We start from the raw sequence: 68,472 nt of genomic DNA on the forward strand, positions 1-68,472 counted from the left end.
AATAAATAAAACAAACATGATCAAATGATGAAATAATTAAAGATGTAAAATGATGAGGAAAAGCGTGTCTAGTGATATTTGATCTTTAACTAAGGCATTTGTATCATAGACGACTAATACATCAAATCAAACCCCCTTTTTTAATTTTCTCAAGAACTCCAAACCCTCTCCATTCAGGAAAGGAGTGGTATATGAGAAGCTTCCAAGTCAAAATTGAGGCCACCAGTGAAGAGTAAAGATTCTGAAATAATTGCCAACATTGTTTGGCAAGCAATGAAAGTCTTTTCATTCCCCCTTTAAACTATTTTTATTGTAATATTGCATATTCAACTATAATGAATAGTTGTGAAAGTACTGTGACAAGATAAAAAACAAGAGTTTTGTTTCAGTAACTTGCAAATATTTTGTAAATTTCATTGCATTTATATTTTTAATTTAAGGAAATTTTAAAAATTAAATTAAAATAGAAAAAATATTTTAAAATTCTTAGAGTTACAGAAGAATTGTGTATCCACTTAGTTTATACAGAATCCAAACTGTATAAAGTATAAAACCTAATATTGATTAGTCAACCTTGATCGTGAACAAACATTACCCTACAAGACACTCAATTCTAGAATCATTGCTTTGAAGAAAAACAAAACTTAATTTCAGTTTTTGTTTCTATATTTTAACTCGAGTATAGTTTTATTTTTTTAAATTATTCACATTTTATTTTTATAATTTTTAATTATTTGAATTAATACTCTTGCTTCAAGAAATTTATCTAATAATTAACATATTCTCTGTCCAGAAGATAAATATCATAACTTTGTTTGATGATATATTTGATAAAAAAAAAAAGTCTAAATTAAATTAAAATCTATACGGTATTCTATTAAAAAGAATTCATGCAAATGGGGTTGATGTCATATGTGAATCATAAATAAGAATTTCATTTTTCACTCCAAACTTACTCTCACTTAATATATACTTATTCTTTTATGCATTTAGTATTAATTTAACAAATGTCAAGTTTGATAAAAATAAAAATAAAAAACCCAGCAATATTGTACAAATAACTCTTCATAAAAGATATTAGAAATGACTTTTAAAATCAAACAAAAAAGGATAGATATTTGAGTAAAGAGGGAAAGAATATTTCGAGAGAAATTTTATATTTTTTATAAATTTCACAAAAGCCATTTCAAACTATTTAGTAATTTTCATTAAAATCGTACTGATAATTATTTGATTTAATTTTAAAATTAATTTTTTTCATATTTTTTTTATCAATAGTGCATTAACTTCTCTTGATTTCAAAATTTTAAATAAATTATTTCAAACTTCAATTATATTTTTTAATAATATCATATTTATTTCAATATTAATTAATCACTTAAAATCTCTAAAATATTTATTATAATTATGAATAATAAATTACACCAAAAATTAAAATTTAATTAAAATACCAGTCATAATTTTTATTGTTTTTCTTTCTTTATATTATTGTTATTATATATTCACATATATGGGTGGTATAATTATTTTATATATATATATATATATAGAGAGAGAGAGAGAGAGAGAGAGAGAGAGAAGATTTTGAATAAAATAAGGGAGATTGAGATAGTCCAGGTCAGAGGGCGAGCACATGCCAGATACCAAAACAACGGTCCAGATCATCCAACACTCACCGAATCGAAGGGCTCTAAATTCGTCCTTACAAACAAACACTTATCGACTAACAACGGTCCACAACGTGCCACGTGTCCTCAAGATAAAGCGTTATTAATCCTTCTGATCCAACGGACCCTGCTCATTACATCCCAAACAAACCCCTTCCGTTCCGTCTCACCATTCCCCTCCTCGCCGGAGCCACCGTCACTCGCCGCCGGCCACCGTATCCGACCCTGTGATTAGTCGAATTTGAGTTCCAAACACAATTGCACGAGTCAGTGTTTTCAGGCTTCGACAATTTCGTTTCAACAGCGCTTCAATTTCACGCAGAACCACCACTGAGTCGAACCGATTCGTGCCGAGTTCGTGACTCGGACCTCAATTTCTCATTCATTCCAATTCGAATTTGAAATTTTGAAGAGAACCGCGCCAAGCACTGAGTTTCCTCTGCGAAAAGCGCTTCAATTTCACGCGCAACCGAGTCAAAGCGATTCAAGTTCAGTTCGCGACTCGTCCATGGCGAACTCTGATATTTTCAAATACTGACTTCGCGGTTCGGAGAAGTTTCATCGTTTCTCATTTTCCTCTCCAAAACAGCGTTTCAATTTTACGCGAAACCTCGCCGTGTGTCGATGGCGGACTCTGACAACGATTCCGGCGGTGCGAATAACGCCGGCGGAGCGAATGCTCAGGGAAGCGAGATGTCGCCGCGGGAACAGGACCGGTTTCTGCCGATAGCGAACGTGAGCAGGATCATGAAGAAGGCTTTGCCGGCGAACGCGAAGATCTCGAAGGATGCGAAGGAGACGGTGCAGGAGTGCGTGTCAGAGTTCATAAGCTTCATCACCGGCGAAGCCTCCGACAAGTGCCAACGCGAGAAGCGCAAAACCATCAACGGCGACGATTTGCTGTGGGCGATGACCACTCTCGGCTTCGAGGACTACGTGGAGCCACTCAAGGGTTACCTCCAGCGCTTCAGGGAGATGGAAGGAGAGAAGAGCGTGGCGGCGCGTGATAAAGACGCGCCTCCTGCTCTTAATGCTAACAACAGTACTTTCGAGAGTAGTAGTTATGGTGGTGGAATCATTATGCATCAGGGACACGTGTACGGTTCTGGTGGGTTCCATCAAGTGGCTGGTGGCGCCGCTGCTATTAAGGGTGGGCCTGGTTATCCTGGGGCCGGATCTAATGCGGGTAGGCCCAGATAGATGGCCTGTGGTGTGACCCGGTTTTATTTGGTGGATGTTATTATTCATAATTTATATATAAAAAAAAATAAAAATGCAAGATTTGTAGTGAGGATTAGCGAATTAGTAATAATACTGAGAGAATTGGTTTGGGAATTTGTATTCTGATGATATCATTGCCGATTGATTCTCGATATGTATAGTATGACACTCCTAAGGTAAGGCCAACAATCTGAAACTGATTTAACTGTCGTCTCATATAAATAGTGCTATTGTTTATGTACATCAATTAGATTCTTAGTGCTTTGATAAAGGAAGTGATGCCATGATTCATGTGTTGGTGTTTGTTCATGAAGAGGAAGATGTGGGCAATCTTTTCCTCTCCGTATAATGTTAGGGCTATCTCTATCTCATTTTAAATTCTTAATTTTTCGTCGAAACGTTGGTAAAGAACGAATCATTGGACGGTTGTGTCAAAATTAATGTTACTTCTATTTGTGTTGGGTAACAAACATACTGGAATGATCTTACCAAAAATAACCATATTACTTAGATGGTATGATAATATTTTAGAAAACTAGGAAAGAGATGTCATAAGCAGGTGAAACTAGAGATTGCTTGCTCCTTGTTTCTTTGCCCTTTATAGAGAGTATCTGGTTCGATAGTGATTAAGAATAACAAGAAACCTAATCCCACCCCCTTCGTGTATTATATATCATTAAACGCCAATGCAGAAACTTAGAGGAGCTGAATTGTACAAAGATGAAGAAAGAGTATGCAAGAACCTGTAACAATATGAAGCAAATTGCTACATATAGAGATTAGGTATCAAATAATTGGATTGATCGATGCATGAGATTTATACCTACCTACGTACCTTTGACGTTGGGAATTGTGTTGGTAGGTTCTTCCTTTATGTCCTCTGGCTTTAGCAATTGGAGTGTCATGTCTCCGTGTCTATTAACAAATACTTATGCTCGTAGATATATCCAATAAACACCATTAATGCAGTAAATATCAACCACCAAAAATTCGGATGTTTAGACATTTCAAGTTACCTTCATTCCAAATGATGCAACCATTTAATGACAATTGCATAAACCGTGCAAGAGTTTTTTTAAAAAAGGCAGTGAGGCACCACGTTGAATTAAATAAAGTTGGAGTAGGTGCAGATCTTGATGTACTGGTTTTCATTGCGCACTTCTTCTTGAGAGCTAAACCATTAATATGGAAAGAAACTTGCCATTTGCTAATGCTGTAAATTTGTTGTTTCTTAATTTAAATTTGAGAAGTAATCATGTTATGAAAAATTGAATGAATTAGGCTTTTAATGAAAATGTTTGCACAATTCTTAGAAGATCCCGTACCTTTTTGTATTATTTCTTGACAAATCAGAGGGCCAAACATTGCAATTTTGTGTTCCACTTGTTGGATTGAACCATCTGATGTTTGAAGCCAGATTTGAGTTTTATCATTTGAAATACAAATTTAAGAGAATAAAAAAATACTCAAAAAAAAAAAAACTAATAGAGGAAAAAAACACATAAAAAAAATACCAAGAATAACGTTTTATTTCACTAATCTCTATTATTGTTAGGTAAAATCATTTTCTTTAATTGGAGCCCCTAATTTTTGTAGATTGTGAATGAGGTTAAGGATGTTCAACAATTTTAAAGATAGGGAAAAAGTTGAACAAGATGGAAGTAGATTTTTTTAAAAAATATTAATATTTAAATAATAAAATATTAAAAAAATAACGATGTAGCAGTAGTGAATTAAAATTTAGTTAATGATAATAACTAAATTTTTATATTTTAAAAATCTCAAGGACTAAATCTCAACAAATTTTTTTAAAAACTAATCTTCAAAGATATTATTCTTATAGGAAACAAGAACATAATTAAGTACAAATCTTTTTAATAACATATATACTGTTAATTATTTTTAAAATTTAATCTTAAAAGTTGATATTAATATTTTATTTTTTTTAGCTTTGAACTTTAGTTAAGAGAGATATGATTGTTATTTTTCCCTAAACATAAAGATGCCCTAAGCATGGTTCCATATGGTCTATCCTCCAACCCCAACAACACTTTGCAACTCAACCATGTTCTAAATGCAACTCCACTCTTGTCAAGCACATGGTTTTACTTTAGTATTAGGGTTTGAGAGTGCATAAATATTGGTAACAATGGTTCGCAATGTTCTAATGATTTCTAAATAATGATATTCTTATAAGAAACACTTCAATACCCATAGATAGCATGTATAGGCCAAAGATTCTTTTATTATATATAGACATCGTTGACTAAGATAAATTTGTCATTATGTACTTCTAATATTGTAATCATTTAGATACATAAGTGCATCCAAAATTATCAAATAATAGAAAAATGTTTATGTAACCATTGGTGTTGTGAGTTAGAATTGAATTTAAGATGGGTTGAATGATGAATATAATTGTCGCCGTTAGTGGTGAACTCCATAAATTCTCTCCTCGTAGCAAATTTTAAATGATAGTAGTACTAAGTATATTTTGATCTATTCAAATATTTGACCCTAAATCAGAAGATATTACAATTGAATTTCATTCTTTTAGATATTTTAATTTTGTTCTAAATTGTATTACTCCCTTAAAAAAATATAGATAATATTTTTTATTGTTAATTAAAATTTATTAAGAACAATAAAATTATGTAAATTTTATTTTATACTTAACAAAATTTACTTATGATTTCATGATTTTTAATACATGTCAATTTATAATAAAGAATATTTTATTAACCCGATTATGATTTTAGGTGACAAGTTATTAAAAGAACATCTAACTAAGTTTTGAACTTCATTTTTACACGTAACAATTATGATATTGTTTTAATATTTGTTTGAATAAATTTAAAACTAACAAAATTACAATGTATTTCTCTTTCTAGTAAATAATGAAAATACAAAAGATGAGTAGAGTTTGAATAAAAATAAATCTCAAGTCAATGAAAAAAAGAAAAAAAACAGCAAATTGACCACCTTCTAGATATAGAAGGAGAGGGGAGGGGAGTGAAAATTTTGAACACTTGATAATGCCCATTTAAGATTCCTAGTAACATTTTGTAGAGATTCATGCAAATAACTTTGACAGGTATTGGAAATCAAACCATATTTTTATTTTGTTAGCTTTTAGCAAAAATTGTGCACAACCTTTCATTGTGTTTTTGAACTCCAAACATAACTTTAAATCCTTTATAAAATTCAATGGAACTATTGTTGTTGCCAATTTTTTTTTACTAAATGACTGAATTGTAAATATCAAACATAACTTAAATATGACCAATTTTTTAGGGTAGTAGGTTGTAAATTTTATTCATTCATTAAATTTATAAAGTTCAATTACATTTATTGTTGTTCTTATTTAGATTATATAAGATTTGGTCTTCTATTTTTTTAAAACTAATTAAGTCTCTCCATTATTAAAATTGTGCTGCTCTAGTTCTTTATTCATTTACTTCTACTTAAAACTTCTAAATTCTCTCTCTCTCTTTTTTTACTTAATTTTACAAAGTTGAATTTATTAAATTGTCATTTAATCAAAATTAATCAACCTAAATATCAAAAATTACCTTTTTTTAAATAAAAAAAACTTAAAGTTTTTCCTCTTGAAATTCTAATCACATCTTATAAAATCCTTTAACTTTTATCAATTGCTTATTAATTTTTTATTTTTGAACTTTTGGAATCTTTTTATATTCTAAATCTTTACAAATTCTCTAAAAAAGTTAAATACAAAATAAATAATTGAGGGTTTTTAAGTAAAAAAAGTAATTAGAAGATAAATTTATAGAGAAACTTAATAAGCTCTAAACAAATTTAAAGGACTAAACTTTTACATAAATTAAATGAAAAATATAAATATATCAAGTAATAATAATTTTTATCATGCAATTAAATTAGATCATTAACGCTCAGAATTATTATTACTACTAATTCATTTGAATTAACTAAGTTTATATATCATTTTTATCAGATTTTTGTAATTTTTTCCAACATTTTATATTGAGTATATTCCATTTTCAATTAAATTAAACTTTGTCTGATTGAAGTTATTTTCATTCTCGCGTAATAAAAGGTTAAAAAAAAGAAATAGAAAGGAAAAATAAAAATGCGTAAAGACATATTTGTTTTTTTAATCTCATATTTGAAGTATTTTATTAGTAAACTAACGATTTTCATATACAAGTAGGTAAGAGCTAGATTTTAAATTTAAGAAAAAGATTAAGCACATTTAAGATGAAACTTAGTTTGATTGAACTTATTTTCATATATTTGTAGCGATTTATTTGAATTAAGTAAGTATACATAGCACTTTTGATTGGTATGTTTTAAATTTTAGTAAATGAAAAAGAAAAGGAAAAAAGAATCCATATAACGTGAGTTGGCGTGAACACGAGCTTGGGAAGTTGGTGGTGTGTTCATGAAATGAAACAAAAACAGGGCAGAAACATTTAGTTTAATAAATGTGTTATGTTATGTTATGTTATGTTATGTATGTGACTAAATAAAAAGAGTAGAAAAATTGCACTGAGACACTCACAGCAACGAAATAATAACAAAAGAGGATTACATTAGTTGACGAGTTCTGATATTAGGGTTTGGACCCCTCTGTGTCTTCTCTTCATCTGCACACAACACATGCCCTGGTAAGATCTCTCACACTCTCTCTCTTCCTTCTCGACGCTGCGTTTTGATCCCCACACGTTTCTTCGTCGTTTTTCATCTCCAACAAAACCCTTAAAGAAATCGTTTTTTTTGTTTGTTAAATTGATACTGAAGAAGAGGGGCAAAAACAGAGCGAAGGATGGATGAAGGTGAGGGAGGGTACGGCGAGAGTGGAGATCCCATGGATCAGTTCCACCGTAACGAAGCTATATCCGCAGTTGCTGACGAGGGTTTCTTAGGCGAGGAAGACGACGATTACGAAGACCTCTACAACGATGTGAATGTCGGCGAAGGGTTTCTCCAATCGTTGCGAAAGAATGAGGATTCCGGGTTTCGAAACGACGACGTCGATGAGAAGAAGCCGCAGCAGGCAGCTCAGGATCCGGTTGGGGTTTCGATTCCCGGTGTCGGTGATGGTGGTGACGGTGCGGTTGTGGAGCCTAGGGTTTCTGGGAGGGTTGATGGATTTCAGAATCAGGGGTTTAGAGGGAGTAATCCTAATGGTGGAGGTGGATCGGGGAGTGGGGGTGGGATTAGGGTTGAATTAGGGCAACCATCTGGGAAAATTAGTGAAATTGAGGAGCAGAGTGGTAATGATGGGGGTGCAGTGCAGGGGATTGGGCAGCAACCGCAAGGTGGGGTTGTTGGGAATGTGGGAAATGAGGGATTGGCAAGGCAGGGTCAAGGTGGTGGTGGTGGTGGAGGAGGAGGAGGAGGAGGTGGAGGGGGAAATGTTAATAGGGTTGGTGGAAATGGGGTTGGAAATAGTGTGACTGTTGTTAGTAGTGTTAATACTGGTGGAGGTGGAGGTGGCGTGGCTGCAGGAGGTGGTGGTGGTGGTGGTGGTGGTGCTGCTGCTCCTGGTGGAGGTGGTGGTGGTGGGGGCACTATATTGTTTGTTGGTGATTTGCACTGGTGGACTACGGACGCTGAGCTGGAAGCCGAGCTTTCTAAGTATGGGCCTGTGAAGGAGGTGAAGTTTTTCGATGAGAAGGCGAGTGGGAAATCAAAAGGGTATTGCCAGGTTGAGTTTTATGAAGCTTATGCTGCAACTGCTTGTAAGGAAGGGATGAATGGGCATGTTTTTAATGGGAGGCCGTGCGTTGTTGCGTTTGCGTCGCCCTTTACTGTTAAGAAAATGGGAGAGGCCCAGATAAGTAGGAATCAACAGATGAATCAATCTGCTGTTAACCAGGGAAGGAGGGGGCCCGCTGATGCGGGGGCCAAGCCTGGTGGTAGTAATATTTCGACTGGTGGTAATTACCAAGGAGGGGGGGATGGCAATAGAGGTTATGGTAGAGGAGGTAACTGGGGGAGAGGGAACAATCCTGCGATGGGAAATAGGGGGCCTGTTAATCCAATGAGGAATAGGGGTGGTGGTGGGATGGGTGGGAGAGGTCTAATGGGTAACGGTGGGAATGGATTTGGACAGGGTATTGGTGGTACCCCACCACTGTTGCATCCTCAGTCAATGATGAATCAGGGTTTTGATCCTGCATTTGGCGGTCCCATGGGTAGAATGGGTAGCTATGGAGGCTTTCCTGGTGCTCCAACTCCTCCATTCTCTGGGATTTTACCTTCATTCCCTGGTGTTGGAGGCGTTGGTTTGCCTGGAGTAGCACCTCATGTTAATCCAGCCTTTTTTGGGAGAGGGATGCCTGTGAATGGTATGGGTATGATGCCAACATCAGGTATTGATGGTCCTAACATGGGAATGTGGTCGGATCCAAACATGGGTGGATGGGGTGGCGAGGAGCATGGTGGTGGCAGGGCTGGAGAATCAAGCTATGGCGAGGAAGCTGCATCAGATCATCAGTACGGTGAAGTGAGTCATGACAGAGCAGGGTGGCCTAATGCTATGAGGGAAAAAGATAGAGGATCGGAAAGGGACTGGTCTGGTTCTTCTGAGCGAAGGTATAGGGATGATAGGGATCAAGGATATGAGAGAGATGCACCTAGAGAAAAAGATGCGGGACACGATCATGAATGGTCAGAACGAAGGCATCGGGATGATAGAGAAATGGGCCGAGAACGATCTCGTGACCGTGATCGGGAACGATCTCGAGACCGTGATCGTGACCGTGAAAGGGATCGTGATAGAGACCGTGAGCGGGACAGGTACAGGGAGGATAGAGACAGATATGCAGATCATCATAGGTACAGAGACCGTGAAGCAGAGCATGAGGATGAGTGGGAACGGGGACGGTCGTCAAGGACTCATAGCAAATCACGATTATCACAAGAGGAGGAACACCATTCAAGGCCAAAGGATGCTGATTATGGGAAGAGGAGGAGGCTTACCTCTGAGTAATACTTTCCGTTGATGAAGGAAAGAGCAGTAACTAAAAAAATCAGGATTTGTCATGGTTGTTTGGATTTCTGGTTGTGCTCTCTTGATCCAGAAGTTGTTGAGCAGCTGTTTCGTTTCATTCACTTGTTCCCGTTGCTTCTTGTCAGGAGCATGGCTTTGTTCTCCTATAAGAAAGGTTAGATTTAAAACTTCAATTCTTTGTCTAGTGGTATTATGCTCTCCTGTGCTTTTTATGATTAGTAATGCTACTGCCAGCAAATGAGAAACTTTTCAAAATCTATTTTGTATGTTAAAAGTGAATTAAGTATTACTTGTAAGCATATTAGTCAATAGCGGGAGCGATTGGGGCAGAGAGGAGCGGAGCAGCTCCCTGCCACGATTCTGGGGTTTCGTCCTCCCTTTCTGAAAGCTGTAATGTTTTTGTGGGGGACAATCTTGGGATTCTCTCTCTGCGCCCCCCCCCCCCCCCCCCAAAAAAAAAAAAAAAAAAAAAAACAAACATTGTGATGCTTTGTGGTTCTCTTATGTCTTTGCAAGTTGATATCAAACCCTGCCTCCATCTCTCTTTCTCTTGCTTTGTCTTCCATCTCTGGCCTCACTTTCTGGTGCAAGTCATCCTTTCCAGTGAAGTTCCAGTCGTTTTCTTCATCTCTGGCAAAACACAACTTATTTTTTATGTGACCAGAGATGTTTTCCAGTTGTCGTCTTCATCTCTGAGGAAACCCAAGCTATTTTTGACGTGACAGAAATTTTCTGGCAAGACAATCTACCTCCATCACTGTGTGAGGCTGGATGGTTTTTCCTTGTTACCTCTGCTATTGATGCCATGGGACATAGAATGAGTATGCTTATTTTTCCTGTTTCATTGAAGGATTAGCATGCTTGTTAAAACCATTTGGCTGTTTGACTATTGAATTCTGAATGAAATGGAATCTGCATGTTGTCTGCTGCAAATTATGCAGTTCAGCAGTTGTCAAAAGTATAGTTTTGTTGATTAAGCATATGCAGCTTCTAAATGTGCATGCTGGTAATGAGTGTGCTTGCAATTTGTTATAGTTGTTTCATTTGTCACTTACCCATTTGTTTTACAGTGTAAATGTGTAGAAATATTAACATATGGTAGATCCTGATCTACTTATTGAATTTGTGATCATATAAAAATCTTATTTTTGGTAAAGTTTACCAGCAATTTAATATAGTTTTTACACCTGACTCACTTCGTCTTTGTTGATATTTTAATTCTAGAAACATAATGCTATTATTTTTGGTAGATCGACACTTGTTGGATATATGTGATCATATCAAAATCCTATATTTGTGAGTGAATGTATTTTTTTGGTTTCCTTGAATGAATGACTGCATTTTATTAGTGGAAGAAATTATCATTTTGAGGTAAGTATAAAATGTATAAACACAATTGAGCTTTAAATAATATCTACTTTTATAACTTTCTTGATGTCATAAACCTTGTGTTGTTTTTTTTTACCTCAAACTTATATATACCAAGAGTTGCTCCCTCCAGAAATACATAAGCTGCACAAGAATTTTTTTTGACGTGAACATAAAAGGTAGATTTATTAACCTCTACCCGTACAGTTGATCTTAAGCATCTAAAGGTATAAGATTTTTCTGGAACATAAAATATTTATGATATACAGTAGTGTTATAAATAGGTTCTTAAAACAACTTTAAGGGTTGATGTTAGTATTTTCCTCTTAAAAAGGATTGAGAAATGTCTTCATAGTTCATGCTTTTTGATGTGTCTTACAGTATAGAAATATTGGAGGATCAAATGCTTGGGTTCAATGTTATCAATGGCGGACAGCCAAAAAACTGCCATAAAAATATGGCAGATGAGAAGGAATGTCAAGGAAAGTTGAAATAAATAGGTTTATACAATAAATATAAGTATATAACAACAAAATTCAAGGAAATAAACAAGTTTAAGCTTCTAACTCAATGCCTTTAAAGTAACAAAGCATTAAAAACCTACTAAAATTAGAATTGAATGAGGATAGATTTGGACAATAAATAATTAATGAACAAAATAGCTGGAAAATGAAACCAATTAAACAGAAAAAGATAAGAACAAAAAAAGAAAAGGACAATGAGATAACAACTTGTCAAAAAATAGCAAAACAAGGAGAAAAGCAGAGCACTTGGTAGAAAATGCAGAACACGGGTCACAGAACAGTGGTTTGCCAAAAATTGGCTGGAAATCACCAGCAATTCACTGGAAAGTCACTGGAGGGTAGCAGGTTGATGGGTGACACAATACTAAAGGGTCGGAGAAAAAAGGGAGCAAAATTCAGGACATTTTTGTGGTTTTAAAATAATCACCGGTAGAGGTCAAGAAGTGTGCAAAATTCCTTGATTTCCACTGCTAGTGTCCATGATGGCTGCAAAATGAAACGCAATGCAACTCAAGAAACTTGAAATAATGGCTGACCGCTATGACACAACGTGACACCACCATTGCAGCGCTTTTCACAACCTAGGTTTAGGGTTTTTCTTTTCACTGGTCACTTTGGACTGGGTCAAGTCAGAGTCCCAGTTTAATTTTTTCCTTGAAATCTGACATTTTATGCCATGGCCGTCAGGCACATTAAGGCCACCATGGCCTGCCATCCAGAGTCCGCCATGATTGTGGCAGTTTGGGCGAAAACTGCCACTGACATCTGCCATGGCTGCCATTTGACAACCTAGCTTGGATTAGGGCCATTCCTATATTTTTTTCTTTTTTAATTAATATTAAATATTTTCAAGAAAAATTAATGTTGCATTTTGCTTGAGTTGTTGAAATATTTTGGTATACTGCCCTACAAAACTACCAAATCTGCTAATGTGCTCTATAACTGAATTGAGATGGTTCTATTTTTCCCTATACATGAAATAAAATCACTGTGCTTATTTATATTAATGGCTTCTGAATTGCAACTATTATTGTTATCGGCTTTTATGTTACGTAGGGGACAATTGTTTTGAGAAAGGAAGCTGCTCATTCAAACTCTAGATTGCTTTGGGGATCAAGTGCCATCAATATTGAAGAGCCAAGTCATGACAATTCTTTATACATTGAGAAGTGGAACGTTTGCTATGAAGATATTCACTTTTGATTTGCATTTATGTTTTAGTAATTAGCTCATGATTAAACCAATGTTGTTGATGTATTGGGTTTAACTTGCTGAAGTCTGAAATGTGCAGACTGTTTAGAACTTAATGTTTGAATGATTTACTAGGATTTAGCAGAGGATGCTGATAATGTGCCGTTTTTTTATTGGCTCTTTGTTGTATCATTTTTTCCCACTTTTGTTTTTGGTGTTTTCTCCCTAACATTTTGTTAGTAGTATACCGGTCGAGCATGCAAATATTGTGTATGATGTAGAGAGCTAACCATTCAATCACTGTAATCATTCAAAGCTGGAGAATTGTATATTTTCTTGTATATATTGATATTTAATTTTCTTGATAAAGGTACAATTAATCTCCAGTTTTGTTTTCTGATCTTTCATGTTTATAACTAGGCAATCTAGCAGATGAGAATCGGAGGGTTTTATTGTGATGATATCTTTTGTCAGCCTTGTTATGTCTTGATTGCCTAGTTTTTTGGATAGTTTAAAATATATTAAGCAAAAATAATTTATTATTTTGTTTTCTTTTTTTACTCGGCCTCTGTTTACTTCAAAAATTTGGAATTAAATTTTTATTAAAATCAGAATCCTTTGAAATGAACCGGTCCGTTACTGCTTAGGCATATTTTTTCCCTCTTCGATTCTTTTTTTAGTCGAAAAACATGATCCTCTTATTATATTTTTCCTTCTTATTATATGCCTCTACATTGTAGTTTTACTCTGTTATATGATGGTTTTGTTAAGCAGCATGCTCATTCAGAGCTTGTATATTATTTAAACCTGATGTTTCCGTGTGTAGGACTACGAATGTTATGATTTGGTGTTATTGAAATCAGATAATCTCTTTTCTTTCTAGTTTTCTACACTTGCTTGAGGCTGTCTATTCAATAGCAGCATTCGAGTTGATGATGCCTGTTCGGTAAAATAATTGTAATACAAATTTGTTTTCCTGGTAAAAATGCTACTTGTTCGGTTGTTTTAAAGATTGCTGTTGTTTTGATATCATGATGATGAAACTCAGTAGCTGAGATATAAGTACGTTTTATATTATTCTTCATTTAATGTTAAAATTTGATATGCGGGTCATTAAAGAAATTTATTATTATGAAAAATGATAAAAATATTTATGGCATTATACTTATGTTGTCCAATGAATAACGTTGTCATTTATTTGAAGTTCAGCAAATTTGAATTCTTTAATGTTTGACAAATGTGTTGTGTAATTGTTTTTTTTTAATTATGATAACATAGTTTTAAAAAGTATTTTTCTTGAAAGGGTGCCATACTTGGGGCATGATACATGTTACATGGACAATATGTAGCATGTTGAATATGCACCACTTACAAAATTAAACACACGACACCTTGGTATAAAAGTGGATCAACTCAACTTATATTTAAACATAAAGTGGATTTTAAAATAGGCCTTTTCAAAATTAATTAAAACAATATACTAAAATTATAATTATTTTACTTCACATTCATTTTTCAGCACTTTTAAGATACAAAATACTTATTAAATTATTATAATTATAATAATAATTATTTTTTGTATTAAAATCAATTTATTAATTTTTTGAGACATTATTGATGTTAAGTAATAATTTTTTTATTTTATATTTAAGAAATTTATTCATGCTAAAATAACATTAATTATTGACATTATTTCATAAACATTATATGTATAACAGGTAATTGACATCTATGAAAATTTATATGTGGGAGAGTTTGCTTTATTTCAATGTTTACCGCATTAAATAATATATTTATTTTGAGTAAGACCAATAAAAAATAAAAGTCAATTTTTTTTATAAGCAAAAGTCAAATAATAAGATGATAGCATAACTACTAATTAAGAGAAAAGTGCACTACAATAAGATAATGAACTTATCTTCTTAGATAAAAGAAAATATTTACGCTTATTATTATTAATTTATAAATTTTTTAAACAATATATATAAATAATTAATATTATTTTTAGAGTCTTTTTTTAATCTAAAAACACAAAAGACCTCAGGCTTTAGTTGTCATATGCTTAAACTGAACTTAGCAATGAAAACACAGAATTAGAAGGTATTACACACACATGGAAAGCTTGGCACATCTATATTCGACTGTTTGATCACTTTGTTGAATCATCTAAATGCAACACACAAGAAAGCATTTGTCCTCAAGCGGGAGATTATAGCATAATATGCTACGTTAGTCTGTGTTTGAATTTTTTAAACTTGTCCGTTTAATTTTGCAAATTTATTAAATATTACTCCTTCCAGTCTTTTTTATAAAAAATAAAATGGAACATTCTCTTGTTTCTTATTATAAGAAACAAATGATAAATTTAAGATCTATTAATTATTAATTTTTTTATACCTTTCTTTTATTAATATCATTAAATATACAAATTACTAAATATATTATTTAATATATGAATATTTTTAAAATAAAATTTATATTTATGAAAAATATAACAGATTTAATTATTTTCCTTAATCCTAATAATTTAGTCTTTTATTTCTCATAAAAAGAATCGGAAGGAGTATAATTTAAATTAAATATATGTTATATAAATATATATTTTATAAATAAAAAAATGATATAAATTTACTAAAACATAATATATTAATAAATTGATGCAAGAACACGATAGACATTCTTGTTTACTTTGTGTAAAAAAAAATTGAATTAAATTAATTATATTTTTTTGAATGCAACATATTTAATGATTTAAACAATAGAATTATTATTTAGATATTGTAAGAGAATTGTTACATAAATTTGTCATCTTATAATTTTTAATATTTTAAATTTTGTTTAATATTTTTTTTCTTATCTGTTTTGGGTGTTAAAGACAATGACATCTTCATCGTCTGATTTATGTAATATTAGGTACGATCAAACCATACATGTATTTAGAATACAGATAGAATGGTGCTCATGATTATAAGTTGAAATTGAGGTGGGCATATTCCATTGTCATAATGAGCACAATTTGCCTTGCCAAAATATTTCTTACTTGATCATGGAAGGATTTTGGACATTGTTCAATTGTTATTTTTTTTTCAAATTAAAATAAGACTAATTTCAATAATGGTTGAAAGATAAAAACTAGGGACTTACTTTCCACTTATTGCCTAGAAAGTACACAATTACATTACAAGATATTATTACTTAAGTGGATTTTCATTTTAATGATCAATGAGTTATTGGAAACACAGTTCTTAACTTTTGCAACAGTTGTTCAGTGTATCATTTAAAAAAGATCATCTGCATTATAAATTACTGAAACTGAGTTGGTTACTAAGTCATTTTTGTTATATTGACAATCACCTCTCTGCAATAATGAGCAATTAAGATTATTTATCCAAACCTACATTTTGAGATTGATTAGAAATTAAAATTACTTGCGATGTGACATATTCAACCGATATGATGACATGATTCAAGAGAGACGATGGACTTAAAAGGAGAGGATCCTTTGTAGGGTCTTGGAAAGGCCTATGACTTGCTTCAAAACAAAAAGAGCTAAAGTAGCATTGAAAAAGTGGCAGTAAGTTTGGTCAAGTCTAAGCAAATTTTGAATGGAGAACCCAAGTTGGCTCAATTGGGAAAGAATCATGATTAGTACCTTTTAAATAAGTTTGAGACTTCTTTTTAAGTTTGTTTCTATGTAACGAGGGGTTGTATGATCTTATTTGTCTCTTTAAGCATGGTTTTAGCCTATTTTTATTAATTGTGTCAGGGGCTGGCTAACTTGGGTGTGGACTTGGGCCCATTTTGGCTTATTTTGTGATTTTCTTTAACATTATAAATACCCATGTACACCTACAATGAAAAAATAGAAGATTTCTCTTGTTTGTGAGTTGAATTCTTGGGTTCTTGAAAGTGAATCGCCATTGATCTTATCAGAGGCTTTTACACCTTTGTTGCTACCTTTTTTTACCATAAGTTTGGTTTGTATGGTTCCATCTTCTCTATTTTGTTTTTCTTAGTTGGATTGAATTTTGGGATCCCAATTCAGAATTTAGAGATTTCAATGGTGTTGCCAACTTTGGAAATATCCTTTCATGATTCATGGAGCTTGGATCAAAACATATGATAAGCATTTGGAGCTTGTCATCCTAAATGTGGATTTTGGATGACTTTTTTTAATATATAATTTTTAAAATTATATGATTGTGACATATCATTAGTGAATCACATCTCACAATGGCTACTGTCACATACAACTAGTATGTGCAAATCTGAAGCTCTGTGCTACCACGACTCTCTCAAATGGCAATAAAAAAGGTCGGCAACCCAGCTTGCATTGCAGTAACAACCACCGCACACTGCCATTGCAAGTTGCCAAAGATGAGCGTGTAAGATGAGAAACTCAGAATAAAAACATCTCAGTCGGTTTCAGGTATCAATAAGTTATTTTCATTTACCCGTATCTGCCCAATTTAAACCACTATTAACTATCTATTTTCGTCCATTTTTCACTTAACATCTGAATAAAATGCCTCACTCCCTTTCTTTGCTTTCGAATTTATTGGTTAAATTTTAAAGGTCAGTTGCTTGCCCAGCCCATGTACTTATATCTCGGCAACTGAGTTTTATCATTATGATATCAAAACAACAGCAATCTTTTAAAGCAACCAAATGAGGGGCATTGTTACCTGGAAAACACACATGTATCAATCATAAAGAAATGAATTAATGAAATTAATCATCCTGGATTACAATTATTATTTTCCTGGACAGGTCATCAACTCGAATCCTGCAATTGAATAGACAGTCTCACGCTAGTATAGAAAACTAGATATAACAGAGATCATTTGATTTCAATAACACACCAAATCATACCGTTCCCAATCCTACACATCGAAACATCAGGTTTAAATAATATACAAGCTCTAAATGAGCATGCTATTCAACAAAACCATCACAGAACAGATGATACAACTACAATGTAGAGGCATAAATTGATCCCTTTTAACGGTTTCTAGAAAAATTCATCCCATGAAAGTTGGAACAAAAAGGCAAAAATTAAAAGGTTATTATTTTTTCAACTTTAAAAGTCGAAGTGGGAAAAATATGCCTAAGAGCAGTAACTCAGTCAATTTCAAAGGAATCTGATTCTAATACAAAATTTAATTCAAGTTTTTGAAAGTAAACGAAGCTGAGTAAACTAAGAAAATAAAAATAATAAATGGCTTTTGCTAAATATATTTTACTCTATCCAAAAAATCTAGGTAATCAAGACATAAGGGTGACAAAAGATATCATCACAATAATGCCCTCCGATTCTCATCTGCTATATTGCCTAGTTATAAACATGAAAAAATCACAAAACAAAACTGGAGATGAATTGTACCTCTATCAAGAAAAGTAAATATAAATATATACAAGAAAATATACAATTCCCCAGCTTTGAATGATTACAGTGATTGAATGGTTAGCTCTCTACATCATACACAATATTTGCATGCTCGACCGGTATACAACTATCAAAATGTTAGGGAGAAAACATCAAAAAGAAAAGTGGGAAAAATGATACAACAAAGAGCCAATAAAAAAACGGCACATTATCAGCATCCTCTGCTAAATCCTAGTAAATCATTCAAACATTAAGTTCTAAACAGTCTGCCACATTTCAGACTTCAGCAAGTTAAACCCAATACATAAACAACATTGGTTTAATCATATGAGCTAATTACTAAAACATAAATGCAAATCAAAAGTGAATATCTTCATAGCAAACGTTCCACTTCTCAATGTAAAAAGAATTGTCATGACTAGGCTCTTCAATATCGATGGCACTTGATCCCCAAAGCAATCCAGAGTTTGAATGAACAGCGTCGTTTCTCAAAACAATTGTCCCTACATAACATAAAAGCCGATAACAATAATGGTTGCAATTGAGAAGGCATTATATAAATAAGCATAGTGAGTTTATTTCATGTAAAGGGAAAAATAGAACAATCTCAATTCAGTTATAGATCACATTAGCAGATTTGTTACTTGTGTAGGGCAGTATACCAAAATACTTTAACACAAGAAAACCACCTATTTTTTTCAGACAACTGTAACACAGTTGTTTTCAACCCTAAAAATATATGAAACATTATTTTTTCTTGAAAATATTAAATATTAATTAAAAAGAAAAAGAAATTGGAATTTGCCCTAACCCAAGCATTTGATCCCCCAATATTTCTACATACATGTATAATATCAAAGCATGAACTATGAAGACATTTCTCAATCCTTTTTTAGAGAAAAATATGAAAATACTGATATCAACCTTAACAGTTGTTTTAAGCAACTAATTAGAATAGTAAGATTTTATTGGTAAAGAAAACATTTATTACACTATATTGTATTTCCAATATAATAAATATTGTATGTTCCAATAAAATCTTACTACCTTTAGATGCTTGAAATCAACCATAACGGCTATTGTTAACAAAACTATTTTTTATGTTCATGCCCAAAAAACCTTTTGCAGCTTATGTATTTCTGGGGGGAGCAACTCATGAAAAGTATGTTTTAAACAAATATCTAAAAATGTATACATGTAGAAAGTAGTCAGCTATAAAACACTTGGTATATTTAAGTATATTTATGTTATAGCATTACATATTATTTAAAGCTTGACTGTGTAGAAATCATAATAATTTCTTCCACTAAAATATGTAGCCATTAATAAAAAAACCAAAAAAATACATTCACTCACAAATAAAGGATGATTTTGATATGATCACATATTTTCAACGAGTGTAGATCAACCAAAAACAATAGCATTATGTTTACGGAGTTAAAATATCAACAAAAGTGGAAGTGAGTCAGGTAAAAAAAACTGTAATAAATTGCTGGCAAACTTTACCGAAAATAAGATTTTGATATGAACACAAATTCAATAAGCAGATCATGATCTACCATATATTAGAGTAATATTTCTGGCCAAATACACTATAAACACATGGGTAAGTGAGAAATGAAACAATTATATCGAATTGCCAGCACACTTGTTAACAGTATGCACATTTAAAAGTTGCATAACCAGAATGATTACATGCACGATGGACTCCAGATTACAAATTCGTTTGGTTTGCTTAATCAACAACACTAAACTTTTGACGACTGCAGAACTGCAAAATTTATAGCAGACAACATGCAGATTCCATTTCATCCAGAACTCAATAGTTAAACAGCCAAATGGCTTTAACAAGTAGAAATGCTAGTCCTTCAATGAAACAGGAAAAATAATCATATTCATTCAATGTCAACCATGGCATCAATAGCAGACGTAAGCAGGAAAAACTATACAGCGGTGAGCAGGTATGACATGAAAAATAGACCTATGAAGAATGGACGAGAAACTTGAACATAAGAACATAAGCCTTGGGCATATTATGGAAGTCAAAAAAGATTCAAATCCCAGCAGTGAAATGCAAGCAGAATTTTAAGCAAGGAGGACTACAAAAATAAAGAAAAGCAGACAGGAGCAAACGAAATACTATAATACTGCAGTTTAAACTACCCAAATGCAAAATTTTAAATTTCAAAAGTAATACTTACAAGCAATACTTGATTCATATTTAACATATAAAATAGATATTGAAAAGCTTCTCATTTGCTTGCAGTAGCATTACTAATCATAAAAAGCACAGGAGAGCATAATACCACTAGACAAAGAATTGAAGTTTTAAATCTAACCTTTCTTATAGGAGAACAAAGCCATGCTCCTGACAAGAAGCAACGGGAACAAGTGAATGAAACGAAACAGCTGCTCAACAACTTCTGGATCAAGAGAGCACAACCAGAAATCCAAACAACCATGACAAATCCTGATTTTTTTAGTTACTGCTCTTTCCTTCATCAACGGAAAGTATTACTCAGAGGTAAGCCTCCTCCTCTTCCCATAATCAGCATCCTTTGGCCTTGAATGGTGTTCCTCCTCTTGTGATAATCGTGATTTGCTATGAGTCCTTGACGACCGTCCCCGTTCCCACTCATCCTCATGCTCTGCTTCACGGTCTCTGTACCTATGATGATCTGCATATCTGTCTCTATCCTCCCTGTACCTGTCCCGCTCACGGTCTCTATCACGATCCCTTTCACGGTCACGATCACGGTCTCGAGATCGTTCCCGATCACGGTCACGAGATCGTTCTCGGCCCATTTCTCTATCATCCCGATGCCTTCGTTCTGACCATTCATGATCGTGTCCCGCATCTTTTTCTCTAGGTGCATCTCTCTCATATCCTTGATCCCTATCATCCCTATACCTTCGCTCAGAAGAACCAGACCAGTCCCTTTCCGATCCTCTATCTTTTTCCCTCATAGCATTAGGCCACCCTGCTCTGTCATGACTCACTTCACCGTACTGATGATCTGATGCAGCTTCCTCGCCATAGCTTGATTCTCCAGCCCTGCCACCACCATGCTCCTCGCCACCCCATCCACCCATGTTTGGATCCGACCACATTCCCATGTTAGGACCATCAATACCTGATGTTGGCATCATACCCATACCATTCACAGGCATCCCTCTCCCAAAAAAGGCTGGATTAACATGAGGTGCTACTCCAGGCAAACCAACGCCTCCAACACCAGGGAATGAAGGTAAAATCCCAGAGAATGGAGGAGTTGGAGCACCAGGAAAGCCTCCATAGCTACCCATTCTACCCATGGGACCGCCAAATGCAGGATCAAAACCCTGATTCATCATTGACTGAGGATGCAACAGTGGTGGGGTACCACCAATACCCTGTCCAAATCCATTCCCACCGTTACCCATTAGACCTCTCCCACCCATCCCACCACCACCCCTATTCCTCATTGGATTAACAGGCCCCCTATTTCCCATCGCAGGATTGTTCCCTCTCCCCCAGTTACCTCCTCTACCATAACCTCTATTGCCATCCCCCCCTCCTTGGTAATTACCACCAGTCGAAATATTACTACCACCAGGCTTGGCCCCCGCATCAGCGGGCCCCCTCCTTCCCTGGTTAACAGCAGATTGATTCATCTGTTGATTCCTACTTATCTGGGCCTCTCCCATTTTCTTAACAGTAAAGGGCGACGCAAACGCAACAACGCACGGCCTCCCATTAAAAACATGCCCATTCATCCCTTCCTTACAAGCAGTTGCAGCATAAGCTTCATAAAACTCAACCTGGCAATACCCTTTTGATTTCCCACTCGCCTTCTCATCGAAAAACTTCACCTCCTTCACAGGCCCATACTTAGAAAGCTCGGCTTCCAGCTCAGCGTCCGTAGTCCACCAGTGCAAATCACCAACAAACAATATAGTGCCCCCACCACCACCACCTCCACCAGGAGCAGCAGCAGCACCACCACCACCACCACCACCTCCTGCAGCCACGCCACCTCCACCTCCACCAGTATTAACACTACTAACAACAGTCACACTATTTCCAACCCCATTTCCACCAACCCTATTAACATTTCCCCCTCCACCTCCTCCTCCTCCTCCTCCACCACCACCACCACCTTGACCCTGCCTTGCCAATCCCTCATTTCCCACATTCCCAACAACCCCACCTTGCGGTTGCTGCCCAATCCCCTGCACTGCACCCCCATCATTACCACTCTGCTCCTCAATTTCACTAATTTTCCCAGATGGTTGCCCTAATTCAACCCTAATCCCACCCCCACTCCCCGATCCACCTCCACCATTAGGATTACTCCCTCTAAACCCCTGATTCTGAAATCCATCAACCCTCCCAGAAACCCTAGGCTCCACAACCGCACCGTCACCACCATCACCGACACCGGGAATCGAAACCCCAACCGGATCCTGAGCTGCCTGCTGCGGCTTCTTCTCATCGACGTCGTCGTTTCGAAACCCGGAATCCTCATTCTTTCGCAACGATTGGAGAAACCCTTCGCCGACATTCACATCGTTGTAGAGGTCTTCGTAATCGTCGTCTTCCTCGCCTAAGAAACCCTCGTCAGCAACTGCGGATATAGCTTCGTTACGGTGGAACTGATCCATGGGATCTCCACTCTCGCCGTACCCTCCCTCACCTTCATCCATCCTTCGCTCTGTTTTTGCCCCTCTTCTTCAGTATCAATTTAACAAACAAAAAAAACGATTTCTTTAAGGGTTTTGTTGGAGATGAAAAACGACGAAGAAACGTGTGGGGATCAAAACGCAGCGTCGAGAAGGAAGAGAGAGAGTGTGAGAGATCTTACCAGGGCATGTGTTGTGTGCAGATGAAGAGAAGACACAGAGGGGTCCAAACCCTAATATCAGAACTCGTCAACTAATGTAATCCTCTTTTGTTATTATTTCGTTGCTGTGAGTGTCTCAGTGCAATTTTTCTACTCTTTTTATTTAGTCACATACATAACATAACATAACATAACATAACACATTTATTAAACTAAATGTTTCTGCCCTGTTTTTGTTTCATTTCATGAACACACCACCAACTTCCCAAGCTCGTGTTCACGCCAACTCACGTTATATGGATTCTTTTTTCCTTTTCTTTTTCATTTACTAAAATTTAAAACATACCAATCAAAAGTGCTATGTATACTTACTTAATTCAAATAAATCGCTACAAATATATGAAAATAAGTTCAATCAAACTAAGTTTCATCTTAAATGTGCTTAATCTTTTTCTTAAATTTAAAATCTAGCTCTTACCTACTTTTATAGTCCTTACATCCTTTTCAATTGGATCTATGAATAGGAGGATAGCATTAAGTTCCTACAGACCCATAAGTAATAAACAAGTTTACATTTAGAGCACAATATGATCTCACCATCAATTTCTTGTCATGCCCTTCAAGCTCTCTAATATGTTAGCCACATTTCAAGCTTTAATAAATTAAGGGTTTAAATAGTTTCTTAACAAAATTGTAAATGATTTCTTTAATGATGTATTGGTATAGATCCAAACCTTGGTAGTTCACTTGAATCACGTACAATAGGAGCTCCAAAGGTTCTAAGAACACCAGTTACATTGAGAAAAGTAAATGTAGCTTTTGCAAGTTGTTACTCTTTTAGTAGAATACTTGGGACATATAGATAGCCCTAGTAGTACATGTAGACATTATTAATTAAGTTACATGTTATATAAGCCACTAGCTGAGACTAACATCTTTCAAGCCATTATAAGAGGTACACCTCTTCACATGCTTTAGCAAATCATTTACACAAAAACTTTTAAGGGTCTCAGCTTGTGTTAGGAAACTTTATGCGATTATTTATTTGCATGAATCTTTACAAAATGTTATTGAAAATCTATTAAACATTATCAACTGTTAATAAAAATCTAACCCCTTTATGTCCCTTGATATCCTAAGAAAAGGTGTTCAATTTGATTTTTTCTCGTTGACATACAATTTAGTTTTGTTCAAACTCAATTTATATTTTCTATATTGTTATCGTCGCTAACAAGAAGATTACATTATATTTTGTAGTTTTAAAAATATTTAATAAATGTTAAAATAATATAATATATATGTTATCTCCGTTAGTTAAGTGTGGAGTACAGGAGGTTCAAAACTCAATTAGATGATCCCATAACAGCTCCTCCACAAAATAAAATAAACTAAAAACTGATTGCAATGAATTTTTTATTATAAATTATCATTTATTAAAAATTATGAAATGATGAATGAATTTCGTTAAATGAAAAATAAAACTCCCATAAATTTGTTATTTTAATAAATTTTATTTAATAAAAAATATTTTTAAAAGTATGCTAACGAATATATTATTAATATTTTTTTAAAATGATCATATAATTTTTTAAAAAATTGAAAAAGAGAAATAAAATAGAACTAGCACCTTAAAAGGATGACTAAAGTAAAAATCATGTGCTAAAGGTAAAGAGGGTGGGATGGGGATAAAACAACAACCAGGCACAGAAAACAAGTGAGGCCCAAAACAAATAATAATAAGAAGGGTTTTAAGTATTTATAAATATTTTTTTATGAAAATATGTATTTATTACACTAAAGTTATAAAAAAATAATAAATATATATTTTTAATGAAATTTTATTATTATTAATTATTTATCTCACAGATATTAAACATTTTTCTGATAATAATAATACAAACACTAAATGAGGTGGAGGGAACAAACCCAAAAGAAAATTTCACACCAAATCAAAAGGGCCAAAAAAAAAGTACGAAAAAATATTAAATGATATGGATCAAATCCATACTTTTTCCACTATTGTTTTATATCAATCAGGAGAATCTAAACAAAGCAGGTGATGTCATTCTTTCAACGGCTATTTTACTGGCTATATCCGGTGAACCATCGCAACGGTCACATTTTAGTTTCTTCACACCCCAAAACTGTGATCCTATATATTCCCCAAAGCAACAATTCAAAAAAACATACTTTACCACAACACAAGCATAAACACAAAAACTTTTCAACGTTGTTAGTGTAGTTTTCCACTTCCTCGTACTTTTCCGAATCCTCAAAAACTCCAAAAATGACGAGTAGGTTCCTTCCACTCTTAGTGTTTGCATTCTTCTTCATATCTTATGCGTCAGTTTATGCAGACAATGCTCCTGCTCCTTCACCCAAGCCAACATCCACGCAGCCGCCGGCGAAGCCACCATCTCTGTCGACTCCTCCGGCGTCCCATGTGGCGTCCCCTGCAAAGTCTCCAACTTTATCGCCGCCTTCACAAACTCCGGCGGTTTCTCCATCTGGGTCTGCACAACCGCCGGCGACTTCCCCTCCGGCGAAGTCCCCTGCCGTTCAGCCACCATCTTCGGTTTCTCCGGCTTCCAGTCCATCCAACAACATGTCTTCACCGCCGGTTCCATCTCCGTCGACTCCTCCTCCAACGGCTGCAACGCCTTCGGTGACTCCGGTGAGTAGTCCGGTCTTGGCTCCGACGGCGACAGAGGTGCCGTCTACTTCTCCTACACCAGAGGCTTCTGCTGGAATTCCTTCGAGTTCGGCAACGCCAGCGGATTCACCAGTGAGTCTCCCGTCGAGCAGCGCCTCGCCGGGAACTGCGCCAGCGAGTTCTTCGCCGGAAAGTTCACCGGGTCCGGCTGCAGATGATTCGGGTTCAAGTTCCATTTTGCGGGCTCCAGATATTTTGGGTGGCATGGCCATTTGGGTCGCTTTGGCTATGATGTGAAGCAAAATGCATTTTGCTATTTTTTGTAATTTTATATGATTATTTTTTTTGTGTCGACATTTTTGAATAGTTATTTGTTTTTGTTACCACATTGATGGATAAATATTTTATTGTTAGTGTTACATCTGGTTGGATTCTACTATCAATTATCACGAATATTTAAAAGTTCGCTTTATATTAAAGCGAATTTATTTATTTTTAATGTATCAAATTTTTTATGCTTGTCTCCTTTTTGTTTTTGTTGCGATACTGTTGTTCGTTTCAATTTGAAAAGTTTTTTTTTTCATAATAAAAAATAACAATATTATTTTTTATATGTTTTTAATTAGATATTTTAAAATGGCAATTTTTTTTCTGCAAACAAATTTATTAAGTAGTATTTTCGTCTAATTTATGATTTGTATAGATCCTACTACTTTTGATAAAACTTGAGAAAGTTACATTTCGGTGTTAGCAAAGGATATTCCTAAATTATGCTAATTTAGCATAAAAGAAAGGGAAGTATTAAGAGAAGGCTATAGAGTTTCATGCTAATGAATCATCTCTAAAACGAATATGAAACCGGAATACTTTCATAGGTAGCAGGTGTGACCAACTATTATTTGTTATTCAGGTATAAGATACAATGGCTCAATCACCAAGAATAGAGATACCATTTATATGTACTGCTTTTTTCGAAGGGAATAGCCAAACCGATTATAGAAATCTTGTAGTTAGCCTTTGTCACTGACATGATTCAACCAATTATCACCAACACAAGACCCATGCATGACAAATTGGCAATGTTACTTTACTTGCAACTTGGCTAACTCGTATCATGCAAAAAGTATGACAAGAAATGTCCATATAATCTCTCCATAGAGTTGAGTTCAACCTTGTCAATTGCTGCTTATCCACACACACTCTAACATGGGAACCTGCATGGAAAATTTGGTAGCTGAGGAGGAACACATCTTTCGTAGCCAATACTCACCTGTCCCAGTTCCTGACAATGTGACATTGCCGGAATTTGTGCTCCAAAATGCTGAATTATATGCTGACAAGGTTGCATTTGTGGATGCTGTGACTGGAAAAGGGATCACTTATAGTGAGGTGGTGAAGAGCATACAAAGGTTTTCAAAGGCCTTAAGATCACTTGGTCTGAGGAAGGGTCATGTTGTGATCGTAGTACTTCCAAATGTAGTAGAATATGCAATTATTGCTTTGGGAATAATGGCTGCTGGTGGAGTGTTCTCAGGGGCAAATCCAGCATCACATGCATCAGAAATTAAAAAACAGGCTGATTCTGCTGATGCCAAATTAATTGTCACAAATATCACAAACTTTGAAAAGGTAATTGCTTCATATACTTTTCTTGTAGTATATCTTAATTAGGCCACTTTGGATAATAAGCTTTGTAGCTACCACTTGTTGGAAAGAAAAATAAGAAAATAAAATAAATAATTTTTATCATAAATTAAAATCAACTTATTTTTTTTTATATTTTTTAGAAGTTTCGCCAGTTAACTTCACCTAAACATAAGTTAATTTTAACTTATGAAAAAAGTATTTATTTTATTTTTTATTTGCTTTTCTTATAAGTACTTGTCAGAAACTGACTCAAATTGTGTCTTAAGCATGTCAAACTATAGCATTTGAGATTTCATGAGTTGGTATAAAAATAGGTGAAGGGTCTAGAGCTACCTATTATTGTGCTGGGAGATGAAATTGTGGAAGGAGCTATGAATTGGAACAAATTGCTTGAAGCAGCAAACCGTGCAGGTGATGATTTGACAAGGGAGCCTATTCAGCAGAATGACCTTTGTGCCATGCCATTCTCATCAGGCACCACAGGAATGTCAAAGGGTGTGATGCTTACTCATAGAAATCTAGTGGCTAATCTTTGCTCTACACTCTTTGGTGTTGGGCCAGAAATGGTGGGTCAGGTCACCACACTGGGCTTGATTCCCTTCTTTCACATTTATGGCATCACTGGAATATGTTGTGCCACTCTTAGGAGTAAAGGGAAAGTTGTGGTGATGGGAAGGTTTGAGTTGAAAACATTTCTCAATGCCTTGATCACATATGAGGTCAAATTTGCACCCATTGTGCCACCAATCATTCTCAGCTTGGTAAAAAATCCCATAGTAGATGAATTTGACCTCAGCAAGCTAAAACTCCAGGCCATTATGACTGCAGCAGCACCACTTGCCCCAGAGCTCCTTACTGCCTTTGAACACAAATTCCCTGGTGTTGTTGTCCAAGAGGTTGGTTCATTAATCATACTCTCTCCGGTCTCAATTCACTTTCAATTTTTTAACCAATGTCCTTAAAGGTAACGTGGTCAACAAAACTCTTAATATAATAATAGAGTTTGACTTTAACCAAGTATAAACTTGGAATGTTATAATTAATTTCTTAAAAATCAATACAACTTTTTTTGAACATGTGTGATTTAGTTGAAAGGATCTTATAGAAAAAGGACAGTATGAAATATACTTTATTGTGTAATTTTTGTGTCAAATAATGTGCATATTTAGTAGGGTATATATGTTCTTTAAGTGCTAGTTTTCTTTGGTAGGCATATGGACTAACTGAGCATAGCTGCATCACACTCACTCATGCACAAAAAGGATTGGTAGATCCTCGTAAAAATTCGGTGGGATTCATCCTCCCAAATTTGGAAGTCAAGTTTGTTGATCCTGACACTGGTCGGTCCCTCCCAAGGAACACACCCGGGGAACTCTGTGTAAGAAGCCAATGTGTCATGCAAGGTGATGGAGATACAAGCTGCCCAAAAACCATGTGTAAAATTATAATAACTTGCATAGTGAATGAATATAATAATAACATTATGTGTCATTTCCAGGTTACTATAAACAGGTGGATGAGACTGCTCAGACCATTGACAAGAATGGATGGCTTCACACTGGTGACATAGGATTTATAGATGATGAAGAAAATGTATTTATTGTTGATCGTATCAAAGAGTTGATTAAGTACAAAGGCTTCCAAGTAAGTTCTTTATTTTTCACATGTTAAAGAACAGGAATAACATTTCTTGAAACTTGATGGGCTTGTGTGTATACATGTCTGTGCGAGATAAGGCCAATTTGGAAGAGCCTATGAACACCTTATGATTCTCATTACTTTGTTTTAACTCATTTCAATAAGCTTTGCAGTATAGCTTACTAACATAAGTTGTTATGACATAAGTCATAATTTAAAAAGAATTTATTGAAAAATGCACCCTTAGAAAAAAAAAAAAGAATAAAATTATGATAAATTTGGACATATGTACAATTTATGACATAAATCACTTAAGTGTTGAATATATATACATACATGTGTGAGATCGCTATTTAGAAAATATAAAGGAGTACAATTATAACGAGATATGTACATTTTCATGCATTACAAATAAAGGGTGAGAAACTTGGTCAAAATGTATAATACAATTATTTGTCATGAAAGTATGGATATCTTATAGTGAGAACAAATTAGTGGAGCCAAAGGGATCATATGCTCAACTATAGTCCAAAATTAGTTATGTCTTTTTGGGTGGTGCAGGTTGCTCCTGCAGAGTTAGAGGCCATTTTGCTGACACATTCATCGGTTGAAGATGCAGCTGTAGTGCCGTATGTAACCAATCATCATCTTTGTAATTATTGTTAATCCTTGCAATCTTATGTTGTATTAAAAATGGTTGTTCAGATTACCAGATGAAGAAGCAGGGGAAATCCCAGCTGCAAGTGTTGTTTTGAGTCCAGGTGCAAGAGAGACTGAGGAGGACATCATGAACTATGTTGCTTCCAATGCTGCACATTACAAGAAAGTGAGAGTGGTACACTTTGTGGAAGCCATACCAAAATCACCTTCTGGGAAAATAATGAGAAGGCTTGTCAAAGAGAAGATGGTGGAAAAAATAAAGACAAACTTCTTAACAAAATCCAACACTAGCAATTAATATGCTTTGCTTTTAATCTTTCATATGTCTCCATCTAGTTCAAGTGATGACTAATTTTATATATGACTATTAATTTACTACATGTTGAAAGTAATATTTGAAAATAAAATTTGATAATTTAATAAATTTTATTTTGTCACTATTGATGCGTGATTTAATAATAAGGCTAGTTCTTTTGAATTCCCATTTACATGCCTAGTATTATATAAGCCACTAGAGTGGGCTAGTGTAAGTGTAAAGGGTGAGGGGGTATTTTGCAAGAGATAATAAATTCAAAACTCTGATAAGAAAGAACTCTTTATAAGATGGTATAAAACAACTCTTTATAAGTTTATAGTTTTTTAGATACCTTTGGAAATCAGGAATTTCAGAGTCTGGCTTAATTTTGGTGAATAGACATTGAGAAACTGCCAAACATTCCTTCATAAATTGTATATGACTTAAGTTTGAAATGCAAAGGATTTGTGAGGTGTGATATTTTTTTGGCTATCTTACGTGGGTGTTGAAAATTATAGGTAATATTATATGTGATTGACATGCATAATAATATTTCTTTTTCTTGTACATCCATATAACAATTGGTAGACAGCTAACAATTGATAAACAATAATATTTTTTTCTGTCTTAAAATAATAAACAGATTATTGGTAAATGAGGTACAGTGACAGAAAGATCTTGAGTACTGATTTTCTTAGAATAGTCAAGGACTTAAATTCTCAAGTAGTCTTCAAAAGGTTTTTTTTTTTTCACTGTGATTTTTGTGCTATAACTCTCTCACTCTTACCCATACATGACAAAAATGGCGACCCATAACAACTCCATACACAAAAATGTAAAGTCTTAAATTAATTTCCGAACCTTTACAGCACCCTATATCACATGATGCCATTATTCTTTAGAATATGTTTTAGGTTGCAGCAAACGTTGAAGTAACAACTCAGTATTCCTTAATTGGATTACAGCATTTAAATCAATGGTCATTTTCAATAATTTCGGTGAAAGTTCATTTAACAACTCGAAAATTACATTTGCAGTGTCCCTACCACTTGCATGACAACAAAAAGTCATGTTTTAAATATTCGAACCGCGTAGTAGTCTAGACCAAATTCACATATATCTACATAAAAAAATAAGCTAGTAATAATAATTCAACAAAATCATATTACATGTGCATATAACATAATTCCAAAAGGAAAATTTGAAAGCAATCCAACAAGATGAATAAACTATGAGTAAAATACTTGATAAATCTCAATTATTTGTGCTTGTTATTACAAAGTGTATGTTCTAATTATATTATATCTAATTTAGAAGAATCAAACTGATACTTTTGTGAAGGAATGTTGATGAACGGAGAGAAGAAACTTGCCATCTAAAACTTTATATTATAACTAGATCTAGGAATGAAACGCCCAAGACTTATATAGGCAATGATATCTTACTAGCATTTGTCTATTCCTTCTATGGAATTATTTATACATGCAATATTATAATTCACCAAGGTCTTAATTATCGACCATTCCAATGTCATTCACCATAAAAAAAAAGTGACTATTAAACCTGAGCTTGATTAGTATTAAAACTTTATTCACTTTGACCACCATCTTAAGAATTCGATTATCATATTATTATTTGGTCACGTGCACCTTTGCTCAACAAACATATAAATAGAGTGAATCTTACTCTACTAGTGAAATTTTATTTACATTTATTTATGAGGCATGCTAAGCAACCGTGTGAAAAATTAATTTTGATTATTAAATTATACATAGGTTCTCATGATTGATTTTATTTAATATAATTAAAAAAAATCTCACAAAAGTGAACTCCCATAGAATACCTTCACACATGGACGTGTAGTGTTTTGATACAAGGCTACTATATTCCTAACTTAACCATGGCCTGTTTAATTTCTCCTTTCTTGAAACACAAGGCACGGTTTCTATTTTTTCAGAAGTTTAATTTTTGTGTATTATTATGATAAAAAAGTTACACTATCAATCAATTAAAATATTATAAACATATTTATATTAATCATTTTAAAAAATAGTAATTCTTCATGATATGTGAATTCTATGTTTAAATTGTTTTTTTTTTTTTATGAAGACTTTTAACTTAGGGATTATTAAGAAGAAAGAACAAGGGAATCCCCCAAGTAAATGTAGAGTAAACACACCCATGAATCACGCCTCCAACCAAAACCAAACCATGAATGAAAATGAACGCACAGAATAACGAGAGAGATTGTCGGTGGTGCATGTTTCAGCAGTGTCATCACATGCTCCACTTCATCCACCGTCCACGTGGCATCCTCTACACCGCTCAAGCCAGCCTGGTTCAAAAATACCCTAACCTGAATTCGTACCACCTCTACTACACTACTTCCAGTCCTCCACAATTGCCCCGATTCATTCACATTATTTACAATCACTGCCCTCCCATCATCAACGGCTGATAGCAGCGATATGTGACCAAGTTTCATTTGGTCAATGACCCACGTGGCATAACTTGACGGCATGATTAAACAACAATAAGCTACACTTACTCGTACTCAATCATTTTCCCTTGACGTAACGCACACCAAAAGTGCGAACTTTCCTCTTTACAGCGCGTGATTATGCGATTCCGTGCTTGCGATAGGGTCTACGTTGTATCTTATAAATACCTCATTTCCATAAAATTTATATATATTTTTTTATGCATCATGGAATTTATATTTATTTAAGATTATAGATGGAAGCATTCATCATGGATATAACACCCCAAAAATAAAATAAATACTGTAGAATTAAATAGCTTCAAACATTTACTATAAAAACTAACAGACAATAAATAATTATAACATTATTATTATTATTGTTATTATCTAATACCATTAGAATATTCGATGAACTCTATATTTGATAAACTTTAACACTTAATAAGGTATACCCTTGAAAGTGAGTTTATATAATTAGAGCCAAATTAGTTATAATTAGAATAGTTTTAAAATATTTAATTTATTTTAAATTAGTTTTCTAAATTTATACTTTTACCGTTAAATTTTACTCCTTTTCCTTCTTATAGGTTTATTTACTTAAATTAATTATATACACTGTTATTATTTTAAATAAATTTTTCGTTTATACTTTCAAATATTATGTAACTTAAAAGTAGGGCACAATTAAGAATAAATTGATTATTTCGAAATTTATAATTATTTTAAAATAAATAAAGTAATATAAAATATAATTTTACATAAATAATACATCACAATTGAAATTTTAATAATTAACCTAAAAGCAAATATATCCTTTTCAGAAGCTATCAAAGAGACAGCGTATAAAGAACTTTTGTTGTCGGTAGACTTCAAACATATTTTCTTAAAAACTAACGGTTGATAAAATTATGTCTAAGTCTTCAAAAGTCCTTTTTATAACTTTGCACTTTAGTTTTTGTTTCTTAAAATATGCCCCACTTAATGTCCGAAAGATTGATATTTTAAAATACATTCAAACACTGATGACATAAATCAAAAAATAATAAAATTATTTTATAATTAATACGTTTTCTTGACAAAATCTTTAAATAAAATTTTATTAATTTTAACTTTCAAAATGAATATAAGTATTTTAAAAAAATTAAATTTTTATTAAAAATATTTATCATATTAAATTATAAAATATAATAAATGTTTTCAATAAAATATTAATATAATTAGTAACTTAAATTCAAAATTAAAATTAACATTTTTTCTTAAATCATAGTATAATACCTTTTTGAAGGCTTAAATTATAGTATGTTAATCCATACTTTGGTGTGAGATGCCAGTAGATTATTTCAACGTTTAATTTTCACCAAATGAAAATATGACGTAAACACAAATTATCTATTAATTACCAACAAAACTTATTATTATTATTATTATTATTTCTCCTGCGAACAAGAAACGCATGTCACGTGCTCCAAACGGCTTTAACTTTACCAATTTTCTCAAAATATATGTGCATTGTTTATATACTCTTTAATTAAAAAAAAATCTTAAATTTTTTTATTTATATACTTTATGATATTTTTATTTTTAAATTAAAATTTCATTTTAATAGCATATCTTTAGTATAAGTTTAAATTAACGTAATATTTTAATTTAAAATAATATCATATATTATCTACAAGACTATATTCGTAATCATTTTTTATATATAAATTATACTATTTCTACATCAATTTAGTGTAATTATATTTTTATATTTCTCTATCACATAATTGATTTATTATAATCAATTTTTTATTTTTCCCTTTGTTGTATACTTTATTTTATAAAAAAACTTGTACGAATAATTAATACAATTTTTCTTTGAATATTACATGGAGCCACTATTAACGGCAACGGATCAAAAACTCATTTCTCGACAATGGCACAAACCGTAATAATCTCAAAACCCAGGCCCTATTTCGCTCATCCCTCTTATTTGTACCTGTTTGTTCCCTCATTCTTAGCTCTTCACTCTTCTTCACTTCACTCGCCACTGTACTCTGTCGCAGCAGATCTCACTCTCTTTCTTTCGAACCTTCCAGAATGAACCCGCTCCGGCCAGCCACACTGGCAGCGCTCGCGGCGGCGCTCCTCCTCCTCCTCACCCACACGCGCGCGCACAACATCACGCGCATTCTGGCGAAGCACCCGGAGTTCTCCACCTTCAACCACTACCTAACCCTAACACACCTAGCGGCAGAGGTCAACCGCAGAACCACCATCACCGTCTGCGCCGTTGACAATGCCGCCATGAACGACCTCCTCTCGAAGCACCCTTCCATCTACACCATCAAAAACATCCTCTCTCTTCACGTCCTCCTCGACTACTTCGGCGCCAAAAAACTCCACCAAATCACTAACGGCACCGCGCTTGCCGCCACAATGTACCAAGCCACCGGCACTGCGCAGGGATCCTCCGGCTTCGTCAACATCACCGACCTCCGCGGTGGCAAAGTCGGCTTCGGCGCCGAAAACAACGGCGGAACACTCTCCGCAAACTTCGTCAAATCCGTCGAAGAAATTCCTTACAACATTTCCGTTATTCAGATCAGCAAAATCCTTCCCTCGGCCTCAGCGGAAGCTCCTACACCCGCACCTAGCCAACAAAACCTCACCGCTATTATGTCCAAACACGGTTGCAAAGTCTTCGCCGACACGTTATCTTCTTTCCCCGACGCTCTCTCGACCTTCAACGACAACCTCGACGGTGGATTAACTGTTTTCTGCCCCGTCGATGACGCGTTCAAATCGTTCCTTCCAAAGTTCAAAAACCTAACCGCTTCCGGTAAGGTCTCGATCCTCGAATTCCACGGCGTACCGGTGTACCAGTCCATTGCAATGCTCAAATCCAACAACGGATTGCAGAACACTCTCGCCACCGATGGCGCTAACAAATTCGATTTCACCATTCAAAATGACGGCGAACAGGTCACGCTTAGGACCAAATCTACCACTGCGAAGATCACCGACACGCTCATTGATGAACAGCCTCTCGCGATCTTCGCCATTAACAAGGTGCTTCTTCCGAAGGAGTTGTTTAAGGCTGAGGCTCCCGCACCTGCTCCGGCGCCGGAGCCTGCAGCCGCCGACGCTCCCTCGCCGGCCAAGAAGAAGACAAAGAAGAAGGCTGCTGATGCGCCTGCCGCGGATGCGAGCTCTGACGCGCCCGCTGACTCGCCGGATGGTGCCGCCGATGATACCGCCGACGACAGTAACGGCGCCGTTAAACCTAACGGCGCCAGGTACGTTAACTTTATCGTGGCTTTGGCCTTGGTTTTTGGTTTGCCGTTACTGATGTGATGTGAGTTATGTTGCTGTAACTGTAACTGTAACACACTAGGCTTTGCTTTTAATTTATTTTGAAAAACAGTTTTAGTTTTTTTTTTTTGTTGAAGTTAGAAAATAAGTGGAATTAGAAATGCTATTCCTTCTTCTTCTTCTACTTTTTCTTCTTTTTGGTTTAAATTGGTGTGTATTTTGATTTGATTATTATTGTATTTTATAATGTTGTAATTTTGGTGGTGAGAGAGCGGAAAATTGATACGCGGTTGTGAATGTTATAATGTAAACATTTGTTTACTTTTCTTCAGTGATAATGGCTAGATGTAAGTTCATGTTTTTGTTTGATTAATTTTCCTCCAATTATTGCTTACTTTGTTACAGTTGAGCTCTTTTAGGTTTTGTGATAATGCTTTGATATGGGATTAGATGAAATCATGTGAGTAGTTGAGTCAAGCCTACAACTATATTTGTGGACTTTAAAAATTTACTACTGTATATTTGTTTCTTTCCAAGTTGTCCACACTTGAAAAACAATTTGTTCTGTTCTTATTAAAATTAATGTTGTTGACAAGGACAAAGGCTGGATCCTTTCACCGTGTTCGTTTTGTCATGATCACTGTTTGGTAATGCTTCTAATACTGTTGGTCTTCAAATTCTCAATTTCTTCAAGCTAAGCAAGAAAGTAAAGCCAAAACGGAAATTGCATGTTACCTATTTTAGGAAGATATTATAGAAAGATATAATATCTCTCAACTAGAATAAATTTATATTTTATTACAATTATTACTAGTGCTCTTAAAACTATTACTATTTTTAGTTATTTATTCTTAAGAATTGAGTTTAAACATCCCTATTCCATAAATAAAATTTTAAACGGTAGTTTTAAGAGGCTCAATCTCTTCTCCGTTTTAAGGTCATAATTTGCAATTGGCTAAGGGAACTTCAATCATTAATCATATTTCTCGCCAGAGTGGGGAAATACTAACACTTACAACTGTGTATGCGAAATATATACATTTCCATTATATAATTTTCTTTATGTTAGTGATTATTTCGTGTTGTTTGACCTTTGGCCTGTTTCTTGATGGCTGAAAAGAAATTCCACAACTGCAGAATCAAGCATCATTCTCGAAACCAAATACAGAAATACAATTTCGTTGGAGTACAAGTTCCATACCAAAAAGGAAAAAAAATAAAAAAAACTCCCGAAGTCATTTATGAGTTCCAGATGGACATATTTATATATTCACGAAAATTTATGGGTTTCGATAATTTTTAATGATAAGTTTTACCAAAGAGAACAGAGGAAAAGAAAGGGAGAGAAAGGGAAAAGATCGTGTTGCCTTATTGTTTTGAAAATGGGTTTTTAGATCTGCGTTGATAAAGTGGTTCTTATTCAAATATTGTTGTGGTCGCGATAACCTAACATAAGCCGGTTACATGTATTATTTGAAAATAAGCAGAAACTCGAATGTTTTTGACCAATGTCTTGCATTAATCATAGAGTCAATACATCCAACATTCAAACTTGTGAAAGTTTTGGCCACTAATTCCAGCGAATAAAGTTCTTTGCTGAACATGGTAGTGAGTGTGGTGGCCACAAATGAGAGGTCTTGGGTGCCTTACTCCCCTTGCAAGTCCCGCGTCAAAGATTCACAGGGGTCCTCACATCACATCAAAGCTACTACTACATAAAATGGAAGTGGCTTTGCATTGCTATCATGTCTTTCGCCTTTTTAATAAAGAATAGCATGTGCTAGTTACAAGTGACGTACAAATAATTTTTTGAGGGACCTCCAAGCTATTTCAATAACTTTATTTATTCTAGTTATTCCTAATGCATTTTCTTATAAAGGTTAATGTTCTGCCAGTAAGTTTAGCATTAAGTTTTTACGTTTTATTAACTATAAACTTTAAAACTGAATTTAAGTAGGCAAAAGTAAATTTTTAAATTAATTGTTAATGTTTAAAGAATTAAGATTATCAAAATTAAGTTTTTATTACTTTTCAAAAGTCAAAACTACTACAGAAAAAACGACATTAATTGTTAGAAGACAATTACGCAGGTACAAGGGTAAAGTGAAATTGACCATCTTTTTGGAGGATAATTCTTTTGGTAGCAACTAGCAAAGAAAGTATTTTTATCACCACTTGGAATAAACTTCTTTTTCTTTAGCATGACATCATGATTGTTCTTGAGAAATCGGTGGTCCAGTCCAACATTAAATGTATTCGGTGGCATAGCTCCGGACAACCTGACCTTGTTTCTTCCCCCCTTGTCCCAGAAGCAGAAACTACTACCCTACTCTCCGGATTCACCTACTGAGTTAAAATTTTTGTCCTCAGATACTTCTTGTTAGCACCAAGAAGCACAAGCTATCTAGGACCCTCAACCCCTCTTGCTTGCTTGCTTCTATATTAATGAAAATTGAAGAGTCTTAATTTTGAGAGAAAATTTAAGAAAACGTAAAAATAACTTACGATTTGCATTATTTTTTTCAATATAATTTTTAATATAACTTTTAAAATAAATCATTTTAAATTTAATTATAATTTTAATGATCAAATTTATGAAATTGTCTTATAATAACAGTTTAATTAAGTTGTTTATTCGAACACAATCTGAAATTGTTATTGAGCTTTGAAGAGTAAGAACTTTCCGACGCAAAACTCTAATGGAGCTGCACCAAACCGTTGAGTATTACAGGATAATTTACATAGGTATTGGAAACTTGATATGACATTATTTCATATGATATCAAATTTAAAATGATAATGAGCTGTACTAGACATGACGATGATAAATAAACAGCAACCCAATTCAGAAGAGAAAAATAAAGGAAGAAAAAAGTATCATTAGTGGAACTAGAACTGGCAAAAGCATTGAAGCGTGGCGTTGACCTTCACCGTAAGGCACAGGAGTGTAAGGATTAGGAGGAGCTAAAGTGTAGGGAGCTGGAGGGGTGCAACACTGAACACCGGTGGCAGGAGGAGGAGGACACTTGCTATGCTCTTTCTCTTGTGGTGGTGGTGGTGGTGGTGGTCCATATAAATAGTAAGCAGAAGGTGGTGGTGGCGGGGATGAGGATTGATCACAAGGGTATTCACATTTGGAGCAATTTAGACATGCATTTGAGGATGAGGTGACATCCCTTGAAGCTTCAAAAGCAAAATTGGACAGTGGTAACAAAAGGGTCACAACCATAAGAAACTTTTGTTTTTCCATTAAATTACTATTTTTTTCCCTACAAACTAGAGAAAGGTTTAGAAAAATATTGATGATCTTACGAGACTACAAAGCTTTATAGGAAAGGAGTTTTCTAGATCCCAAGTTCAGATATATAATCACTAGCTGTCTAATAAGGTCTTGGATCTGTCACCTTTTTTTTTTTCTTTTGCATAGCGGATATGATGCCACATGGCATAACATTTGTCATTATGATATTGAAGTAGCAAAATAATCTCAATCAACTTGCATGACTCTCAATTGCTGATAAATTGTTAAAATGTTTCAACCTTGTCTGTTCACTTTTACTTTTCCTACCCCGTTTAAAAGGGTTTTTATTTCGATTTGTATCAATCCTATATCATCTTTAAGTTTAGTTTAAAAATTAATCATGATGAACTTCGGTACCAAGACTTTCAAATATATAAGTTTTGCTCAAAATCTAACATACAGGAATTATGATATGTGGAGAAACTACAAACGTTCAAGAGAAAATCCTTAATTTGATCTTCTAAAATTACATGTGCCATCACATTAATCCTCTAAAAATTTTGGTCACTACTGATTTCTCAACGATCTAAAATGTCACTATTATTCTTCAAAAATTGCCACCAAATTAGTTTCAAATTTAAAATGTCATTGTTCTTATGAAGGACTTAAATGGTGACAGAAAATTTTTAGAGACTAATTTATGACTGAAATTCCCAAAGGACTAAAACACAAATAACTTTAGAGTACCACATGGAGTTTTTCTCCCCTAATATCAAAATCAACTCCTATGGATGGCCAAGGCTGGCTTGGAAGATTTGTCCAGGTCATGACTATTCAAATATAGATAATTCAATTCCTCCACAAAATATGATGAGACAGGTCGCGGAGAGAATCCATTGTAGACCTTTTCCACCTTTGCCAAATATAGTTCAATTATGTACTTGAAGGGCTCGTGCATCTGATTAAAAGGTTGAACAGCAAATTCATCGAATGGCATCCACTTTATGAGAAAAATGACAAAGCACAAGGGAAACTTTAGTCAAGGGAATTGAATGTATCAACAACAAAGATTGCAAAAGGTGGTCATAATAACACTAGTGTCATGAGATAAACATGCAACAGCAATGGATTATATGGCAAAGGTGTGGAAAGTCAGCAATAAGTGATATGAAAAATTCTAGCAAAAAAAAACATGCCAGCATCCTATCAAGTGTCTTTTGAAGATATCTTAGTTCTATTGCCAGCATATGCATGTGAAAAACTTGGAACCAAAAATATTCTCTATCATGCATGTGTATTAGATACCAATAATTAGTTCCTGTGCGATTCTTTGGACATCTTGAAGGACAATCATATTATGCTGATTTATGGGTTAATGAATGCTTGGAGAAGTTTATCATGTAGATAGTGGTCATATAATGTGTCACACTGAATAGATATAAATATGATTTGTTTGTGAACTAATCAGTAATCATTTTATTAAGGTAAAGAGCGTTAGAAATATAATATAGAATCATTCATGTATTTTCTTCACCTAATAGCTTAAGTTTGTGGGATAGTTAGACTCAGTTTGAGTGCACTTATAAAGAAATTTTTATAGAAGAAAAAAATCAATATACAAAATGAATAAAACTTCTCTTGTAAGTTAAAAACAACTTATATCTTCAAATTTTATAGAAGTTAAATGAGAGAGCTTTTCAAAATAAAGAAGTACAAATTGTTTCTAACTTATGGAAAAAGTTTTATTCACTTTTTTTACTATTTTTTTTCTCCTATAAGAACTTTTTTAAAATTTTACCCAAAATGAGTCTTAGTCCATGACAAAGTGATTGTTCACAAGTTGATTATCTCATAAGCATTTTTTTTTTTCTAAGTTTAGATTTCTGCAGTGCTTGCACAATTGGACTCTGCTGAGAGTGGTGACTTAGTATTGACATGATAAAGTTGATATGCATCATTAGGTTCAGCTTTAGGACAAAATATTTCATCATTAGGTTCATTTTCTGAGATGTTTACCAAAAAGGAAAAAAGAATGACATGATGTGACATAAAACAAAAATACCTGAGCTGCCTCAATTTCCAGTTCTTGCATTTTGATGTCAAAAGAGAGAGGACGCAGCATGCAAACAAAAGATAGGTCTGATTTTCCAAAGAATGAATTGTGTATGTGTCTGAAATTCAGAAACATGAGAATGTCAAAAGAAAAATTATAAATGGAAGAAAGAAGAGAGACAAGTCAAGAGATGTTAAACTCTTAATTACTTTATTAAACTTAAGTTTATTAAAATGCCAGATTCTAAATTAATGATTGGAAGAGAAGAGCAAAGCAAGTGTCCTCAGTACACACTTTCCCTTGAGATTAATGATTTTTTTTTTCAATTATTAAGACTGTAATTTAACTCAGCTAATTATGTTTGGCGTGCCAATAGGAAATTTTCCTTCTAAATCCATGGATCTATATGCAATTTCTCTTAAAAAATTATTTACATGACTCTTTATTTCATTAGCATATTAAACCTTGGTGCCTTACCCTTTATATAAATAAGCACAAAATAAGGGTATCTCACTATCGCTCGTTTTATAGGTTTCACGAGTTAGAAAATTCATACCTGAATGCTAGTATTTCCACAAATTCTGTGTCAATCTGAAAAGGTAAAAAACAGACCAAAGTGAAACTTGTCATTATCAACACAATAATGCTGACATTCTACAACATATTGGAATGCCACACTACTCTGATACTCACTCCTGTCTCTTCTTTTACTTCTCTAATTGCAGCTTCAAAAATCTCCTCACCCTGCAGTTAGATAACAAAGTTTCATGTTTCTAACCAAATTATAAGTGCTTTCTTTTTGAAGAGTAAATGGAATTTGCCTTTGAAAGTGTGCATACCACATCAACTACTCCAGTAGGTATCTTCCAGACACCAATCCCATGGAATCCACCTCTTTTTTCCTGAACTACAAGAACCTACAAGTCCACCATGCCCACAAACATAGGGAACAAATAAAGAAAAAGGAAAAGAGAGGAAAAAGAAATACAATCCAAAATGCCAAACAAGGTTGGTTATTTGTAACAAAACATGTGGATCTACATGACCATTTTTGATCTATTTTTAGACCTCTTTCTTGTCATTTAAGACAATAGCACCAACTGCAACACGATGGGAAGCATTTGGAGGTATTGTGCAGCCAGTTTTCGGAATCCAATAAACTAGCATTAGATAGCTTGGCTCAGCATGGTGATACCAAAAACCCTCCTGCCAGCAACAAAAAACACAGCATACTTATGACCAAATTATCAGTTACAAATATCAATGTTCCATCAACGTCCTTAGACCAAGTTATCAACATCACATGAGAACAAATAAAATGAAATAGAAATAGAAATTGTCTCTTTTAGAATCTGATATATGCCTGATGGTGAACTATGCATTAAACAATTGACAACAAAACTCTTAAATGAACATATTGCAAAATTACCTTAACTGCAGCTTCAACTAGATGAACCAGCTCGATAGGTAACTTGATCCAGACCCCATCTTTTCCCTACAACGCATACTAAAGTTAATAGTGGCTTACTAGATTTTAGGTAAGCATTATATACAATTTGCTTATATACTAGAAAAAAGCTCATGTTTATCCAGATTAAGGTTTGAAATGTAGAGTGATGTTCCTAAAATTCGTAACATGAATGTAGCATATATGAGGACCAGTCTAGCCTAGGCATATTTATTAAATAAGCTAATGTGTTTACTTCGAAGTAAATATATTGACCCCAAAAAAACTAAATATAAATGATATATTGTTTTTGTATTTCATTTTTATCATAAAATCTTGAAATTATATATATGTTGACTTATTTAAAGATTTTGACCCATTTGTCTCCATAAAGGATTAGACTTGTTAGCTTACCAAGCTAGACTTGTTTACTTATTTAAATTCATTATTTCAAAGTAGGCCTTCAATAGGTTGGGCTAGAATTTTAAAATGGCTAAACAATGCCTTAAAAAATTACCTATGTCAAGTGGACCATACTTAAGCCTTATGTTTGAAAATTAGACCAATTGTGTAAAGTAGTTTATGTTTCAAAGACATGCATCAAACTCAAATTATGTATTAAAATTTTGCCCGTCAAAACCCATCTTTATTTTAATAAAATAAAAATTGAATATTTTCAGCTTTAAGAAATTTACAAGAAATCCTTTCAAAGAACCTCATCAACTGATTGGAGATGCATCCAAAGGAAATAGCTAAATATTTTGATGTGAGCACTTTATTTCACAACCCTTAATGCAACAAGTACCATTTTAGAGCTATATATAGAACATAACAATAAATAATTACCAATTGCTTCCAATGTAGGAGAGAAGATCTAAGCAAAGTAGCAAAAACATCAGAGTCCATAGCCTCCTTTAAGTCTACAATGACTCCTCCATGAGCATCATTGGTGGCAGGGAGAATTTTAACACATTCAAATCCATTTTCACACAATCGATCCCCCAATGGTTGTGCTGGAGCAGCTGAGACTGACATGGGCTGAAGAACTGCGTAATAATTATTTAAAAAATGACAAAATTCCCAAGGAAGTTATATATAAAAAAAATTTGTAATGCTTAATAAGAAAACTTTTGGTGGGGCCACTTGAACTCAAATGAGGCTTCCTGTAGAGTGGCAAGATTGTGAATCCGAGAACTACACAAACATCAACAGACTGAGTCACTCAATCAAACCACAGGAAATAAATGACAGCAACAAGGAGGATGCTGTTCAACCTGCATTAATTTTTTGTTTTGGAACTTCAAGATAACAAAGTAACTAGTTTCATTTCGGTGCTTACAGTTGATTTCAAGCTATTTCAACTGATTCTACTAATTCTCAAAATTCAGCACAGAATTGACAGAAATACCATTTCCACAGCATTTCTTCTTATATAGTAGTATGTAGTTCATTGCAAACATTCTCACTAAAATAGAAAAACAAGGCAAATTCTAAAAGACTCTCTAGTCTCAACCAAAGCATATTCCGTGTGTGTTTGAATTCATGTTTGAATGATCATGGATCCATATTTACTGTAACTTTACTAATTGTACTTTCTGCGTCAGATCCACGTTTACATGCTTTTCAACGTGTTTCCAAACATGCTACAATCAGAGAGACAACACCAAAACCAAGACTTGATCAACTAGAAACATCACAACATAAAAGTGTAACCAATAAAAACCATACCAAAGAAGCTTTTTTACTTTGATAACAAGCTCAGAAAAAGAAGAAAACTAAATGAAAACTTGAGAATTCAAAGGCTTAAGTTTGGAAGTAAATAAAGGGGAACCACAAGGAACATACACAAAGAGAGGGCACTAGCTAGTGGAGCTTGAAGAATTGGATGAGCAAATGTTGCAATTTATAATAAGCACTCTCTTTCTTCTTGGTAGGGCCATGAGTGCGTGGTGACGTGGTTCCACTGCCACCCTTTGTGAACTAAGCTTTGCCATGTCTTCATTAGCCGCCCTTACATGCAAATTTTGCAATGGTAAATTGGTCAGAGTCTTTGCTAGTTGAGGTGTCAACACCATATCCTCGTAGCAGTATGAACATGTTTACCGCTAAAAACACACGATTTTGAAAATGTCATCTTTATGTACATTTTTTTCATTAATTCCGTGTTCAGTGTTCAGACTTTAGAAGACCATTGACCCTTTGCAATCTCATGCATGAATCATGAGTTTGATTTTTACCTCAAAATATGGTTCCCACTTCCTACATTTATTTTAATCATTATCACTGGGGCGGTTCCAGAAAACTCATTTAGAGGGTAAATATAAATGATTACATAGGTAAATTACAGAATTGCACGTATTAGAAAGAGTGAAATTATTTTTATATAATTATATTGTACAAAATTTTTATAGCTGTGAAAGAGATGATAAGAGTATTGGATGAGTAATAGACGAAGACAGAAAAATAATAATAATATTACAAATAATGTAATTCTTGAAAAAATGTCATATATTAATAAAAAAAAATTAGTTGTTAATTTGTTCTCATTTATATATACTTTGTTTAACAAAATTTGAATTGTTAGTATAAGTATGGTAAGTTAATGTTAAGAATCTCATTCATCATCATAATAATATGAGGCAATGGATATATATATCTATTTTTCATACAAATAAATTGGTTTATTAGGGTGACCAATCATACTATTAGAATATACTCAATTCAAATTTTATTTAGATAATTAATATACTAATGGAAACTAACTTAATCATTTAGAAGCTTTTTACTATTCTGTGTGTGTGTGTGTGTGTAATATTTTGTAATAGTTTATATATAAAAAAGTTAAGTCTATATGTATGATTTGTCATCATTGACTTGTGTCTAATTCTGCTGCCATGGACTTGATTTTCTTGTGTTGAAATTCAGGGGTGACAGCACCAGAGTCAACTGAAAGTTGGCATCAGGTCTAGATGGCACCACCAAGTCAAGAGATGGTAACACCCCCACCTCATAGTCAAGAAAAGAGGGGGGGACACAATTGCCTCCTTCAATGCAATTGATCAAAAAGTCACAGTTTAATAAGCTACCAGCATCTATCTTTTTTCTTTATAAATTATAAGATGTTATTGATTTTAGTTGAAAATAATTTTTTTAAAGATATTATTAATTAATAAATAATTTAAGGATAATAATTTATGAAAAATATTAACATTAATTTTTAAAATAATAATTTTTTTTATCAAAACTAAATATTTATTACATAAACCAAATATAACCCGATTTAATTCATTTTATTTTATTTATTTTTAATGATTTTTTTTATATTCGACCTAACTCAGCTTGTCACAGTCCTAACAAAACAGAGGACACTTTCTATGTAGAAGAAAAGTTTAGCATCATTTGATTTGAAAAATATTTTCCTTTCTAATTAGAAAATTTCTCATTTTATGTTTATCTTTTTAAAACTTTGTATACAATATTAAAAAAAAAAAAACTTTTTAAATAAAATTCTGACATAAAAATAATATAATTTTTTAGATAAGAATTGTAAGGTGCTATTGCAGCAGCCGAGACGTAAGTGGCTACTGAATTTATAGTGGATGCAGTTTTCATGGAATGTTCTAATCTAAGTTGAAAATACGATGTATAATAATAATTAACATCATTAACAAGAGCTAATAATGCTGCCCAGCACCCACCGCAGAGTCATACATGACACTATCTTATTTTTTTTTTTAAAATAATAATTACTATTTTTTATCTTAATTATAAAAATAAAAATCATTTTTATATAAATAAATATATTAATTTAAAATAAAATATAAATTTATGATGTATTAATTATTTATATATATAAAAATGATTTTTATATATATAAATAATTTTTTCAATCAGAATATATCTTACCTAAAGTATCAACTATATTAATATCGAAATTAGGTCTATTTGACAATAATAGTCACAATTTTAATTAGTTGAAAGTTAAAATTCGAATTTTTAATCAAGTGTTGTTGGTTAAAAATTGTTAAAATAATTTATTTAATAAAATTAGTTGTTAAACTAATTAATGAATGTAAAATGACATAAAAATATATTTATATTGTGATATATAATTAAAAATTTAAATGATCAAAAAGTTATAAACTTAGATATAATTTCTAAAACGTCTAAAATAACGTTATGATATTAAATGTAAGTTCTCGATTGGATTTTTGTGAGTAAGAGTTCCTCTAAATAAATTTATATAGTTAAATATTTATATTACATTTTGTATACAGTATAATATTGACCATTTTAATTGTTGGTTTAAACATTTTTATAAATTAAATTAGTTTTATAAGATTTCATTAAACATAAAAATATACGTCATTTTATTATTTATTTTAATATGTAATATTTTTTAAAATATAAATTTTAAATAACATATCTATATAATCTAATAATTATAAAAATAATACAAAATAATTTAACAATTAAACTAATAATATCATATTCTATAAAAAAAATATTAATTTTACGTGATGGTAAAAGCTTCAAAACCCAGATCTTGTGGTCAAAACATGGCAGCTCTTCCCCCACTAAGTCATTATATACATATTTTATAATAATATGATAGATAAAAGCCTTGTGGGCACCTCCCAAAGTGTGAAATGAAATTTCTATTTAGTCATGCAATCATGCTTAGGTACTAATTAATTAACTCGTTATTTATTCATTTACTTTTTTGGGGTGACATTAACGTTCACTGTTAAAAATTGTTGGATAAGGATGAGTATATATATGTTCACTTGAGAGAGAATTGAATGATTATGCTAAGGACCATGATGAAGCACATGTTTTTTTATGTTATAATTATAATGCATGTATCTGATTACTATTGATGATCTAATGTGTGATGTCTCAACCCCATGAATGCTGTTAAACTACCGTAGACATTGATTTATGAGTTACTAATATATATATATTGTATGTATGTTAAACAATAAATTTTCACACAAAATAATAAAGAGTTAATATACTTTCACATTCTATAAAATAATGGATATATGGAATATGGAATAGGTGGAGGGATGAGTGAGATTTAGAAAGAAAAGGGGAGAGAAAAAAAAAAGAAATGGTGAAAAAATATTGTAAAAAAATGAGTGTCAAAATATAATTACTAAACAATAATAAATCAAATTAGGTAAATTTTTAAGGAAGAAAGGAATAGGAATAGGAATAGGAAAAGAGAAAAAAATGTAAGAATGATATAATGAAAATAAAAAATATAGTAATAGTTTAATTGTTAGTGAACATAAAAAATCATATCATATATTTTATAAGATACAAATTAAATAATAAAAAACTTATTTTATTTTAAAATTGAGCTTATTTTTTTAGTAATTACTTTTATGTTCGGTTGCATCATAATCTACAAAATCATGACAGTGATAAGGTTAAATCAGACTCTTTGGTATTGTTATATGACATTTTTAGAAAAACAAAAATATCACAATCTTCCAGAATTCCTTCCTTCAGTATGCTGCAGGGACAGATCTAAAACTATTTTCATTAGATGGATTCTTCCTTCTTCTTGTCAATTGAAACTAAATATTAATGGTGTTATTTCTCTTACATCAACTGAAATTAAATATTAATGATGTTGTTTCTCTTACTTCTAGCTTTGCTAGCTATGGCGGCGTCATCTGCAATGATGAGGGACAATTTCTTGGTGGTTTTTTTTTTTTTTTTTAAGCTTACTATCCTCTTAAAGCTAAATTATGGGATATATATTTTGACCTTCAGCTAATTATTCAAAAAGACATAATAATAAGTTTTAGTTAGCACCTTAAAAGTACTAAAATATTCTAAAGGAATTTTGCAAAATCTTCTTGTCGATTTTGCTCTAATAAAATCCCTCACGTATGATTTGAAATTACCTTCATATATGTTACAATGTAATTATTGTTATCCAAAATTAAATCATTAAACACTGTAATAGTAAAAAATTGTATAGTTTATAATTTTAGATAATAATATAAGTGTTACAATAAATCAATATAATAGAAGAGGAGGACACATATGAAGAAATATAAAAATAAAAAGTTTCATCATATAATTTTAATTTTACATTTTTACTTTAACTTTCAGAAATGTTAATTTATAGAGAAAACTGTCATGTTTAGTAGAATTTTACTTATTGATCTAAACTACTTAAAGATAAGAAAGGGGTTGTCCATCTGATTTAATCCGAATTCGACCTGAGTCACATATTTGAATGTGATGAGTGAGTCTATCATTGAAGATTTTTTACATACACAAGTGCTCGAACTCGAGACCTTACTTATGTGATACTGAGTAACAAGATAATAATGATACTAATATTATAAAGATAAACCTTATTTATGGAACTTTAAAAAGATTGTGATAAATTAGATTATTTAGTTTTTAAAAAAAATACGACTAAATAAGTTTTACATTGAATAAAAAAAATATAAATGATAAAGTCTTATATTGGTTGTAGCTATTAATAGAAATTTTTACGTCTCATTTGCTTCAATAAGTGATATTAAAATTAAAAATTCGTCGACTTGACTAACCAAGTTTCCTTCACTCGTATATGGTTAAATAAATAATTTTTTTCATCAAACAATTTAATATATACACTGTAAAAAAAATTATAATTAAGAAATTATCCTTCGGTCACTTCTTCACATTGGTATTTGATATCAAAATTAAAAATATTAATTGAATAAATGTAACAATCTTTGGTTAGAAGAAAAGTTTTGAGAATAAAACGAAATGTCCATTTAGAAATTAGAATAATTGAAAGGCAGTTTTTGCGGTGGCTGAAGCATGGATGGCTGGTAAAGTTACAGTGGATAAGTGGATGGTGTTTTCATGCTGTGTATGTTTCCAAAACAAAGGCATTCAGAAGCTCTTCAGTGCTCATCTCAGTGATTCCTTCCATGACCTCATGCTGAGAACGAGTCCCCTGTGATGTCATCAAATAGTTTCTTTTTTCCTCATTATTTAAATTTAAATTAAATATACTAAAACATAATCTATTTAATGTTAAATATTAGGTTGAAATAGTGATGATAATAATACTATTAAGAATAAAGTTCAAACAATGAAGATTAAATGCATCACATAATCTCAGGATATATTTTATCTGAAAGAGATGGCCACCTAACAAGATTATGGGTATTGGAATCTTATGGTAAGGATAGTGATAATTTACATCTCAATGGTGTGAATTAGACGTGGACAAAAGAGAAATAAGAATCAGATAATTTTTTTTTTAAAAAGAGTAACTATATATATCATTGAAAAAAATACATATAAATTAAATATAAAAATGTGTTGTAATAATGATCCATTCTAATTCACGGAATGAAGTTAAAATGTTAAAATGAAAATTTGAGCTTGTTTGTTTGTTTTTTTTTTAAATAGAATTTTTAGTTTTTAAAATTAAAAAATAGAAAAACTTAAGGGCTGTTTGTTTCTCCTTCTTAAAAAGAGTTTTCAGTTTTTAAAATTTAAAAACTTCAAAACTTGTTTGTTAATTTAAATTTTAAAAATTATTTTCAAAAATAAGTTTTTATTTTCAATTTTTAAAATTAAAATACAGAATAGCTTTCAAGGTGTTTTTATTTTTAAATTTTGATTTTTCTTGCAAAATTTGCAAAATGTGAAAAACTCGTTTTTTATTAATGACATTCTTGTAAATAAATTAATTAAATAAAAAAATGTAAATAGAGTGGTTAAAATTTCACAACATTCTCACATTTTTCTGCACTACACTAATAATCTTTTAGCATCCTCACGTCTTCCTGATTCGTTCTCTAAAATAATCGGAGGATAGCCTGCCTATTTAATTCTTTGACTAGAGGTTACCGAAAAGAAAGATTTTCTATTTGATTCTATTTCCATTCGAATCAAATAGAATCAAAAAAAATTTGAAATTTTAATAAATATATATTAAATATTAATATATATATTTATTAAAATAGAACTATTTAAATCAACAAAAAACTATTTATATTTATATATATACTTATATATATATATATATAAATTAAATAAATAAAATATATAAATTAAATAAAAAAAAAAGCCAATTAGCTATTCAATCTAACTAATCTAACTAATATTGAATAAATGCGGAAGCACTCATATACTTTACATCAGTCTGTATGCAAGGTTTTTCTTCCGCCCTTCTCCAACTAAAAATGGAATTAGATTCCCTGTCCGACCTATCCTTATCCAATCTAATTCAAGACCCAGTCACGGACACTACAATAGTAGTGGCACGAACAATCTTATGATTTTATTTTAATAATTTTTCAATTCAATATTTTTTTTAAATATAAAAAATATATTTAATTAAATAAAAATATTAAAATTAAATTTCAAATATATATATATATATAATTTAAAATACTAAATAAAAAAGTAAATAAAATCAAACACTTTTTTTTTTTAGTTTTTAAAAATAAATTTATCAAACAGATTTTCTAATTTTTTTTATCTTAAAAACAGTTTTAAAAATTAAATTACCAAACAAATTTTATTTTTATTCTCTTCTTAAAAACAATTTTATAAAATTGTTTTAAAATGTAATTTTTAAAAACTGAAAAACAAAATTAAATCAAACAAGTCATAAGTTTTAAAAATTATTTTTAAAAATTAATTTTTATTTTCAGTTTTTAAAATTGAAAAATAAAATTGTTATTTAGGAGTTTGTTTATTTTTTCTTTTTAAATAGAGTTTTTGGTTTTTAAAATTAAAAAATAGAAAAACTTACTTGTTAATATAATTTTTAAAAATTATTTTTGAAAATTAATTTTTATTTTCAGTTTTTAAAACTGAAAAACAGAATTACTATTTAGGTTTTTTATTTTTTTTATTTTTTTTAAAACTAACAAAAGTCTAACTAAAAATAGTTTTAAAAACTAAATTATCAAAAAAAAATTATTTTATTTTTCTAAAAATAGTTTTATAAAATTATTTTAAAATATAATTTTTAAAAATAAAAAATAAAAAATAAATCAAACAAATTCCTTTAGTTTTCCTTTCCTCTTTTTCCTTTCTACAGTGTGTCTCCTTAAATAAATAGTTTCATTTTTATAATTTTGTAATTATTCTAAAAGTACATAAATTGAATTAATTAAATTTAATTTTTTTATTCTATCTTAGAATAGCTATTCATTTGAAATTGATCTGCTTGTGTTTTGACTTTCTTTAAATAAGCCTAAACTTTTTTTATTTATTAAACAAATTACTTGTAGTTTTTTTTTATTTTGAATAGTTATTAGGGTATGTTTGATTTCTCTTTTAAAAAGAGTTTTCAATTTCTCTTTCAATTCCTCTTCACTCCTAACTCTTTCTTTCCTTTTGTTTTTTTTTTCACAATTTTTTTGTATTAAAAAAATTATTTTTACTTAAACAAAATTAGAATAAAATTGTCATTTCCGCATGAACCGTAGTTATGTTAAGAATGAGGGTCTTTACTGTTATGATTTGTTCTATTTATTCTTGATATTTTTATTATTTGAACAATTTAATGTTATTTGGGATATGAAAATTAATAAACAGCAGTTATGACGGATTCGTGATCTAATTTTTTATATTAATTTTCCTTTTCAATTGACCTCCCATGACTTTGTTATTTTAAAAATTTAATAGTCTTGTGTATGAAAAGAAATTAATGAAGAGTTAAACTAACATAATAGTGTGCATCGAGAACAATCTCTTCATCACAGTGGTCGTGGTAAGTTATCTTTTAGCTAATTTAACTTTATTTTTATTCCTAGTTCATCTAAATATCATTTTCTTATGGAATGATCACATTTATTAATCGAAATTGAAAGTGTTGCAAGTAGCATTGTGAGGTCTATTCTAACTACATTATTAATTAAATACAAGATAAACAGATTCTGATACTGTGGTTGAACTTTCATGGTAGAAAATAATCCATAAGCTGGTCCAATATATTATTGATAATCCCTTCTCAGCATTAGGTTCGCTCGAGGGTAAGTTGTTCACTTAAAAAAGGAAAGTATTATGAAACAAACTTATCAATGTTTTTCTTTATAATCTCTGAAACAAGAATATTGTAAGCTCTCTCTGTTGGGTGATAACTGTCCCAGAACACATATTTAGAGGCATCTTCACAGACTTTTAAGTTGAGAGGATTACAAAGAGGACCAAGTTCCACATTTCCAATGCCACAACATGCACTATCCTCCACTTCAAATCCTGTTCCACAAGCAATGAGTGAATTTGTGAATTATAATGTAGAAATTTAACTGTTTGTCTTTTTCCTCCTTTAGAATAATATTTTCATAATAATACAAATATTATAACGTATCAAAGATTTCATGCATTAGATTTAGTTGTGCTGAAATAACTTAAAAGTGTTCAAATTTACCAAATTGATTGTGGTGTTGGATAATTTCATTCAATTCTTCATAGGCTTCAATGTAGACAAGCCTAGCATCTGTAAAATCTGTGTTGAGAGCCATAATCGCTGATGAAAGCTTGGAATTGTAGAGCATGGCGGCTTGATTTACTGATTCTACACAGTTCCTTCCTATTCCTCCTCTTACTGTTCTTTGGAATGGCACGCATCCTACCGGTGTTAAGCCAATTACTCCGATCCTTCTTGCTCCCAGTTGATAAAGTTCCTTTCATTAGATATATCAAATCTCTATCAAAATGTCAATTATTCTAATAAAAGTGATGGTGACGTTAATGTTAACATCTTAGCCAATGGAAAAAACGTTTTAAAAGATTATTTAATCGCAGTTATATATCATAAGGTTAAGATGATTTAATCAATATCCTGTTATATTAATTTTCATTTTCATTTAAAAAAACAATTTATTAACAAAGCATAGAATTGAACTATACAATGGATTAACAAAGCATAGCAAATCTTACTAACAATGTTGAAAAGGACATGGCATTGATATATGATTCTTTCTATAATTCAACTATTGTTATCAACTTTAACGTGTTCACGTCAAAAGGATACCTTCACAAAATCAGAAGATGTATTGACCAGCATACTTGTATATTCCGCAATATCATATTTATGCCGCCGGATTGGCGTCATAAAATATGTTATTGAAATGTCGTTACTTCCCATGCTGATAATAAAAATACTTTTTGCTAGAATAAAATTTGTCCTTTCTTCTCCTACAGCTGCCTTTAATTTCTCTATATATTCTTTGAACATCTGTAGTTGATCATCTGCTGACAATGCCAACTATACAATAGAAATAAAAAGAACTGTTATAAAATATATGTAACACAAAGTTGAGAATAAAATTATAATTTTTGACACATAAAAATACTGTAGTGACATAAGGTGATGATTACTATTATTCTAGCTGTGACGGGGTCATATCCTGAACCGGCTGATGCGAAACACACACCAGTTAAGAGGTCATCTACTTTCAATTTTGGATCAAGATAGGGTGGCAAGGTCCCCTTTATACCGAGTGTTTCAACTGCAATTATATGAAAAACTTTAAGAACAATGAACAATGAGAATAATTTTGTACTAACAACTACTATTAAATCATCAACAAATATTAATAATAAGTTTTAGATAGCACTCAGAAGTACCAAAAAAATCTGAAGGAATCTTGCCATTGCTAAACCTTCCCGTGGATTTTGCTCCAATAAAATCCCTTCCATACGGCTTGAAATTCGCTTTCATATATGTTATAATGTAATCATTGTTTCCGGTATCCAAGATTGAATCACCAAACGCTATAACAGCAGGAAATGTATAGTTCATAGTTTTAGGAGGTGATATAGGTGTTACAACCAATGGATAAAATAGAAGAAGAAGAGGACATACATGAAAAAATATAGAGATGAAAGACTTCATTATGTGATTTTAGTTTTACACTTCTATTCTAGTTTTCAGACATGTAAATTTATAGAAGAAACAATCATGTTTAGCTTATTTTCTGATTAAAACTTTACTTGTTGATATAAACTTCGTAAAAGTGTTAGCTGAAATTAATATAGTAACACAAGAAGAATGTGTTCTATGACCTATTTTCCGGTTGTTTGGAGGTGTTGGCTTACGAGTTTTAGGATCAGGGTTCGACGGTTATGGTGCTGGAAAGATAAAAATAGCTGAAAGTAGCGTCAATTGAAAACAGAATGAATTGTTATCTTAAAAAATGGATCTACACAATCATCTTTAGAGAGTTCACGTAAATGTGTTTCTGTCGTGTTTGCTTGCAGGCTTAAGCTGAGGGTGCTAGTGTGTACGCAATGTCTATTGTGAGGTTAATGCGCATGCCATTAAGTAAAAACATGAAACATAACTATGTGTAAACATGTGATTGTGGAGAACATCTGAACACGCAGAGAGTCTCATTTTGTGGCGAGTTCTTGTATAACACTAGCAAACAATCTGCCACAAAACGAGACTCAACACATTCATGCTAATTACATTAAATTGTAAAGTTTTTTTTCTTCTTTCTTAAGTTAGTGCTTCCTAAGAATAAAAATTGTCAAAGTAACATAAAAAAAAAAAACTAAAAACTATTAATAGTGTCTTATAAACAAGTTATAATAATTAAAAAGATAAAACATCGTTTCTTTCAATGTTATCTTCATAAAATACTTACTTAAAGTTCCTCCAAGTTATTGAGCGTCACAATACAAAATTTATTTTTGTAGTTTAATTAATTATTCAAATTACATAATTATTAAAAAAATAATGATAAAATATTACGAAGATGAACATTATTTATTAAACTTTTGTTGTAAATAGATTATGATAAATTAGACTATTCATTTGAAAAAAATACGCCTCAATAAGTAATATTAAAATTAAAAATTCGTTCATGTGATCAACTCAAAGTTTCCTCGTTCAACAATTTTATTCTTGTAAAATAGATCCTCTCTCGTATATGGTTAAATAAATAATTTTTTATTCATAAAAAAAATTAATATATACACTGTAAAAAAATTATGATTAAGAAATTATCTTTCACTCACTTCTTCACATTGGTATTTGATATTAAAATTAAAAATATTAATTGAATGAATTTAACAATCTTTGCTTAGAAGAAAAGTTTTAAAAATAAAATGAAATGTCCAATTAGAATAATTGAAAGGCACTTTTTGCAGTGGGTGAAGCAAGGGGGGCTGCTAAAGTTATAGTGGATAAGTGGATGCTGTTTTAATGCTATGTATGTTTCCAAAACAATAGCATCCAGAAGCTCTTTGAAAAAGTGTTTCCAAACAAATTCTTGCCGATAATATAATAAATGTTCTATGTGATTGGTCATATAATCGTAGTTGTATAGATGCTTTTTATGAAATATCTTTAATTGGAAGTGTAAGAAAATTAAATTATTGTATGGATAGATAAGTAATTGATGAAATTCCAAATAGAATTGGTGTTACAAGTTCTTTTTGTGGGAGAAACTATTAAATATAGAGGGCCCTGTACGACCAAAAAAGAGAATAGCTGCTACCTCCCCTCATCATGTCTTTATCAAACTATTTATGGGTTTCAAACCCTTTATGGGTTTAAGATTTTAGATAAAAATGACCTAATATTCAGAAATTTTGTAAGCCTATGTTAAGCTACCTTTTTCGCCTGCATGCTTTACTTGGTTTTCATACCAAAAAGCTTTTAACAATATTTATTTTAACTAAAAAATAAAAAACATATAACAAAATACAAAAAACTTTCGGATTGTTTAATAACAAAAAAAAGAAATAAGTAAACAACGGAACCATTATAATATTTAAAAAAATACTCAAAAATAAAAAAGAAGGTTAGTTATTGTATTATTTATTATCTAAGGATCTGAATCCAAAAAATCCATTAGATTTTTTATTTTTTTTAATGGAAAAAATTCATAGAGAAAAAAATTCATAGAAGAAAATACTCTATCCATAGAGAAAAAAAGAAATTACATTTATGGAAGAAGATTCAAATAAAATATGCACTTCTTCATGAATGAAAAAAATCAATCTATTTTGATTTGGTATTCTGTCTTAAATTCTTTAACTCTTTGATACTTAATTAAAAAATCTTCCTTTTTAAAAATAAAATTTATTCCTATAATCTTATATTTTGTAATTCATGAAAATCATTTCTATTTATATTCTATATAAATGATAATATATATATATATATATGATAAAAGTCTCAAGAGTTCGATCTCTAAAAATGCTACGAGGTGTTTGGAAATGGTTGAAATATATGTGTTGTCTGGAAAGAGAAGAGCTTAATGATTATTCGTTCATTGAAATAAAAAATTAAAATTTTAGTAGATAAGAATCCCATAAATACTTCTTTTAAGGAATGGGCAAAAACCGGTCATTTCTCAAGAACAATAGCTAAGGTACCTGATACTACTACTCGAAATCTAATTTTTTTTTTGTTCATGTTCTCAAAATAAATAATTAACTATTTTAAAATTCAAACTTGATACTGATTTTTTCAAAAAGTGATTGATTAAAAAAAAATTCAGTTACTAATAATTTTCTATCAAATATATGAATTTTGAATGTTTTGGTGAAAGATATTATTTCTTTAAATTGGGGTTTATTCATTTTTAAGTAAGCACGTAACTCAACCAAAAATTTTCTCACCTATCCAATATCTAAACCAGTATAAATAGTTATTATCTTGTCTAATTTCTAATGAAACAAGATAATCAAGCGTTTTATTATCTATTTTTCTACAATGAGAGGTGAGAGGGACTGATTAGAATTGCTAATGTTCTTCTTTGAGAATAAAAAAAAAAGAAAAATATTTAATTGAAACAGAAAACATGACTGAATTGATCTAATTATTCTTCGGAACATAATAAAAGAAGGAGAGGAGATTCTCGAACGAGGAAACGGATTCAATAACTTCAAAACAATTGAACGGAAGCGGTAATGTCATCAATAGTTTCTTTTTTACTCATTATTTAAATTTAAATTAAATTTACTAAAACATAATCTATTTAATGTTAAATTATAATTTTTACATTAAAACCTAAACACACACTTAATTTAAGTTACTTGTGTATAGAAGTATGACATACTTTGACATACATATTGGCACTCGTTGAAATAGTCATTACATATATATATATATATATATATATATATATATATATATATATATATATATATATATATATATATATATATATATATATATATATATATAAAACAAATCAATTAGAATATCGAAATTAATTGACCTCGCACCATCTGATCATGATAATAATACTGTTAAAGATAAAGTTCAAACAATGAAGATTAAATGCATCACATAATCCAGGATATAATTTATCTGAGAGAGACGGCCACCTAAAATTATCATGGGTACTGGGACATTTCTTCAAATTATTTTTTATATATGATATTTAGAAATAATATATAAAAAAATATGGTGTTTTTTTTTAAATTATAAAAATATGAAATTTAAAATTTGTAAAATAACAATGTTTAATGTGTAGATAGAAAAATTTCAGAGACCGAATAGTGAAAAAGTGGTAAAATCTTAAAAATTGCTGATGATAATATTTTTAAAAAATTTTAAAAATTCAAAACTCACTTAAAAATAATAAAAAAATATTTAAAAAAATACTAAAAAATTTTATTAGTGATTTTTGAAAAAAAAAACTCTTTTATATAATTTATCAAAAAAATTATATTTCTGTAATTTTAAAAGAAAACCATAAAAAAGAAAAAAGCCCCTCACCTAATTACATCAAAATAAGAATTAGATTAAAAAGAAAGATTTAAAAAAGAGTAACTAAATATATGATTAAAAAAATACGTATAAATTAAATATAAAAATGTGTTGTTATAATTAAAATATGGAAACATATCCACTCCAATTCATGAATTAAACTATCCAAATGAAATTTTTTTGCTTTCCCTTTCCTACAGGCTCACGCCTCTTCTTCTTGCTCTCCTTCAATTATCTTAAGCCCTTTTCCTCCAACTCCCTTCTTCCCTCTTGTTTTCGTTCTTTCACAATTTTTCTAAAAAAATTATTTTGTCTTAAACCAAACATGAAACGAAATTATCAGTTTTCTGTGTTAACTGGAGCCATGCCAAGAATAAGTTACCGATGTTTCTATTATTTGAGCAATTCAATGTTATTTGGGATATGAAAGTTAATAAAGAGCAGTTATGACAGATTTTTAGTCTAACTTTAAATATTAATTTTCCTTTTCGATTGACTATGACTTTGTCATCTTAAATTAATAGTCTTGTGTATGAAAAAAAATTAATGAAGAGTTAAACTAACATAATTTTGTGCATCTAAATATTATTTTTTTATGGAATGATCACATTTATTAATCGAAATTGAAAGTGTTACAAGTAGTATTGTCAGATCTATTCTAACCACATTATTAATTAAACACAAGATAAACAAATTATGTTACTGTAGTTGAACCTTTATGGTAGAAAATAATTCATAAGCTGGTCCAATATATTATTGATATTCCTTTCTCAACATTAGGTTGAGTCGAGGGTAAGCTGTTCACTAAAAAAGAAAAGTATTTTCAAACAAACTTATTAATGTTCTTTTTTATGATCTATGAGACAAGAATATTGTAAGCTCTCTCTTTAGGGTGTTAACTATCCCAGAACATATATTTAGACGTATCTTTACAGACTTTTAAGGAGAGGGGATTACAAAGAGGACCAAATTCCACATTTATAATGCCACATTATGCACTATCCTCCACTCCAAATCCTGTTCCACAAGCAATGAGTCAATTTGTGAATTATAATGTAGAAATTTGACTGTTAGTCTTTTTCCTCCTTTGGAAAATATTATAACATACCAAAGGCTTCATGCATTAGATTTAGTTGTGCTGAAATAACTTAAAAGCGTTCAAGTGCTAACTATAGATGGAGAAATTTACAAAATTAATAGTGGTGTTAGATAAATTCATTCAGTTCCTCGTAAGTTTCAATATAGATAATTCTAGAATCTGTAAGACCTGTGTTGAGAGCCATAATTGTCGATGAAAGCTTGGAGTTTTAGAGCATGAAAACTAGTTTACCGATCTTATACAATTCTTTTCTATTCCTCTTCTTTTTTGCAGTGGCACCTATCCTACTGGTAATAAGTCTATTTTTCAATCCTTCATGCTCCCCATTGATAAAGTTCCTTCCATTAGATTTATGGAATTTCCATCAAAATGTCAATTATTCTAATAAAATGATGTTAATGTTAACATGTTAGCATTTGATCACATATATGTCTTATAAGGTTAAGATGACATCTTGTATTAATTTTCATTTTCATTTAAAAAAAAATTGCTAACAAGGCATAAAATTGAACTACACAATGGATCTTGACTTATCGGTAGAAATAGAATGTAGTAGTGGAAAAAAAACAATGTTGAAAAGGGCATGACATTGATATATGTTTTTTTATATATAATTCAGCTATTGTTATCAACTTTATCATGTTCACATCAAAAGTATACCTGCACAAAAATTGGAAGATATATTATTGACCAACATACTTGTATACCTTGTAATATCATATCCATGCTGCCTAAATGACGTTGTACAACATGTTACTAAAATAGCATTGCTTCCCATGCTAACAAGAAATATGTTTTTTTTTTGCTAGAATGAGACCTATCCTTTCTTCTCCCACAGCTGCCTTAATTTCTCTATGTACTATTTGAACATGTATAGTTGATATTCTATTGACAATGCCAACTATACAAAAGAAATTAAAAAGAATTGTTATAAAATATATGTAATACAAAATTGGAAATGAAATATTTTTTTTTACACTAAAGAAATTGTGATGGCATAAGGTGATGATTATTGTTATTTTAACTATAATAGGATCATATCCTGAATCAGCTGAGGTGAAATATACGTTGGTTAAGAGGTCATCGATCTTTAAGTTTGGATCAAGATAGAGTGGCAATGTTTCCTTTATATTAAGTATTTCAACTAAAATCATGTGAGAATTTTTAAGAACAATGAACTATGAGAATAATTTTATACTAACAACTCATATTGAATCATCAATAAGTGTTAAAATAATAAGCTTTAGTTAGCACTTAGAATTACCAAAATAGTCTGAAAGAATTGTGTCATTGCAAAATCTTCATAGAGATTTACTCTAACAAAATATCTCCTATGTATTTTGAAATTTACCTTCATATATGTTACAATATAATCATTGTCCTATATCCAAACTTGAATCACCAAACGCTATAATAGCAAGAAATGGATAGTTCATAGTTTTAAATGGTGACAAAAGTTTTACAACAAATGGATATAAACATAAGAAGAGGACACATATGAAGAAATATAAAAATGAAAAGCTTCAACATGTTATTTTAATTTTATATTTCTACTTTGACTTTTAAAAATGTTAATTTATAGAGGAAATAGTTCGTTCAACTTGGTTTTTAGGTGAAACTTTACTTATTGATATAAACTACTTAAAGGTGCAAGCTGAAGTTAATATAACACAAGATGAATGTGTTCTATGACTTGTCTTCTTGTCAAATTGTTTGTTAGCTAAAAGTAAGTGTTGGCTTTAGGGATTTAAGATTAGGGCTTGGCAAGTTATGGTTGCGGAAAGATGACGTGGTGTCAATCGAAAACAAAATGGATTGGCATCTTAAGATTGTTTGAGTAGGTTTAACTTGAGTGCTAGTGTGTAGCAATGTCACTGTTAAGAGATTTTGACAAGTGTACTAAGTTTTTGATATAGTATAAAAGATTGTCGTAGCCACAGAAATGTGAACACTTAAGAGATTTCAACTATCCAATTTTAAAAAAAAAAAAACAAATTCCTAAATATTCACAAATGTACAATCAAGTGATATTTTAGGTTTTTGATTGTTTGGTTCATAGAAAATAAATACAAATGCAAATAAAAGCAAATTAAACTACAATGATAAGATTGGAGATTGGACTTCATCTATCACCATCTTAATATTTTGGTTCTAAATACACATTGAACAATTACCAAAGTTTTACGATACACTCTCATTATATTCACTTGTTAGATTCCTCTCACCCGAGATTCTAAGATATATTTATTGAGTGATAATTCCTTACCTAAACAATAAATAATCCAGCATTACTAGTAACAGTTATATAGCATACAATATATTAAAATCTATTCTTAGAGTCTCAATCTATTGTGTGTATTTATCCCAACTGGGTTCCAAGGTAATTTTTCAACTCACTCCAGATTTCTAGGTCATGAATCATTCTTTGTAAGGTAGAAACAAGCATTATAATTAAAATAAACAAACATATATTAAAAATACCAAAACATTCAGAGTATGAAGATTATATTCAATCCCTAAAGTTCTAGCCGTTAATAGCATACAAAACAACAAGGAAATACATGGTAAAGATATAGAAATTAGTTTCCCAATGATGTAGCTATTTCTCCACACTTCTTCTCTTGCTCTGCACTCTGAAAATTAGGTCAATGATGTGCTAGGGCTTCAAAGCCCGCTCTCAGCTCTCCCTTTTTGACTGAATCTTCTATTTTTGTAGGACAATAAATGAATTCTCACTTAAGCAAGCCAATTTTTACTCAAGCGAAAACCAATCGAGAACAAAGTCTATTGCAGGATTTCTTGCTCAAATTCTCACTCAAGCGAGCCAAATCTCGCTTAGGCGAGGTCCATTCCCACTTAAGCGATAAAAGTAGCAAAAAATATGCTTTGATTTTTGTATTTTCGCTCAAGTGAGGTAATTCTCGCTTGAGCGAGACTTGAAATTTTGGATGACTTTAGCAAATCTTACTCATCTTCAAAAAATCATAAAAAATAGAAAATAACTCCAAATCTAGCAAACCATATATGCATTTTAAAATTCCGGATGTATAGAATCCAATGCAACTAGAATCAGGCAAAAATAATATCTGTAGAAAACATTATGGCCAAAAGAGTTGATAGAGGTCAGATTGGCTGAAAATTCAAAATTACAACATTTATGCAAAGCAAGCCCAAATTATTTCTATCAATGAGAAATTGTTAAGTCTCAAAATAAGGCATATGAATAATGTTTTGAAGACACAATAAGACTATAAATGTGAATACCTCATCAAGCCTTTGCCTTTAAGAAAATTCACACAAGAGAAGTGGATTAAAGATCTTCTATTATTTGACAAAATTAAGGGTAAAGTTACTGAATTTAAATGACATGAACTTAAATACATTAAAATATAAATTGCATAACATTTAAGTACAAACTATATAAAAAGAAATGAAACAAGTGTCAAAATATATACTAACTATTAAAATATGACACTTATCAATCACCTGCACTATGGAAAGCATATGAGTATATAAAGTGTCTATGTATGTGAAAAACGTGGTGAGAGAAAGAGAAAAAAGAAGAAGACTAAATACATTGTTAAAAACATGAAACCTAACTTAAGATTTATTATCTAATTAATATATTTTTAAAATTATTTTTTGTTGAGATTTTTTTTATTATGTTACAATATGTATAACAACTTGATTTGACAATACTATTTCCAAATAATGTATTATTAATATACATAATTTTTCAATTATGAAGATTCATCAACTTGAAATAAAAAAAAGAAGAAGGTTGATTTATTTATTTTAGTTATTTTGTTTAACTAATGATTTGTATATTGAATATAAATTTATTTTTATTTTGTATTTAGTAATTACAATAATTTAGATGTAGTCACCTGAAATTACACCACATGAAATATGATAATGTTATTAATTTTAGGTAACCACCTATTAATCTTCATTGTGTAATTGATCCAATAAATATTTAGATAAATAAATATAATTAAATTTATACATAGTAAATCATTTAAGCTAAATTTAGAACCAAACATCACTAACGATGTTCAATGTAAATGAATATATAAATTTTATTGTAATAATTATTATATTTTATTTTATCACTAAATATGTCTTTATTTTTAACTATATAAATAATTGTTACAAAACTTTTAAAACCATGCTAATAATTTTTTCTATTAATTTATCTTGTTTTTTATTTTTTTTAATCATATCAACTCTAGAGAGTAATTTAAATAAGCAAATATATATATATGTTATAGATTAATTAATTACAATATAATTTTATGTTAAATAAATTAGTTTAAAATTATAACTCATGGCTCTCTCATCTTGTAGATAGTCAGCGTTCACTAAGACTAAGAATCTCTTGTTTTTAGCCCATACCCAATATTTCTCTTGACATGGATCGTCACAAGGCACAGAAGTACTCCGCAGAAGAGCTTGACCAAATGAAACGGAACACAAAAAAAGTGAAGATGGGTCCAAGGCTCTCCTAGAACATGCAAGAGGAACAACATTTTGTAGATCTGACCCAACGGAAGAGTAAAGGGTTGGAGCAACTAAGGAGGGGAAGAAAGAGATAAAACTGAATCGGATTTGGTAGTCTAGAACCTGGAAAAAAGGGAAATGAACCCTGAGGAGTCAGAAAAGGATCATTAGGGAGGCACACAGAAAAGTCAATGTAAAGGAGACCAGATGCCATACCAGGTGTTTCAAAACCTATTCTTGCTAACTTTGTTTCCTATAAAGATTAAGTTTTAGGGTCCAATGATCTAGATCTAATTCTTAGTAATGAAGAAATAATAAAATATGTGCTTAAAGACTTTAACCTCCCCCTTAAAACTGAAGATAATGTAGGAACAATATCAAATTAGCTTAATCTTTATCTTGAACTAAAAATACCCCTTGAAGAATATGAAGTTTGGTGTTCACATTGGAAGTTCACCCTTATATTCAAACTGTTAGGTAAGTTTGTAAGTTTTAACTATATAAGCCAGAGACTGAATAATTTGTGGGAGAAAAATGGGTCTTTACAAATTCTTAATTTGAACAATGATTTGTTTCTAATAAAATTTGAGAAGCAAGAGGATATAATAGTCAGGAGATAGGCATAGACATTATCTTTGTGAGACCCTTCAGGTTAATAGCCATATGGAGATGGAAATGGAGAGATCCCACCCAACAGGTTGAAAGGAAAATGAGGAAGGTAAAAGAGATAGTATTAGTGATAGGAAGGATAGTAATAGGATTGATAATAGTCAGAAGGTAGAGAAAATGGGTGACCCCTTTGGACCTTGGATGCTAGTCAAGAAACTTGTTAGGAAAAAAATCTAATTATCCTAATATCCCCAAGTCCCTCCCAAAGCTAGACTAAACAAAGGATCACCCAACTAGGTCGAGATTTTATATCCTAGGTGATTTAAATAAGAAAATTAACCCAGAAGTAGAATTTGCAAATTTGAAGATCCTAGAACTAAACATAGGTAGTAAGGATAAAGGCTTTAAGAATAACCTTGATAGAAAAATTCAAAACAGTACCAAATTTAGTGAAAATGGTAAGAAATTGTCAAAATCAAAGAAGGATAAAGACTTTTGTATAAAGGTAGACAACCTTAATAGCACAAATAATATTTAGGATGTAAATATAAATAGTTTAAATTAGGATAATATGGAGACCTTGAGACTTATGTCTAATTTCCAGAAAAAGTATACAAGAGAAATGCAAAGGGAGCCATAAAATCCTTGACCTTATAGATCTGAACCTTGATATTCTATGGCATACTCAGGAAGAGTCTCTCCAAACCCCCTTAGAGAAACCCCTAAACCTACCTTTATTAATGGAAGTGGATAAACTTGTTCTAAAGACCTTGACCCATCTTGAGCATAGTCCTATTAGGACAAGATTTGTTTATGCTCTCCATCCTTAACTTTTGTTTTTAATAAATTGTTTGTTTTGGAATTGCAGAGGTATTGGGGGAAAAACCTTCTACAGACTTATAAATAATCTCACCAAAATTTATTACCTAGATTTCATTTCTATTTTTGAACCAAGGATTAGTGCTGATAAAGTTGTAATAATTACTAAAAGATTTAATTTTGAAGCTGTTAAAGTTGATGATGTAGGATTTGTTAGAGGAATCTGGTGTTGTTGGAATTCCAATAAATTTCAGGTTTCTGTTATAAATAAAAATAAATACCTGATCTATCTTAGAATTAGTAATGATAGAGAGTTTGAATTCTCTCATCTATCTATGCCAGCCTCAAGATTAAATTACTGGTTAAGTTCAGTTTAACTATTAATTTTCCTTAGTTGTTACTAGGGATTTTAATTTTATTTTATTTGAAATAAAAAAATTTGGTAACAACCTTCCAACATTTTCTTGATAAACCAATTTGTAGATTGTCTGAATGCTTGTGGTCTACAGGATTTGAGGTTTAAAGAGAACTCTTTCACTTGGCATAGGGAAAACATTAGAGAAATGATAGATAGAATTGTGGTGAATGACCTTTGGAGAATAACTTTCATAACAGCTCAGTGATTCATACTCTTATTTTGAAGTATGACCATGTGAGGTTGTGGCTCAAAATTAGGAATGAAAACTATATTAGGGCCAAACAAAAGAATTTCAAATTTCTTTCTTTCTAGTTATCTCATGAGGATTTTAGTAGTCAGGTTAATAGATCTTAGGTCAAAACTAAAACCTGGGTTAAAAATAGCTCTAATTTTCAAAATAATATCTTTGATTGGAATATGACTATCTTCGGCAATATTTTAAAAGGAAAATGAGAATGTTAAATAGAATTAGGAGCATTTATGGCAAGATTGGATACGAGAATAACCTTTTTTAAAGTAAGCTTATGAAATCTTTATGGATGGATTATCAGAAAATCCTAGACTAAGAGAAAAATTATTGGTTTCATCAATATAAATCTAGCTCAATTAACTAGGGGGATATAAATAATAAGTTTTTCTATAAAGCAATCATCAGTATAAGACAATATAAAAATGTTGAGGCCCTAATAGATGATAATAATATATGGGAATATAACTCTATCAAGCTTCAAAACCTTGTTGTTAATTACTTTAGAAATCTTTATTATGATCCTAAGCCTAATGGTCATTCTTTGACTTTTAACACTAGTTTTTCTCTCCTTAGGGACATTGACAGGACTATTATTGACTCTGAGCTTACCTTAGAAGAAGTGAGAGTAGCCCTTTTTTAGTATTAGGAACCTTAAGTCCATTGGCTCTAATGGCTTGCACTCCCTTTTTTCAAAAAATATTAGGACAGTTTAGGTCCTTGTATTTTCAATTTGGTTTTAGATGTTTTTAACAATTCCAGTAATGTTACTGCTATAAATGATATCATTATAACCCTTATTCCTAAGATTGCTAGTCCTTAACATATTAAGCAATTTAGACCTATATCCCTATGTAACGTGAGTTATAAGATAATTATCAAAATTCTTGCTAATAGGATCAGGGGGACTCTGCCCCATATAATCTCTGAGAATCAAACCAAATTTATCTCTAGTAGGCATGGTATAAATAATGTGCTCATTTTACAAGAACTTAGTCATTTTGTAGATAAGTTTAAAGGCAGGTCTAGTTATATCATTATAAAATTAGATGGAGTTTTATTTCTGAAACTTTGCAGCTAATTGGCTTTAATCAAAAGTTCTCTGATGTTTTTAACAGTTGTATTACTTCCACCTCCATGTCAATTAATTGGAATAGTAATAGGAATGAAGGTTTTAATCCTAATAGGACCCAATTTCTCCTTATCTATTTGTAATGTGTATTGAATGATTGTCCCACTTAATCCACGATCAAGTTGTTAAGGAAAAATGGACCCCTTTCCAGTTTAATAACTTAGGGCATAAATTCTCCTATCTTTTTTTTTTTTTTTTTTACAGATGACATTGTTCTTGTATATAGGGCTGATGAATAGAATGTAGAAACCTTAAATTTTATTTTAAATAATTTTTTTTAATTTTAAATAAGTTTTATTTGACCTTTAGCCTGTTTGTATAAGTCTTCCATCTACTTCTCAAAAAATTGTGACTATACTGTTAGGAACAACATAAGCATATCCCTAGGTTTCAAAAGCTCCACTCTGTTTGGTAAGTATTTAGGCAAGGCTTTCTAGAAATGAGTTAGCCTTTGTAATAGAAAATATCATCTTATAAGATGAGATTATTTGCAAAAAGTTCATTTGAGCTCTTTACATAATAGAAAATATCATCTTATATGATGAGATAAGATATGAAAACCCAAATGTAAATGGGGCTTAGGGTTCAAAAAGCTTATATTACGAATATATGTTGAACATTGATTACTTCTTCAAATAATCTCTATGCCAAAATCTTCAATAGTAAATATAGATTCTCTTTTGGAAAAAGCCATAAGTCTAGCATCAACCAAAACTTGTCCCCCTTTGTGGAAGAGTATAAGGTCTGTATAGGATTGTTTTTATAAAGGTCTAGGTTGGATCCTTTGGGATGGCATGAGGACTAGGTTCAGGCAAAACAGCTGAATCCATGACCATCAAATTCTATCCAGCCTATTCCTGAGAGTGTGATTAGTGATCTAGTAGCCCTATTTACCACCTAGAGTAACTAGGATTAGAATAAATTTAGGACTTAATCCCTAGGTCCAATTAGGATTTATTTGCTAATTTGAACCCTCCATCCCCAAATGATGGTCAGGATCAGGTGTATTGAAAACTAAATAACAATGATATTTTTTTCTATAAAATTTGTTTATAATCTAATTTTTAATAATGCTCTTTTTGTTACTTTTCAGGACAACATCTTCAAATTGGTTTGGAATTGGGGAGGCCCTCCTAGAATTACAACTTTCTTAGGAAAAATTACTCATGACAGACTTTTGACAAATGAGGAAAGATTTCACAGAAACATGGCATCCTTTTCTCTCTGCACTAGATGTATGGAGGCTGCAGAAACAATAACTCATGTTCTTAAGGATTGTAGGCTGCCAATTATATTTGGAATTAAATTCTCCCTATAGAAATGTGTTCTACTTTCTTTAG

General features: G+C 31.7%; 9 protein-coding genes across 12 annotated transcripts; 5 read left to right on the top strand and 4 right to left on the bottom strand.

Moving 5' to 3' along the window:
- The first annotated feature begins 1,554 nt into the window (after window positions 1-1,554).
- Window positions 1,555-3,612, top strand: LOC113854513 (nuclear transcription factor Y subunit B-3-like). Its single transcript, XM_027485529.1, has 2 exons — window positions 1,555-3,064; window positions 3,581-3,612. Exon 1 carries the CDS (start codon window positions 2,292-2,294, stop codon window positions 2,865-2,867), a length of 576 nt encoding a protein of 191 aa, XP_027341330.1. The 5' UTR covers window positions 1,555-2,291; the 3' UTR covers window positions 2,868-3,064; window positions 3,581-3,612.
- A 3,812-nt stretch (window positions 3,613-7,424) lies between these two features.
- LOC113855416 (cleavage and polyadenylation specificity factor subunit CG7185) lies at window positions 7,425-10,328 on the top strand. Its single transcript, XM_027487054.1, has 3 exons — window positions 7,425-7,537; window positions 7,688-8,248; window positions 8,360-10,328. The coding sequence occupies exons 2-3, from the start codon at window positions 7,696-7,698 to the stop codon at window positions 9,865-9,867; spliced, it is 2,061 nt and encodes a 686-aa protein (XP_027342855.1). The 5' UTR covers window positions 7,425-7,537; window positions 7,688-7,695; the 3' UTR covers window positions 9,868-10,328.
- Window positions 10,329-18,347: 8,019 nt separating this feature from the next.
- On the bottom strand, window positions 18,348-23,314 carry LOC113854128 (cleavage and polyadenylation specificity factor subunit CG7185-like). The gene is made up of 3 exons (XM_027484988.1): window positions 23,202-23,314; window positions 22,371-23,051; window positions 18,348-22,313 (listed from the first exon to the last, which is right to left on the bottom strand). Exons 2-3 carry the CDS (start codon window positions 23,041-23,043, stop codon window positions 20,872-20,874), a joined length of 2,115 nt encoding a protein of 704 aa, XP_027340789.1. The 5' UTR covers window positions 23,044-23,051; window positions 23,202-23,314; the 3' UTR covers window positions 18,348-20,871.
- Window positions 23,315-25,395: 2,081 nt separating this feature from the next.
- LOC113855109 (vegetative cell wall protein gp1-like) lies at window positions 25,396-26,180 on the top strand. Its single transcript, XM_027486590.1, has one exon. The coding sequence runs from the start codon at window positions 25,468-25,470 to the stop codon at window positions 26,128-26,130; it is 663 nt and encodes a 220-aa protein (XP_027342391.1). The 5' UTR covers window positions 25,396-25,467; the 3' UTR covers window positions 26,131-26,180.
- An 871-nt stretch (window positions 26,181-27,051) lies between these two features.
- On the top strand, window positions 27,052-30,686 carry LOC113855107 (4-coumarate--CoA ligase-like 1). The gene is made up of 7 exons (XM_027486588.1): window positions 27,052-27,462; window positions 27,795-28,376; window positions 28,691-28,883; window positions 28,979-29,124; window positions 29,680-29,747; window positions 29,824-30,025; window positions 30,666-30,686. Exons 1-7 carry the CDS (start codon window positions 27,052-27,054, stop codon window positions 30,684-30,686), a joined length of 1,623 nt encoding a protein of 540 aa, XP_027342389.1.
- A 3,903-nt stretch (window positions 30,687-34,589) lies between these two features.
- Window positions 34,590-35,927, top strand: LOC113855108 (fasciclin-like arabinogalactan protein 1). Its single transcript, XM_027486589.1, has one exon. The coding sequence runs from the start codon at window positions 34,635-34,637 to the stop codon at window positions 35,889-35,891; it is 1,257 nt and encodes a 418-aa protein (XP_027342390.1). The 5' UTR covers window positions 34,590-34,634; the 3' UTR covers window positions 35,892-35,927.
- A 2,767-nt stretch (window positions 35,928-38,694) lies between these two features.
- Window positions 38,695-39,099, bottom strand: LOC113854399 (formin-like protein 20). The gene has a single exon (XM_027485358.1). The coding sequence runs from the start codon at window positions 39,097-39,099 to the stop codon at window positions 38,695-38,697; it is 405 nt and encodes a 134-aa protein (XP_027341159.1).
- A 418-nt stretch (window positions 39,100-39,517) lies between these two features.
- LOC113854962 (nudix hydrolase 10-like) lies at window positions 39,518-44,465 on the bottom strand. 4 transcript variants are annotated; one of them, XM_027486331.1, is made up of 9 exons: window positions 44,436-44,459; window positions 43,437-43,636; window positions 42,573-42,638; window positions 42,212-42,349; window positions 41,983-42,060; window positions 41,837-41,887; window positions 41,700-41,734; window positions 41,153-41,261; window positions 39,518-40,090 (listed from the first exon to the last, which is right to left on the bottom strand). In XM_027486331.1, exons 2-9 carry the CDS (start codon window positions 43,623-43,625, stop codon window positions 39,869-39,871), a joined length of 888 nt encoding a protein of 295 aa, XP_027342132.1. In that variant the 5' UTR covers window positions 43,626-43,636; window positions 44,436-44,459; the 3' UTR covers window positions 39,518-39,868. The 4 variants fall into 4 exon arrangements, with proteins under 4 accessions (XP_027342132.1, XP_027342133.1, XP_027342130.1 ...); XM_027486332.1 differs by having other exon boundaries at window positions 39,700-40,090; window positions 43,437-43,784; window positions 44,438-44,465; XM_027486329.1 differs by having other exon boundaries at window positions 39,809-40,090; window positions 44,336-44,455.
- Window positions 44,466-52,635: 8,170 nt separating this feature from the next.
- On the bottom strand, window positions 52,636-54,474 carry LOC113854402 (GDSL esterase/lipase At1g20120-like). The gene is made up of 5 exons (XM_027485363.1): window positions 54,207-54,474; window positions 53,958-54,088; window positions 53,611-53,844; window positions 53,005-53,260; window positions 52,636-52,832 (listed from the first exon to the last, which is right to left on the bottom strand). Exons 1-5 carry the CDS (start codon window positions 54,472-54,474, stop codon window positions 52,636-52,638), a joined length of 1,086 nt encoding a protein of 361 aa, XP_027341164.1.
- Between the last annotated feature and the right edge of the window lie 13,998 nt (window positions 54,475-68,472).

Source organism: Abrus precatorius, unplaced genomic scaffold, assembly GCF_003935025.1.
Source record: "Abrus precatorius isolate BTA unplaced genomic scaffold, Abrus_2018 Scaffold11, whole genome shotgun sequence".
Lineage (NCBI taxonomy): Eukaryota > Viridiplantae > Streptophyta > Magnoliopsida > Fabales > Fabaceae > Abrus > Abrus precatorius.

Coding starts and splice junctions, on each gene's coding strand:
- LOC113854399 (XM_027485358.1), bottom strand. CDS start 39,099: ATGGAAAAACAAAAGTTTCTTATGGTTGTGACCCTTTTGTTACCACTG.
- LOC113854513 (XM_027485529.1), top strand. CDS start 2,292: ATGGCGGACTCTGACAACGATTCCGGCGGTGCGAATAACGCCGGCGGA.
- LOC113854128 (XM_027484988.1), bottom strand. CDS start 23,043: ATGGATGAAGGTGAGGGAGGGTACGGCGAGAGTGGAGATCCCATGGAT. Junction 22,314..22,370: donor TACTGGTGGAGGTGGAGGTG/GCGTGGCTGCAG, acceptor CTCCTGGTGGAG/GTGGTGGTGGTGGGGGCACT.
- LOC113854962 (XM_027486331.1), bottom strand. CDS start 43,625: ATGTCAGTCTCAGCTGCTCCAGCACAACCATTGGGGGATCGATTGTGT. Junction 42,061..42,211: donor TCTTAAATGACAAGAAAGAG/GTCTAAAAATAG, acceptor GTGGACTTGTAG/GTTCTTGTAGTTCAGGAAAA. Junction 41,888..41,982: donor CTACTGGAGTAGTTGATGTG/GTATGCACACTT, acceptor ATCTAACTGCAG/GGTGAGGAGATTTTTGAAGC.
- LOC113855416 (XM_027487054.1), top strand. CDS start 7,696: ATGGATGAAGGTGAGGGAGGGTACGGCGAGAGTGGAGATCCCATGGAT. Junction 8,249..8,359: donor AAGGCAGGGTCAAGGTGGTG/GTGGTGGTGGAG, acceptor ATACTGGTGGAG/GTGGAGGTGGCGTGGCTGCA.
- LOC113855109 (XM_027486590.1), top strand. CDS start 25,468: ATGACGAGTAGGTTCCTTCCACTCTTAGTGTTTGCATTCTTCTTCATA.
- LOC113855108 (XM_027486589.1), top strand. CDS start 34,635: ATGAACCCGCTCCGGCCAGCCACACTGGCAGCGCTCGCGGCGGCGCTC.
- LOC113855107 (XM_027486588.1), top strand. CDS start 27,052: ATGGAAAATTTGGTAGCTGAGGAGGAACACATCTTTCGTAGCCAATAC. Junction 27,463..27,794: donor ATATCACAAACTTTGAAAAG/GTAATTGCTTCA, acceptor GTATAAAAATAG/GTGAAGGGTCTAGAGCTACC. Junction 29,125..29,679: donor TTAAGTACAAAGGCTTCCAA/GTAAGTTCTTTA, acceptor TGGGTGGTGCAG/GTTGCTCCTGCAGAGTTAGA.
- LOC113854402 (XM_027485363.1), bottom strand. CDS start 54,474: ATGAAGTCTTTCATCTCTATATTTTTTCATGTATGTCCTCTTCTTCTT. Junction 53,261..53,610: donor CATCTTCTGATTTTGTGAAG/GTATCCTTTTGA, acceptor ATCTAATGAAAG/GAACTTTATCAACTGGGAGC. Junction 52,833..53,004: donor CCAACACCACAATCAATTTG/GTAAATTTGAAC, acceptor CTTGTGGAACAG/GATTTGAAGTGGAGGATAGT.